Raw genomic sequence first — 72,089 nt, 5'->3', positions numbered from 1 at the left:
TAATATGGAGTGATTAGCTGGACGAAGATGGTTTGTAGCGGATGGGGGTAGGACATGATATGATATGATATGATAAGTTACAATTTGTTATGATTTGATAAGTTATATTTTGATTTGAGTTCTGATATGCTCTAAAACAATCTAATGATTATATTTAATTATACTGAAACTATAGGCCAAATCACACATTGGGCTATAAGCTCACGTTTTTGATACATTGTTTCAAGTGATCCTCCGACTTAGGATTGGACGATGACTCTGGAACTCGAATTTCACATTTTTGGTTTAAGTATTATGGACTTTTTATTTGTTTATTATGAACATTTAGGACTTTCTTGGGTTTTTATTTGTTTTTGGATATTTTAATTTTGTTTAGCTCGTTAGGACTATTTTGGTATTTATCACGCAAAAGCTTTTATCATTTAAAGGCATTCAACTTATGGTAACTAAAAATAAACCGTGGTCTTACAAATGACATGCTATAAGGTTTTCCATTGCAAGACTAATTAGAATTCTCTAAAAAGTTTTAGCACGAAAATGTCTCAAGTAAATTGGTTTTGATTTTAGTAATACAATTAAGTTGTGATTTCGAAAAATTACAATGTTTTTCAAAGAGTTAATCTAATTGAATTTTCTTTTTGTTAAAATTTGTTTTCATCAAAACTAAAAATTTGTTTCCTTTGCTTGTATGATGTAACCTCCATGATCCGACCGTAACGTCTATGTCGGGTATGGGGTGTTACATTTTGTGATATCATAGCCAGGTTGTAAAACTCGACTGTGTATTTTTTGGTCCAAAATAATTTGAGAAATAAATCTTTATTTTAAACTAGAATCTAATTGAAATAATTTTTGAATTTTTGGATAAGTGAAACCGAAACTCCGGCGCTGATCCAAGTAAGAACTCTAAACTTTAGTTATGCTTTAGAGATACTTTACATGTGATACTTTAGTATAAGAAATGACCTTTAGAGACTGTAGAGTAGTAAAACACTCTTTATACACTAATAAGTATTCCGCTAAAACTTTAAGATTAAGGTTTAAAAACTTAAACTGATTCATCAATTTTGAAAATTGTAGAAAAGACAATGAGTACTCGTGGACGTGGTGCCCGTGGGTGCGGTGGTCATCTCGGAGGCTCCAGTTGAGCCTTCTTTGATGGGCAGTATACTTTAGTTAGATACAAGTGAGATTGTAGGAACTTCGACTGTTGAGACTGAGTCTGCGACTCAGACTGCCGGGGATGACACACTATCCCAGGCAATGATGAGAGTTTTGGAAAATGTTGCTGGGACCTATATTGGATTTGGATCTGGGAGCCAAAGGCCTGTAACTAAACGACTTTTGGTTTAATGAAGCTGAATTGTTTAGGGGCGTCACTAGAGTTTCCCCAACTGCGGCTGAATATTGGTTATTATGGACATTTTGGTTAAATTATGGACTTTTTATTTGTTTATTACGGACATTTTGGAGTTTCTTGGGGTTTTTTTTTGGATATTTTAATTTTTGTTTAGTTTATTAGGACTATTTTGGAATTTATCACGCAAAAACTTTTATCGTTTAAGGGAGTTTAACTTATGATAACTAAAAATGAACTGCAATTTTAGAAATGATACGTTAGAAGGTTTTCCACTACAAGACTAATTGGAATTTTCTAAAAATGTTTTAGCACGAAAATGTTTCAAGTAAATTGGTTTTGATTTTAGTAATACAATTAAGTTGTGATTTCGAAAAATTACAATTTTTTCAAAAAGTTAATCTAATTGAATTTTATTTTCGTTAAAATTGATTTTCATCAAAACTAAACATTTGTTTCCTTTGCTTGTACGATCTAATCTCCATGATCTAACCGTAACGTCTAGGCCAGGTATGGGTTGTTGTAAATCAACAACTGAGGTCGAATATGAAAACAATATATAGAAGGTAGGTGCAATCAAGCTTGAAGCCATAGTAAAATTTCAAATTTCTAAAATAAAACATTGTTGTCGAGCATTCATCCAAACTAGATTTCACTTTGATGCGGTGGAAAACAAATTTACTGAAGCCTTTAATTCAACCATAGTAGAGGCTAAATTTATGGCCATTATTTCATTATTTGAGAAAGTGGGGCAGTATGTAATGGGTAGGATAGTGAATAATATGGATAAATATGGTAAATGGGATAATCTTTTTTGTCCTATGATATATGGGAAATTAGAGAGAAACAAAGAACTTATTGCTTTTTGTCATGTAAGATGGAATGGATTTGAAGGATTTAAAGTGGTCTATGGAGATGATGTTTATGTGGTTTACCTTGTTAAATAGAAATGCACTTGTAGGGCTTGGGATCTCATTGGTATCCCATGCCCTCATTTAATTCTACCATATTGTGGAAGCAAAAAGATATTGCAAATTATGTCTTTGCTGGATATATTACAAATTTATATAATAAAAAAACTATATAAATGTGTATTGCCTCCTCTACCAAGTGAAAAATTATGGACAAAAATAAACATGGGATCAATTGATCCACCTATCCCAAGAAAAATGCCAAGAAGACCTAAGAGATGTAAAGTGAAGAAGGCAGGTGAATCAAGTTGTGGCACTCGATTATTAAGGAGAGGAAGGAAAATGCAATGCAAAAATTGTTTCAAGATTAAACACAATGCAACGAGTTGTGTGAGTGTTTCCTGGTTTATTTTTATTATTCAATTTTACTGTTCATGTATCTATATAAATTTACATGGTTGTTATTGTTGTAGGGCACTTCGACACCAATCAGTAATGGTCCAACCCTTATCACCGACAACTCAGTCCCTTCTAATGGCACTTCAATTCAGGTTACCATTCATGTATTAATATTACAAAATTTTTAATTCTAAGATATTTAACTTACATTTGATATACTTTTGTAAGACAATGAAATTTTCTACCAACTTAGATCAAGAGATGTAGTAAACCTTGATATAACAGCACCTACTATTAGAACTCCACCATTACAACCAATAGTTGAGGTAAACTTCTTATTATAAATATTATGAATTTTTATATAAAATGAATAATTTTACGATTTCTTATAGGGTCAAGGAATTTTTACTATTTATTCCAATGTTTCAAAAGCACATTCAGCCCTTACAATTGGTGGTCCATCAATACCAACTTCAATTTTCATGTCAAGTTTTGGTCAACTTGAGAGAAGGGAAAAACAAATCTTGCAAGGGATTGGTTTATACATAGATGATAGAACAAACATGCAAATTTTGAATGTAAGTGATTTGTCTTTTAAGTTTTATTTATGGTTTATTGTATAAGTTTAATTCTATTGATGTTATGTTTGTTTTTTTTATGAAGCTTGGGTTTCAAGGTGAAACATTAGTCTCATTACTTAAGAGAAAGAAAGCTAGCAAAAGGAAGGAAATTAACAATTAATGCAACAATAGGTACAAAAGAGAGTAGAAACACAAATGCCAAAGTTCAAAAATAGCAATATTTGGAACCTTTTTATATTAAGATTTAATTACTCAATATAGTTAGTTGTTTCCAATTAAAACCTAGATGTTGGCTATGAAAATAGACTATTATGTATATTAGAACTATTTAGGAATGTTTGCAAAAACTTTGGATTTTTTTGCTATAAATTATGTAAATTTGTTTTCAATATCATTTGATGTTATATTTCATCATTTGAAATTTTGAATGTTTGCAACTATTTGAAACCTTTAATTCTAATATGTATGGTCTCATTTGTTTTCAATTTCATTTGATGTTATGTTTCATCATTTCAAATTCCGAAACTTGTTCATTGTGTTTTTAGTTTCAAACATAATCAATAATATTTAGTTTGAGATATGAAGGGAAAACAATATATTTTTAATCAATTTAATTTTTAATCAAACAATTCAAACTATAATTTATTAGTACTGGCATAATAAAACAATAACCTAATAATAACATAATTAAATTAACTATTATTCATGGTCGAAATGAATAATGCTTAGAAATCAATACAATTTTTATTTAGTTTAAAACATAATCGGTTTTTTGTTAATTCATGAGAATTTTTAACATAGTTTTCAAACAAATTTAATTATTCAATTCCTTTGCTTTTTCTGCAAGGACAAGAAACATGTAACTTGTATCATATTACACAACAACAAAAATGGTTGATATAAACTATTGAGGTGAACAAGTTATAACTGAATGCCATTACTTTCTTTTTCCTTCTGCTATAATATATTTCTTGTAAATTTGCTCACTTATAAAAAGAAGAAGACCCAACGTACAACACCAATTCTTTCGACAAGGAAACCCTAATTCTTTCGACAAGTCCTAATTAGTTTAAGGTTAAATTGAAATTAAGTTTGTTTAGTAAGAATTTAACATAATTGAAGGACCAATTGTGTAATTAGACCCACCTTAAATGGCCAAATCGTAGGAATGACGTGAAATTCTTTAGATTTGTAGTAAATTGCAATTAAATCCTAATTAATTAAAGATTCACTAATTAATATATTTTCTAGTATTATCAGAAATGGTGGTTTTGAGGCCACAACTCTGATGTGTCAAATTGAAAATATTAATTATTTAATATTTACGAGGTCATTAGTGTCGTATTAAAACTTGGTTAGGAAATTTTAATGTTTGGATGGTTAATTAAGGTAAAAGGACTAAATAGTAAAAGCTGTAAAAGTTTGTTTCTATTAGGGGAATGTCCTAATTGGGATAGGGAAGGAAAATTAAAGGATTCAAATGGTAAATATACCATTTGAAGACTTAGTGGATGGTTTTGGGTGTTTAAACTGGCAAATTGGTAAATAAACGAATATTATGAACAAAACAAAAAGGAAAGAATCATCTTCCTCATTAAGGAATTGAAACCTGATTTAGCCAAAGGAGAAGAAAAGAAGTTTCGTCAAGCTTAGAGCTTCAAATTTGATAGGTAAATCTTGCCTATTTTTAGTGATTTTCATGTTTTTGAGCTCGTATTAACTCGATCTAGCTAACCCAAGGTCTAATTTGTAAAATTGTTTAATGTTATAGATTATGTAATGATGAGTTTAAGCTATTCTTGAAGTTTTATGAAAGATTATTGAGTGTGGTTGTTAGATAGGACTATTTTGTAAAGTAGTTTTTGATTATTTTAATGTTCAGGGACTAAAATGTGAAAATAGTAAAAATACAAGGACTTGGTGCAAAATAACAACAAGTATGGGCTGTAATGAAGTGGTTAATAAATCAACTAAGCTTGAATTTAATTGAAAATGGTTAAATTGAATAAAAGTGAAACGTCAAGGGTAATTTTGTAAAAATGTAAAAAAGGACTTAATTGTATAAGATGAGTTAATTTTGCTATTGGAATTAGTTAATTGAATGAAATTATTATTTTAGATCTAGAACGAGTGGAAAAATCGAGGGAAAGAGAAAATTTCAGAATAGTCCATGTATTTTTGTCATCGTTGCAGTTTAGTCAGGTAAGTTCGTTCGGTTTAATTTTAATACATTTTTAAATGTATTATATGAACTTAATTGTATAATGTTGGATTATATTGATGTATGTAATTCAAAATGGAAATACTTAATTGATATGACATTGATTACTGATTGAGATATTCCGAGCCGATGAATGTTTGGTTGTTGAACTAATGCCTTTATATGGAATATGAGATAGTGAGTTATTCATATATTGTTCTGTGATGGAAAGCTTTGATCCAATAAAGTACGGTTGGCATGCCAATAGGTTATTATGCGTGCGGTATGAGATTGATTTGAATAGTGAAAATAATTTATGTCTATTATCTGTTCACTGGATATGTCGAGGTCCTACATTTGTTGCGGACTATCGTGTTATATTACAGTGTTATCTAGTGTGCTGGATGGTACTGACTCTTATAAGCATCTGGTGGTTTGGATAAAATGAGTTAATTTTGCTGTTGGAATTAGTTAACTGAATGAAATTATTATTTTAGATCTAGAACGAGTGGAAAAACCGTGGGAAAGAGAATTTCAGAATAGTCCATGTATCTTTTTCATCGCTGCAGTTTAGACAGGTAAGTTCGTTTGGTTTAATTTTAATGCATTCTTAAACATTATATGAACTTAATTGTATAATATTGGATTATATTGATGCATGTAATTGAGAATGGAAATAATTAATTGATATGACATTGATTACTAATTGAGATATTCTGAGCCGATGAATGTTTGGTTGTTGAACTAATGCTTGTATATGAAATATGATATAGTGAGTTATTCATATATTGTTCTGTGATGGAATGCTCTGAACCAATGAGCATAGGATAGAGTACGGTTGGCATGCCAATAGGTTATTATGCGTGCGATGCAGGATTGATCTGAATAATGAAGATGATTTCTATATATTCTCTGTTCATTGGATATGTCGACGTCCTACATTTATTGCAGACTATCGTGTTATATTACAGTGTTATCTAGTTTGCTGGATGTTACTAGCTCTTATGAGTATCTGGTGTGTTGGATGGTTAATCGTGTACTCACATCCACTTTTCGTTCATTAGGTTATGTTTATTGATCTTTGAAAATTATTGAAATGTGGAACTGATTTGTACTATTTTACTAAGCATTACTCACCTATTGTGAGCTATGATGGATAAGATTTCTGAGAATAACTTTATTAACAGGAACTCTGTTTAGTAATCTTGTTATTTGATTTATTATGTTTATTCAGTAAAATTTATCGTTTAATCAACAAACTTACTAAGCTATATGAAAGCTTACTCATGTTATTATTTCATTTCCTTGTAAATACTGTTTAGGGAAGTCGGAGATCAGATCAACCTAAATAAATCACACTATTGGAGATCTTGGCAGATTTTGAATTTGAACTTGCTTATATGGCATGTAATAAGGGAATTTGAGTTTTCTTTGTAATAGTCCATAAGTATTTATGCTATATAACTTGGTGTGCTTATTATGTTGTTTAGTTAAATGACCATTTGTTATGTGCATGCATGATGCAAGTGGTGGTTGATTGTGAATAGGAAGTGGTAAGTCTTGATATTCATTATGGTATGACATTTGGGTGATTGCTTATCACTAGGTTATATACTTGTGAATTGAGATTCTAGTTTAAATAGTTTGAATAACTAATGGTGATATGCATGCCTAATTCTAAGTTCAAGTATAAGTGGATGAGTATGAAATGGTTAGTTTGGCATGAGTTAGGTATGGTTTTTTTTTTGGGGGGTTGAATGTAAGTCAATTTGAGTGTGCTGTGGCTTGTGTATTTTAACTTAGGTAATGAAATGTATGTATTTGAATTGTGGTGACAACGATGGCATTTTGGCTAGGCACATAGATTAATTGTTTTGGCATGCTTTGAGTTCTTTGGAATGTATTTTCAAGGCTTGTATGCATGTACTTTTGATGTGTTTAAGTACCGAAGCATTTTGATGTGTAATGAGCATGTTTTGGGTCATTTTAGGCACACACGGCCTAGGACACAAGCTGTCACACGACCATGTGTCACACACAGGCAACCCACACGGGCGTGTGTCCCAAGCGTGCTAGGTGCATGGTTCACACGGGCTGGCACACAACTATATGACCCAAGCCAGTGAGTTACATGGGTGGATACATGGGTGTGCACATGGGCGTGTAGAGTACCCATGTTTGGAGCCACACGGTTTGGGCTCTGTCACATGGCCTGGATACACGACAGTGTGACCTTTGTTTTGAAATTTTTCATTTTTGTCCCAGATCTCCTATTTTATTCCTAAACTATTTTTGAGGCCTCGTAGGCTTGATTTAAGACCTGTAAATGTATTTTTTATTCCATTATGAATTATATATGTATTTGTTAAATTAATATGATGATTGGATGCTACTTGTTATGAAATGTTCCAAATTGTATGGTAATACTCCGTAACCCTATTCTGGTGACGGAATCGAGTTATAGGTGTTATAATATTAACAACAATGGCATAACTATTGATTTTAAAATTCCTTAAAACAAATAAAAAAAACCTAACCTAAACACAAAATATGATTTAAAATTTGGCTGTTGATTTTCTACCAAGACTTGCGTACAATTATCCAATAAGCTTTAGTTGGTTGGAGAACTCACCAGACATGTTGAAGCATATCCTTTACTTGGATAGCATCGGGACCTCCTGTGATAGGCTGTATGGAGCCTAACCTTTTTTTGCTTTCTCTTTTAGTGTACCAAAAAAATATTGAAAACCTGATATTTGAATAGCAAATTAACAAAATAAAAATAAAAATTAGAAAAAACATTCAAATAAAAAAAAACTTTGTTCCCTGACCTATCTACAATCATAGTCAATAATCTCAATTCACTTAGTCCACTCTCAGAAAAGCAGGTTCCTTAAAGATGTGCTATCCATAAAATTTAAAAAAAAATTTAATTGCTCAAAATCAAAATGAGTTTTAAATCATATTATAACTCTGAACCATAACAAGGAAAGCCTATCACATCATGAACTCAAATTTGAAATCTCTCAACTTGATTTCCCAAGTTAGATACTTATTTTGAACCCCTTTCAAAGAAAATCCAAAAAGAATTTTTAATCAATTATCAAATTCCTTAAAGCAAAAAAAAATGATGCCCACAAAAGTAACTAAAAATCTGACTAAGGCAAGTGCACATATCAATTAATAGTATAGTTACGGTGAGTAAAAATATCGTTCCCACGAAGACTAAAAATACTAGTAATTATCGTCTTTCTATTATTTAACTGATAAATTTGAGTGATTGGTTGATAACTAAAATTAACTAAATTAATTAACTACAAACACGATAAAGAACAAATCAGGAAAATAATCAAGTAAACAACCAAGAAGCAAAAAAATACTCTGGAAAGAATTCACCTAGATTTCATCTATCATTATCAATCTAAATTATGCAATTTCTTCACTTAGTATCTTGATCCACAGAAATCCCTAAATTATGCTAATATATTTATTCAAGAATAGGAGCAACAGACTCTAGGTTGATTAATTGAAATTTATTTCTAATTAAAGCTCCTATTATCGCATTAACTCAATCTATGGATTTTCCTATTAGATTTGACTCTAATCTGGAATATTTATGTCGTCCTATTTCTAAATCTACTCTTAAGCAATGTCTATTCCTCCTCTGATTTAAGCACATCAAACATTGATCAATAGTCTAGAAACATCAAACTAAGAATTAAGCACACAAAATTGAGAACAAGATCTAAATATTTATTGCGTAAAATATAAATCAAACGATAGAATTCATCATAGGGTTCATCTTCCCTAAGTATTTAGAAAATTAGTTCATGCTTACAAATAAAAACATCCCAAAGACAGTATATCCCAAAGAAATAAAGAAAAGGGAATCTTTAATCCTGATGGAAATCAGCTTCAGAATCCACTTCAATGGTATTTTTCTACTTGTTTTCTTGAATATTCTATGACGGCTCTCTCCTATCTTCTTGTTTTTGTCATATATAGGTTTTAGAATACCTGAAAAACCCTAAAAATTGTGTTTTTTCCACTGTTCGGAATACAATTCGTGAAACCGACACGGCTTACCTCATGGTTGTGTGGCAGCCCGTGTGGCTCATGTAACTTGCTTCGGTTTTCCTTTTTTCACTCCTTTTGCTCCCAAAAGCTCTTTTAAGTATAAAAACATGAATTTAAAGGATTTGGAGCATAAAATTCACTATTAACATCGAATAATCAGCCAAAAACACATTAAGAATAAGATTAAAACATGTTACTTTTAGCACCTATAAAAAAATCTAACCCAAATACAAAATTCAGTTTAAAATAACAACATATTTTGAGTTTCAAATATTGAAAACCTGATATTTCAACAACAAAACACAATTTATTCCTTCAATGGTTAATAAAAATTAGAAAAAGGTTTATAAAAAGAAAAAGAGATTTTCAAATAAAAAAATCAATAGACCCACTCAAGGTAAAATACAGATCTTACTTGATATTAATTTCTTTATTTGATTGTAAAGAAATTTGAAGAAGATAAATAATATATTTTTTGTATAGTTTAGGGTTTAACTTTTGAAAGAAATTCGATTAAGTTTTAGTAAAGAATTTCTCAAAAAAAGAGATTAATTTTTAATCAAGAAATTGAAAATTGAAATTTTTATGTATTTTCCACATCTGAAATTGTGATTACTTCATATGCCATATGTCAACCATACATTGGTTATGTGTGCCACCTCATAAAAAAATTAACACCTTAGCGTTTTGGAGTATTTTGTGTAATGATTGGCAAGTTTAACTACCAAATTGCACTAAAAAAATTTAGATACTGAATTAGGAAAACATGCCAAATTCAAGTACCAAATCTTGTATTAAGCCTATTTTTAATTAATAATTTTAACATAGTAGCTCACTTGGTTAAATAGTTAAATACTAATGATTTTATCCTTAAAACCCAAGTTGAATTCCTCTCCGAAACACATTTGCAATTTTTATTTTAATCTTTTTTATTTTTAATTAATAATTTTTTTAAATTTTTAAATTTTTAATTCATCTTTTTAATTAATAACTCTTTTTATTTATAAAATCAAATAATTATTACAAATATCATTATTTTTAGTAAATATAAATTTTATATGTGTAATATTTAATTTTCAATCCATATCAAGAGTGTAGTAAATTTTAGTATTATATGTATGTAACACCCCTAACCCGTATCGGTCGTTGGAACAGGGTTACAGAGTATTACCGAGGATAACTGAATATGTATAACTAACTTGAGTCAAATTTACCATTCATAAATGAAAACATTCAAACCATTCCTTAAATGGACTCTCGAGGCCCAATATGAACATTAGAATAGAATCGGGACTTATTTGGAGTCTTAGAGAAATTTTCACAAAATTACAAAATTTTTCACACATGCATGGCTCACATGCCTGTGTGGCTTAGGGACACCCCCATGTGGGCAAGCCGTGTAGTTACACACGCCCATGTCCTGATCCCGTGTAACTCTCTGACTTACATCCTATGAACAAATTGAAGTCACACGGCCAAGTTACATGCCTGTGTGCTAGGCCGTGTGGTTATTTTAAATTTTACAATTTAAGTGCAGGTTTTACACGGTCAAATCACATGGCCGTGTCTAAAACCATGTTACCTACACGGCTAAGACACCGTATGCTTAATTTAGAGCATTCTGCTTCTAAATTTTAAGGTGCAGGGGACACACGGCTATAACACATTCCCATGAAGCAAGTCATGTGTCACACACGGCCTAGACACACGCCCGTGTGTCTACCCATGTGGACGATAATAGACCATTTTAAGACCACATTTCTCAACCTTTTCTATAATCCATCTACACATAACCTTCAAATACACAAATATGTCCAAATCAATCAACCAAATCAACCAAAACACAAGTTTTTCATCTACCAACATACCATAATACTACTATTTTATCTTAATTTGTAAAAATGGTTTCACTCATTACCTTACCAAAATAGCTTCAAAACATAGATATTTAAACATACAAATATCAATACTTCAAAACTACATCCTTCAACCCTATCCTATACATGCCATATAAATCAAAAGTTGTATTCAAAATCTACCGGTGTAACTCTGGATAGTGCTTCCTGATGTGTTGATCCGATCCATTGATATCACGCAAATCTACAAGAACCATTAACACACAAAGTAAGCTTTGGGAGCTTAATGAGTTCATAGATTCATATTAACAATCTTACCAAGCATTCACAAACAATTCAATAAATAATATTAAATATTCAATTCCTGCCAAATACAATTTCAAACGAAAAGTTCACTCAATTAGCTCAATACCCAAATATCAATTCATAGTTCAACACTTAGCCTTTACTATCACTTACCCACACATGTCAAATTACGGCTTACGGATTTGAGTACTTCGTTTACTCAATGCCACGATTCACAACTCAGTATGGTTAATACCAAACCTACGTTTCACAATTCGGTATGGGAAATACCATACCTACGTATTATAGCTCGGTATGGAAATTATCATACCTACATATCATAGCTCAGTATGGAAAATACCATACCTACGTATCATAACTTTGCCATGGATTAACCATGGTCTTATCCGTCAATTCATCACTTGTCACAACACAAACGTACCCAATCCTGCGTTTTTCTCAATTTGAGCTTCCAATTCGATCTTTGTAATGTTTCACATTATTAACAATACAATAGAAACATGTAGATGACATCACATCATTTCTAATTTAACAAATAACCGCAAAATTCAATCATATGAACTTACCTGAGCCAATTTGTAAAAGTTGTAATATTTCAGGGACCATTCGACAACTTTTCCTTTTCTTTGTTTATCTTCTGATTCTTGATCTAGAATATAAAATTATTTACTCATCAGCATCTACTTCAATTCCTGTTCAATTCATGCTTTATACCCTTCAATTTTCATAATTACACATTTACCCCAAACTTTACAGTTTTTACAATTTAGTCCCTGCTCAACTCACCCCCCAATTGAGCTGATTTTTCCTCAATTAATAGTTTATTCTATCATCTTAAACTACTTCACAACCTTTGAAGATCAGAATTTCAGCATCAAACCTTACTTCCCAACTTTTCACAATTAATTCCTAAAAATCGATTTCTACAAAAAAACATTTAATAAACCCATCTTTTAACAAAATTAAAACTTCAAACCCATGTTTATTCATCATAAATTTCCAGTACTCAACCATGGTAACTTTCAATTTCATCGATTAAATCAAAACTAATGAATTTAATAGTAGGACCTAGTTGTAAAAGTCACAAATCATGATGAATTTTACAGAAATAGCAAGAATTGAACTCACATGATATGAAAATATGAAAAACCAACTTGCTCCAGACCTTCTATGGTGTTTTTGCTGATGAATTATGAAGAAATCTCTAGATTTTCAATTTACTCTTTGTTTTATATATTTAATTTGCAAAATTTCCAATTTTGCCCTTGTTTCTCCTTATTTTCTTGCTAATTCTTATGCCCAAATCAGGCCATTTTATTTGGGTTTATTTGCCTTTTAAAACCCTCCTCATTAGTTACTTAAGCTTTTTAATCACTAATTAACTAATTTTGCACCTTTTTCAATTTAGTCCTTTTTAACCAATTGGCTATCCAAACGTTAAAATTTTCTAACGAAATTTTAATACTATTTCAATGATACTCCATTAATATTTCTAAAAATATTTATGGCCCAGTTTATGAGTTCTAGGTCTCGATACCTCGTTTTAGACCCAATTTACTTTTAATTTCATTTAAAATCACAAAATTCACTAATCCAAAAATTCTTCCTCCATCACACTTGACTCATAGGTATTTATTTTTTTAATTTTAAAACTCATTTGTCAAATTTAGTGATCTCGAATCACTGTTTTCGATACTACTGAAAATTAGGCTGTTACAACTGATAATACTTTAGAACGTCATATTTTTATGCGCTAATTATATATTAATTTTGAGATGATGCTACTAATTTAGGCTATTTATTGTATTTTATCTTTTAGGGACTAAATTGGAGGCAAGAGGAAATTTAAAGGTAAAAAGTGCCAATTTGAAGATATAATGGGCCAACATGCAAAGAATGAGAGAAATGGTGCCAAAAATGCAAACATGGAAGACTAAAGGATTGAAATGCAAAAGAAGAGATTTTATAGCACAAGACTCTATTTTAATTTCAATTACATTAGGATAATTATTAAGGATTTTTATTTAGATTTAAATTTTAGGATTTATTTTCATTTATCTTTAATTATCTTTATTTATTTGTATTTATCTTTTAGAATTTCATTAGGAATAGACTAGGTTTTCTAGTACTATAAGTAGGGGATGGAGTGGCACATATTTGACATCTTTTTTTTCCTGTAAATACTCCCTCTCCCAAAAACTCTATCTTTTTGTTGTCTCCATATTTTCTTCAATAAAAATCTCATTTATATTATATTTCTTTCTTTCCCAAAAATCATGAGCCATTAAACCAATCTAGTCGAAGGTTGTCAAAATTCCCCAAAAAGGTTCATGAGGCTTAGAACCCGTGCTTAGCCTTGTCAACAAGGTATTCATCGCTTCTCCGCATTACGGGGCTGACGCTTCCGTCCATGTCCCTTAATAGGTGATCTTTTCAACTTGTGCAAGGAACGGCCGCTTTGTACATTTTGGAAAGATTGCACAGTCGGTTCGTTGGCTTTCTGCGTTAGAGGTTGGTGAATCTAAGAGACAAAACAGCGTGGTATTCGCCGTTGGGAAGTGATGATCTAGCAGAAGATAGTCCCACAAAAGCAATTATTGGCTAAGAGTTAGGCTCCGCCAAATCTTAAGTCTAAATCCTTGGAGTTGGTGGCCGTAGGCGTCCTCTTCCACTATAACTAGCTTATCCTGCTCGAGAAGGGTTACTTAAAAGCCAAGGATTGAACCCAAGGTGAATCGAGACAACTGGAGGCTGGAATCTCGCCACATAAGAATCTTCTTTTTCCCAACTCTATTTATTTTTATATTCCTCTTTTTAATTTCTGCAATTTATTTAATTTCGCAATTTCAATTCACTTTAAATTCTGTTTTTATTTTTCCAGATTCTTAATTCTATTTTTTTATTTTCCAGGAATGCAGGTTTTCTTAGCCAAAAAGTTGTCTAGGATTTCAAGAAACGAGCATTCGTACAATTCGATCCTTGAGGATTCGACAATCCTTGAGGATTCGATCCTACTTCCCCTTTACTGTTATTTTTACTATTTACAGGGAATAGGATATTTTTGGTACACTCAACGACGCATCAAATTTTGCTGTCATTGCGATGACCGGTAACGTACTAATCTTGTTTTTTGTTTCTTATGACCAGATCTGCTCCAGGAACTCTTGCATTTGATTCGGAGATTGAAAAGACTGCGAGAGCTAATCGCAAGGAAACAACGCTAAGAAAAAAACAGTCAGCGGTGGTTGGAACTCAAAGCAATCCACCGCCAGAAATCAGAATAGACGACGAAGCAGAGTCTAGGGTTAATGAAAACCCTACTCAAACTCTTGAAAGCGAAAAAATAGAAGTCGATTCCCTAGAAGAAATGCTTAACGCTAGGGTTGACGAAAACCCTAATTTAGCACATCAACCTATGGCTCAGACAATTCGACAATTGGCCGAAGCGCAGACGAAACAATAGCTACTATGTATCGCATATCCTACTATGGATACTGATTTTGGATTAAAGTCAGGCTTGATCCAGCTACTGCCAACTTTTCCGGGGTTACAGAACGAAAATCCCTATAAGCATTTGAAAGAATTCCATATGGTTTGCTTTAGTATGAAACCTCAGGGGGTAACTGAGGACCAATTAAACTGCGTACTTTCCCTTTTTCCTTAGCAGATTCTGCTAGGGAATGGTTATTTTATTTACCTCCTCGATCTGAAACGACTTGGGCTGATCTATCTCGTTTGTTTCTCAACAGGTTTTTTCCAGTGTCACGTGCAACCGAGTTAAAAAGAGAAATCGTGGGAATAAGGTAAAAAGATGCAGAATCTCTGTATGACTATTGGGAGCGATTTAAAAAGTTGTGTGCAAGTTGCCCACAACACGGTATAACAGAACAGTCTTTGCTCCAGTATTTTTATGAAGGCCTTAAACCCATTGAGATGAATATAGTAGATGCCGCGAGTGGAGGAGCGTTGGTCAACATGACCCCACAACAAGAAAGAGACTTAATCTCCACGATGGCTGCAAATTTTCAGCAATTCTGAGCCAACCCTGAGCCCCTTAGAAAGGTTTATCAGCTAAGTAATTCAACCTTAAAAGATAAAGTTGATAGAATTGCTAATATTTTGAATTCTCTTGTTGCAGAAAAAGCAAAGACAGCCTGGTTACGTGGAATATGTGCTACCCCTGGATATACAACTGATGCATGTCCCGGTTTGAATGATGATACTATGGCTAATTTAGATGCTGTGGGAAATTTTCCTGGACCACCACAAAGGCGATACGACCCTTATGCAAATACCTAAAACCTAGGATAGAGGGATCACCCTAACTTAAGTTATGGGGTCAACCCATGATATAACCAACCATACCAGAACCGAGTTCCACAATAGCCATGAGATTCAGGTAATTCTTTAGAAACTTTGGTCAATAAATTAGCGGCTAACATGCTTAATTTTCAACAGAAAACCGAAGCGTCTATAAGAGAATCGACCACATCAATTGAGAAGATGAGTTCTCAAGGGAAGTTGCCGTCACAACCAAAACCAAACTCGAGGCAAAACACTAATGCAGTGATGCTGCGAAGTGGAAAGGTACTAGAACCAATTCCTAGCAGAAATCTTGGCCAAGAAACTGCCCAAGAAAAACCTGAAAACGACGAACAAGTCCGAGCGAATCCCCCACTATTGAAAACCCAACCTCTATTCCCAGGACGATTAAATCAGTGTCGAAAAAGTAAGGAAGACAAGGAGATCCTCGAAGCATTCAGGAATGTCGAGATCAATCTACCACTGTCGGATGCCATCAGACAGATTCTGTGGTATGCCAAGTTCCTCAAAGAGCTTTGCACCAACAAACGGAAACTAACAAGTAATGAAAAGGTAAGTGTTGGTGAGAATGTATCCGCAGTGTTACAGCGAAAAATGCCGGCAAAATGCAAATATAGGGGTATGTTCGCTAAACAGTTCAAAATAGGCCATTTGGGGATCAAGAAGACCATGTGTGATTTAGGGGCCTCCATAAATGTTATACCTTATTCTATTTATGAATCACTTAATGCAGGTTTTCTGACGAAAACAGGTGTTATAATTTAGTTGGCAGACAGGTCTATTATACACCCCGAAGGAGTCCTTGAGGACGTACTGGTAAAAGTTAACGAACTTATTTTCCCTGTAGATTTTTATGTGATAAAGATGGAGGAGGATAACACTACTGGATCTTCGGACCTCCTGTTGGGCTGACCTTTCCTTAGTACCGCTAGCACTAAGATCGATGTTCGAAGCGAAACTCTTATGATGGAATTTGATAGGGAGATCGTGAAGTTTAATGTTTACGACACCATTAGTCATCCAAGCAAAATTTTGAGCGTAAATTGTGTCGACATAATCGACTCATTGGTAGATGAGACTTTTAAGTCGAATATGAAGATAAATCTAAATTTATATCTGATGACTATGAATCTGTTAATGAGTTATTGTCTCCATCAAATACTAAACTTTTACCTTCTGTTGTGCAGGCTCTAGAATTGGAATTGAAACCACTTTACCGAACATCTTAAGTATGCGTTTTGGGGGAAAGGTAATACCTTACCAATCATAGTTTCCAACAAACTCTCTAAGCTCGAGGAAGAAAGTTTGATTCAGGTACTGAAAAGTCATAAGGACGCGATTGGCTGGACCATTGCCGATTTGAAAGGAATAAGCCCTTGACATACACACACAGAATCTACTTGGAGGAAAACGCAAAACCAAGGCGAGAGGCCCCAAGGCGATTAAACCCGAATATGATGGAGGTGGTAAAAAATGAGATAATCAAGCTGTTGGATGCTGACATAATCTACCCCATTTCTGATAGCAGATGGGTAAGTCTGGTTCAAGTCGTGCCTAAGACAACGGGTGTGACAGTAAAGAAAAATGCCGAAGGTGACTTGGTACCAACTCGAGAACAAAATGGGTGGCGTGTCTGTATTGATTACAGGAAGTTGAACTCTTACACTAGAAAAGATCATTTCCCTCTTCCTTTTATAGATCAAATGCTTGAACGTTTATCAGGTAAAACTCACTTTTGTTGTCTTGGTGGATACTCAGGTTTCTTCCAAATTCTAGTCGCGCTAGAGGATCAAGAAAAGACCACTTTTACATGTCCATTCGGCACTTTTGCATACCGAAAGATGTCATTTGGACTTTGTAACGCACCAGCCACATTTCAGATATGCATTCTGAATATGTGGAGAAATTTATTGAAGTTTTTATGGATGATTTTACTGTATATGGAAATTGTTTTGATGAATGCCTTAAAAACCTCACGATAATTTTGAATAGGTGCATAGAATTTAATCTTGTCTTGAACTATGAAAACTTGAACTATGAAAAGTGTTATTTTATGGTAGACAAGGGTATGATTCTAGGTTATATAGTTTCTGCCAATGGAATTGAGGTCGATAAGGCCAAAATTGACATTATTAATTCTTTGCCGTTATTAATTATTTGCCATATCCCTCCACCGTAAGGGAAATTTGTTCGTTTCTTGGCCATGCAGGATTTTACAGGCGTTTCATAAAAAACTTCTCAAAAGTGGTTGAACCATTATGCGAATTATTGTATAAAGATAGTAAATTTGAGTTCGGCCTAAAATGAAGGAGGCTTTTAATACACTCAAGCAGAAGTTAGTGACCGCTCCTATAGTGCAAGCACCAGATTGGAACTACCCCTTTGAAATTATGTGCGACGCAAGCGAACGCAGTGTGGGGGTCGTGTTAGGGAAAAAGATAGACAAAGAGCCCCATGTCATTTGCTATGCCTCAAAAACCCTAGATGCTGCACAAAACAACTACACCACTTCGGAAGAAGAACTCTTAGCAGTTGTATTCGCTTTAGATAAATTTTGATCTTATTTATTGGGATCTAAAGTGATTATTTTTTCTGACAATGTAGCTCTTACATACTTGATCACAAAGAAGGAGGCGAAACCAAGGCTCATTAGATGGATTCTGCTGCTCCAAGAATTTGACATCGAAATTCGTGAGAAAAAGGGATGTGAAAACTTGGTTGCCGACCACTTGTGTAGGATAAAAACTCCATTTGATGATGTTCCTATAAAGAATGAGTTCCCTGATGAAAGCTTATTTTCGACTGAGGCTCACTATCTATGGTATGCAGATATAGTTAATCTCTTAACCACAAGATCGTTACCCACTGAGTTAGCATGTTCTGTGAAGGACAAGCTTAGACGAGAAGCTCGGTATTACATTTGGGACGACCCATACTTGTGGAAACACTGTTCAGATCAGATAATAAGACGATGTGTTCTAGAAACTGAGGTAACCTCTATCCTTACTTTTTGTCATACAGAAGCTTGTAGAGGTCACTTTGGCCCTAAACGGATAGCTAGCAAGGTATTGGAGTGTGTGCTATATTGGCCCATAATTTTCTGCGACGCATATAACTTCTGTAAGTCTTGCAATAAATGCCAACATACAGGTAACATCACTAAACGAAATCAAATGCCCCTATCCCCGATTCATGTATGTGAGATTTTTGATGTGTGGGCATTGATTTCATGGGCCCCTTTATTTCTTCATTTGGAAACGTATATATACTTCTTGCAGTAGACTATGTTTCTAAGTAGATAGAAGCAAAGCCTACTCGCAATGATAATGCTAAAACTGTTGTGGAGTTTCTAAAACGAACTATTTTTTCTAGGTTTGGCACACCTCGAGCTTTGATTAGTGATCGTGGTACCCACTTTTGTAACAAGGTCATGGAGGCATTATTATCAAAATATGGAGTTCATCATCGTATAACAACAGCCTACCATCCCCAAACAAACGGTCTAGCAGAGATTTCGAACAGGGAGATCAAGTTCATTTTGGAAAAAATAGTTCAGCCCAACTGAAAGGATTGGAGTCTTCCGCTCAAAGACGGCTTTGGGCCTATCGGACAGTGTATAAGGGCCTGATTGGCATGACCCCGTGGTATTCAAGAGAAAAAACGACGTGGTATTCGACGTTGGGAAGTGATGATCTAGCAGAAGATAGTCCCACAAAAGTAATTATTGGCTAAGAGTCAGGCTCCGCCAAATATTAAGTCTAAATCCTTGTAGCTAGTGGTCGTAGGCGTCCTCTTCCACTATAACTGGCTTATCCTGCTCGAGAAGGGTTACTTAAAAGCCAAGGATTGAATCTAAGGTGAATCGAGACAACTGGAGGCTGGAATCTCGCCACATAAGAAACTTCTCTTTTCCCAACTCTATTTATTTTTATATTCCTTTTTTCAATTTCTGTAATTTATTTAATTTTGCAATTTCAATTCACATTAAATTCTGTTTTTATTTTTTCAGATTCTTAATTCTATTTTTTTATTTTTCAGGAACGCAGGTTTTCTTGGCCAAGAAGTTGTCCAGGATTTCAAGAAACGAGCATTCATACAATCCGATCCTTGAGGATTCAACCTTATTTCCTCTTTACTGTTATCTTTACTATTTACAGGGAATAGGATATTTTTGGTGCTCTCAACGACGCATCAACAACTCTCCCCCTTTAGGAAATTTCGTCCTCAAAATTTGTTACCTGAAAATAGGTTCGGATACTGTGATTTCATTGATTCCTCTATTTCCCAGGTTTTCTCCTCCATATCATGTCTATGCCACAACACTTTTACTAATGGTACCCGTTTGTTTCGTAATTCTTTAACTTCTTGAGCTAAAATTTTCACTGGTTCCTCTGAATACGTCATATCAGGTTGAAGCTAAATTTCCATATGAAGAATCACATGGGAAGGATCTGATCTGTACCGTTTTAACATAGATACGTGAAATACATTATGAATCTTTTCAAGTTCTGGAGGCAAAGCTAACCGATATGCCACTAGACCTATTATTTACACAATCTCATATGGTCCAATGAATCTTGGACCTAGTTTTCCTTTTCTCCCAAATCATAACACTTTCTTCCATGGTGAAACCTTTAGGAACACTGGATCACTAATTGTAAATTGTATATCTCTTCTCTTTAAGTCTGCATATAACTTCTGACGATCTGAAGCAATTTCTAAACTGTCTTGAATGATTCGAAATTTTTCTTCGATTTCTCAGATTAAATCAACCCCAACTAACTTAGACTCACTCAATTCAAACCAATACAATGGAGTCTTACATTTTCTACCATAAAGAGCTTCAAATCGAGTCATTTTAATGTTAGAATGATAGCTATTATTATAAGCAAATTTAGCCAAAGGTAAATACCTTTCCCAGCTATCTCCAAATTCAAGTATACAGCATCTCAACATATCTTCTAAGATCTGAATCACTCTCTCTGATTGTACATCAGTCTGAGGACGAAAAATAGTACTGAAATTTAACTTGGTACCCAAAGCCTTCTGTAGTTTACTCCAAAAGCTCGAAGTAAATATCAGATCCCAATCTGAAATAATAGATATTAGAACTCTATGTAATCCACAATCTCGAATATATACAATTCCATTAACTTTTCCAATGGAAAATCTGTTCTGGCTGAAATAAAATGTGCCGACTTTATCAATCTATCAACGATAACCCAGATTGAATCTTTCTTTTTCGAAGTCACAGGTAAGCCGGATACAAAATCCATCGTAATGTGTTCCCATTTCCATTCAAGAATCATAATAGGTTGTAACAAACCCATTGGCACTTGATGCTCTACTTCCACCTGCTGACAAATTAGCCATTTTACACCAAATTCACAGATCTATGGCTTCATACTAGGCCACCAATACATTCTTTTCAAATCACAATACATTTTTGTATTGTCCGGATGAATAGCATACATACTATTGTGAGCTTCAGCAAGAATATCATTTTTCGATTCTGAATTATTCGGAACACAAATCCTATTACGATAGTATAACATACCACTATCATTAATGTTGTATTTCGAACTCAAATTATCCTGAATCATCTGTCGTTTCAGCACCAGTTTCGGATCATCATTTTGTAACTCATGAATCCATTGAAGAAACATGGATTTCATTTTCAATTCTACTAATACTGAACCATCTTTACCAATAGACAAATGAACATTCATTGCCTGTAGTGCAAACAATGATGATTTCCGACTAAGTGCATCAGCAACCACATTAGCTTTCCCCAGGTGATAATCAATAACAAGATCATAATCTTTCAACAACTCTAGCCACCATCTCTGTCTCAAATTCAGCTCCTTATGGGTCATCAAATACTTCAGACTTTTATGATCCGTATATATGTAATATTTCTCGCTGTATAAATAATGTCTCCAAATTTTTAACCCAAAAACAATTACGGCCAATTTAAGGTCATGTGTAGGATAGTTCTTTTCATGCGGTTTTAACTATCAAGAAGCATAAACCACAACTTTTCCTGACTGCATTAACATACAACCCAAACCATTTAGAGATGCATCACTATATATAACATACGGCACACCTGATTCTAACTGAGTTAAAACTGGATCTTTTATCAACATCTTTTTTAATTGGACAAAACTTTGTTGACACTCATTAGTCCAATTAAATTCAACATTCTTCTGAAGTAGTCAGGTCATCGGCAAAGCAATCATTGAAAAATTCTTAACAAAACAGCGATAATATCATGCTAATCCCAGGAAACTTCGCACTTCAATTACATTCTTCGGATTTTTCCAATTTACCACTGCTGATACTTTACTTGGGTCTACTCGAATTCCTTTAGCTAAAACAATATGACCCAAAAATCCAACCTCATGTAGATAAAATTCACATTTGCTGAATTTTGCATACAACTGCTTCTCTATCAAGGTCTATAACACAATTTTCAACTGTTGTATATGATTGGGCTCTGTCTTTGAATAGATTAGTATATCATCAATAAATACAACCATGAATCTATCCAAATAAGGTTGAAAAATATAATTCATCAAGTCCATAAATGCAGCAGGAGCATTAGTTAAACCAAATGGAATTACTAGAAACTCGTAATGACTATATCGAGTTTTGAAAGCAGTTTTCGGCACGTCGCATTCTTTAACTTTCAACTGATAATACCCAGATCGAAGATCTATCTTTGAAAACATGACAGCACCTTTCAACTGATCGAACAAATCATCAATGCGGGGCAAAGGATATTTGTTCTTGATCGTAACCTTGTTTAACTGTCTGTAATCTATACACAATCTCAATGTGTCATCTTTCTTTTTGATACGTGATATTCACGACAGGTTTTAAAGATTTATGAATGAATCGTTCTTGAGACTAACTTATTATCACGATTAAGGCAAGTGCACCTATCGAATAGGAGTATAGTTCGACAAGACCGGATTGTCGAACCCAAAGGAACCACGAGTACTAGTATTTACTTCCTTTTTACTATCTAACCTAAAAATTAAGAGTTTTGGTTATCTAAACTAATTACTAAACTAAGAATGCACAGAAAGAAAATTTGGGAAAATACTTTTGGGAAAATTTGATTGATTAAGACAATACCTAAGGAAAAATCCACCTAGACTTCACTTGTTATTTGACTCAGAATTAGACGATTTATTCATTTGACTTGATCCGTAGAAATCCCTAAGTTATATTATTATCTCTCTCGAGACTAATAACATCTAACCCTAGGTTGAATAATTTAAATCTCTTTCTAATTAACACCCTAGAATTGCATTAACTCGATCTATGGATTCCCTTATTAGGTTTCACCCTAATCCGGCAAAATCTTGTCACACTATGTCTAGGCGCGCAATCAACTCCGCTTAATTATGACAATTTTACTCTTAGACAGGGTCTATTCCTCCTCTGAATAAGAGCATTAACTTGAATCAATATCCTGGAATATTAAAACAAGAATTAAGAACACATAATTAAGAACAAGTCAAATATTTATCATACAATTCAGATAATAATAAAAAGATCTGTCTTCGGTTTCATTCCCCTTAGGTATTTAGGGGGTTTAGTTCATACTTATGAAAGAAAACATCTCAAAAGCATAAAGATAACAAAACATAAGAAAACCCAAAACTCCTGAAGGAACTTGAAGGGAGATCTTTAGTCTTGATGATGAATCTGGCTTCTGCGATAGATCAATCGACTTTCCTTGAGTAAGTCCTTGCTTCCTACTTTGTGTCCCCCTTCTAAGTGCCTCCTCAGGTGTTTAAATAGGCTTTTGAATGCCTAAGAGCCTTAAAAATTGGCCTTTTCTGAATAGCACTAAACTTGGGCTCGGCAGGGACACGCCCGTGTGTGATTACTCCAGCCCGTGGTCAAGGCTGTTGAATAGGCATGGCCGTGTAGTCTACCCGTGTAAGTCGTGCTTCGATCCTGCCAAATGGACACGACCGTGTGACACACCCGTGTGAGGAAGTCTAGGCTGTGTTGATTTCCCATGTGGGTCCATTTTCTTCGTTTTCGGCTCGTTTCTCGCTCTTTTTACTCTCCTATGCTCACCTAAGTATAAAACATGAAATTAAAAAATTAGGAGCATCAAATTCACCAAATATAAGGAGAAATCATCCATAAATGTGTTAAGCATGGGACAAAAATATGTATAGATTACGATTTATCAAATACCCCTACACTTAAGCATCTGCTTGTCCTCAAGCAAAATCCTCAACTCACAATCAAAATAAATTCTTCTCAATTTATAATCCCTATCAATAATATCTCAAAATAATCCATAAGTATTCATACACTAAAAATTCAACTAAAAGTACGTCAAAGTTTCAAACATTCCAACCTGAGCATTTTATCACGAAAACATAGGTGTCTCCCCTCATCTAAGTAATTACCTTTGATCAAAATATCACAGAGTTTAACATCATCACTAACGATTCACTCAAATCACTCAAGGTGTTTAAGGACATCAATAAAAGCGCTCATAAGTTAACATGAAAAGTTATTACCATAGGCTTGCTTGAAAATCAAATCTCCACCACTATATATTGAGTTGATACATCAATCAAAAAGGTATTTTAAAGGGTTGTAATGTGGCTTTGGTTAGGGGGTGTGGTCACAAGCTAAAAGAAAAGGTTAGAATCAAGAATGAATTGAAAAATTACCTAGCTACAAAAATAACTAGTCATCGGTTGAATACAAGTGAGCTTTTTATCAGAATATGGAATTAACACACAAGCTCAAAAATGATGAATTACTACTAATATGTATGTAAGTATTTTTTTTCAAATACATATAGAAACAAAACATAGCTAAGCAATTAGTTCAAATCAAATCTCGAAAAAAATAGGGATCAAATTAGGGGATTTCAACAATAATGGGTTATAGGTTAATATTGAGGGTAAATCAATTAATGGCTTGTTAGGCTCAAATGGGTTCACTAAGGGTTAATTATGAAGGTAGGCTCCTAAGTGCCTTTATCATCTTGACATATCAACTCAAATGGTGTGGTCTTAACATGCATAATCAAGCAAGTTCTAGAATAACAAATCAAAACTGACGCACTCATAATGAAAGTGAGCATGAACGAAATAAAATATGCTCTAAAAGCTCAAGATCTCTAAAAAATTATGGCTTTTTGATGTTTAAACTTGTGAATTTCAACTCACGATAATACTTAAATTTAGGGAAACAACCTAAAAGTTTTTAATTCTTCAAAAATCAACTTATCATGCTTGATTCCCTAATGTCTTAAAGTTTAAACAATTAATGCAAAAATACCTATATTTTAATTCAAGACATATCGATAAAGATCATAAATTAATTAAAATTCATTCTAATAGTGATATGAGTGATTCACGTGAGAATAAGACAAAATTTAGGGATTTCTAATGATGATATAAAAGACCCCCCACACTTAAGATGTACATTGCCCTCAATGTACAAAGATAGATATATTGAAAAAGATAAATATATAATCATAAGATAGAGAGGGAAGTGCAACTTCCTGAATGATGAATGAATTCCTTGAATTGGAGTTATGGAGAATAATCGGCCAAAGCAATGATGAGGGTGGAGAAGGATACTCCGGTGGGGGTAGATGTTCATTAATCCATAAGTCCTTCGCCAAAAGAGTATTATATCTGTTAGTAGCTATGGTCGTGGTCGACCAGGACATGGCAGTCGTGGAGAACCTTTCCTAGTAGAGTTTGTAGTTCCTATGCGATGATGAACTTTGGAGCTCTTTATAACTGTGATAGAATCAAGAACTTTTTAGGGAATATAATGAAGCATAATTACTCGTAATGAAATAGCCAAAACTAAAAATTGTAAAAACTTAAGATAAAATAGTATTAAAAGGAAATAAAAAGTAATTTGAAAATATAAAGATAAAAATAAAATAAATAATAGGTGACTATAGAGAATTTGAGGCACACGGCCATGGGGCACGCCCATGTGCCGTCATTTCAGCCCGTGCGTTTCGTGGTTTTCGAAATTGGGCGCATTGGTGTATACGGCCATGTTGCATAGCCATGTCAATCTTCGTTCGCTTCTCTCACGCTGGTGTATGCAGGCACACGCCAGTGTTATTTTGACAAGCTCGACCACGGTCGGTGGGCACGGTCGTGTCTCTCACCCGTGTTACTTTGGTAGGATTGCCCACAGCCACGTCTCACAGTCGTGGAAACTTTATCGGATCTCGTGTTGGGGAAACGTTTTTGCTCTGTTTTCACACGGTCATATCGCACGGCCGTGTTGTATCCCGTGGTATATGCACAGCCTACGGCACGCCTGTGTACCTGGCCGTGTGGATGGGAAAACCCTATGTTTCAAGACTCAGTAAGTTAGATGTGAAAAATTAGAATTTAAATAAATCATTATTGTTAGTGCTCAGGTTACCTCCCGAGAAGTGCTTATTCATAGTCTAAGCTCGACTAACCTCTCTTCTGCATCGTCAAGGTGGTGTGAGGAGTTTACACTCATTATCCCTGCTATCAACTTTATCAACATAAGGTTTGAGACGAGCATTGTTTACCTTAAAAGTGCCGAATTTGGGATGAATAACCTCGACTGTACCATATGGGAAAATACTGAGTACCATAAGAGGAATTTCTTCATTAGGTTCAGAAGTGGTAATGCGAGGATCTGCTGCATCTAGTAGTACTTTGTCTCCAACCTTAAGTTGGTTTGGTGAGGTATTGAGCTCGTCCTGGCTCGGTTTCAATTTATTGAGTGTTCTCGATTTCTGTGTCTGCCATTCATCTAGCTCCTCGATTTGTAGCCTTCGTTCTTCATAGATAGGTCTTTTGATATTGCTTGAACATAGCTCGTGTAGGTTCTTTGAACTTATTTCCTGCAAAGTAGGTTGCACCACATGGTCAGTTTTAGTAGAATGATTTATGCAACCACCTTTAATTTTTGATGTGTTACTCGAATTACAAGCTTCAAGGGTAATTGTTTCGTCTCCCATACGAAGTGTGAATTCACCTGTACTAACATCAATAATGGTTCTAGCAGTCACTAAAAAGGGTCATTCTAAAATCAAAGGTGCGTTATTATCCTCTTCCATGTCTAGAACAACAAAGTTTACTGGGTATATAAATTTATCGATCTTAACAAGAACATCTTCTATGATACCCTTAGAAAATCTAATGGTTTTATCAGCCAATTGAATACTAATCCTAGTTTGTTTGGGTTTCCCAAGACCTAGTTGTTTAAACATTTTATAAAGCATAACATTAATGCTTGCCCCTAAGTTAGCCAATGCATTATGAACATCTAAACTACCAATTAAACAAGGAATCGTAAAACTCCCTAGGTCTTTCAATTTGTTGGGTAGCTTATTCTGTAGAATGGCTGAGCAAATTACATTCAACTCCACATGCGACGCCTCATCCAACTTTCGTTTATTTGTTAAAAGCTCCTTTAAGAATTTGACTACGTTTGGCATCAGCGAAAGAACTTCAATAAACGGTAAGTTAATATGTAGCTTTTTTAATAATTTAAAGAATTTACCAAATTGTTCTTCTGTGCGGTCTTTTCTTGTCACGTTTGGGTATGGCACACGAGGTTTGTATTCTTTACTTACCGATTTCTGGTCATTGTGGTCCACCTCACCCTTACCTTTACTTACCACAGTTTCTTGCCTCGGTTCTAGTTCAGGTGCAGCAAACTCTTCCGCATCTTGAATGTTAATTGCATTAATTTGCTCCATTGGGTTAGATTTAGTATTACCGGCAGGCTACCTTGTGGTCATTCAGATATCAATTTAGCGAGCTGACCTATTTGAGTTTCGAACCCTTGGATCGATGCTTGTTGATTCTTAAGTGCTATCTCGGTATTCTGAAAATGAGTTTCTGACACTGAGATGAATTTTGTTAGCATCTCCTCAAGGTTCGGCTTTTTCTCTTGTTGGTAGGGTGGTTGTTGGAAGCCTAGAGGTGGTGATGGTCGCTGATTCCCTTGGCCACCCCATGAGAAATTAGGATGGTTCCTCCAACCTGCATTATAAGTGTTACTATACGGGTTATTTTGGGGTCTAGAATTATTGTTACCCATATATTGGACTTGTTCCTCCTCCTCCATTCGAATCGTACCTCATCAATGGATGTACCTGAGTAGAACCACACAAGCTGTCAATCTTTTTATTTAAGAGTTCTACTTGGTTAGATAGCATAGTAACCGCATCGAGGTTGAAAACACCGGTTGCTTTCGTCAGCTTTATCCTCATAACTTGCCACTGATAGTTATTCAGTGACATCTCTTAATAAATTCGTAAGCCGCCTCAGGAGTTTTTCTATTCAAAGTTCCACCGGCGGCTATGTCGATGAGTTGCCTCGTTGAGGGGTTCACACAGTTGTAAAACATCTGAACCTATAGCCAAAGTGGTAACCTATGATGAGGGCATCTTTTCAAAAGATCCTTGTATCTCTCCTATGCATCATAGAGTGTTTCTAGATCCATTTGCACAAAGGAAGAAATGTCATTCCTCAACTTAGCTGTTTTAGCCAGTAGAAAATATTTAAGTAAAAAATTTTCGGTCATTTGTTCCCAAGTAGTGATTGACCCTCGTGGTAACGAGTTCAACCACTGTTTAGCCTTATTCTTCAACGAAAAGAGAAACAATGGAAGGCGAATGGCATCATTAGAAACGTCGTTGATTTTAAAAGTGTCGCAAAACTCTAAGAAATTTGCCAAGTGAGCGTTGGGATCCTCGTCCTGCAAACCATCAAACTGAACAAACTGTTGGATCATTTGAATGGTGTTAGGTTTCTGTTCAAAAGTATTTGCAGCAACAGTAGGCCTAACTATGCTCGATTCAGTTCCCGTTAAAGAAGGTTTAGCATAATTATGTATAGTACGCGAAGCAGGATTCTGATTAGCAGCAATCGCAGGAGGTAGTGGATTTTCTTGGTTTTCAGCCATCTCCTCGGTTGTGGTTGAAGTATCTTCCTCTTACTCCTCCACTGTGTATTTTAAGATTTGCCTTATTTTTTTCGGTTTCTGCGAATTGTACGGTCGATCTTACCGTCAAAAAGTAGTGGTCCTGACGAGTTTCTTCTGGTCATAAACAAGAAAAACCTGTCAAAAGAAAATAAATGAAGAATTAGAAAAGAAAATTTAAAAAATAAAAATAAAAAATAAAATTTGAATTGCAATAAAAATAAAATGGCTAAAGTAATAAAAATCGAGCGTTTCTAATAACCTAGTTCCCTGGCAACGACGCCAAAAACTTGATACGTGACATTCGCGACAGGTTTTAAAGATTTATGAATGAATCGTTCTTGAGACTAACTTATTATCACAATTAAGGCAAGTGCACCTATCGAACAGGAGTATAGTTCAACAAAACCGGATTGTTGAACCCAAAGGAACCACGAGTACTGGTGTTTACTTCCTTTTTATTATCTAGCCTAAAAATTAAAAGGTTTGGTTATCTAAACTAATTACTAAACTAATAATGCACAGAAAGAAAATTTGGGAAAATACTTATGGGAAAATTCGATTGATTAAGACAATACCTAAGGAAAAGTCCACCTAGACTTCACTTGTTATTTGACTCTGAATCAGACGATTTATTCATTTGACTCGATCCATGAAATCCCTAAGTTATATTATTATCTCTCTCGAGACTAATAACGTCTAACCCTAGGTTGAATAATTGAAATCTCTTTCTAATTAACACCCTAGAATTGCATTAACTTGATCTATGGATTCCCTTATTAGGTTTCACCCTAATCCGGCAAAATCTTGTCACACTATCTCTAGGCGCGCAATCAAATCCGCTTAATTATGATAATTTTACTCTTAGACAGGGTCTATTCCTCCTTTGAATAAGAGCATTAACTTGAATCAATATCCTAAAATATTAAAACAAGAATTAAGAACACATAATTAAGAACAAGTCAAATATTTATCATACAATTCAGATAATAATAAAAAGATCTGTCTTAGGTTTCATTCCCTTAGCTATTTAGGGGGTTTAGTTCATACTTATGAAAGAAAACATCTCAAAAGCATAAAGATAACAAAACATAAGAAAACCCAAAACTCCTGAAGGAACTTGAAGGGAGATCTTCAGTCTTGATGATGAATCCGGCTTTTGAGATGGATCAATCGGCTTTCCTTGAGTAATTCTTTGCTTCTTCTTTCCTTGAGTAATTCTTTGCTTCTTACTCTGCGTCCCCCTTCTAAGTGCCTCCTCAGGTGTTTAAATAGGATTTTGAATGCCTAAGAGCCCTAAAAATTGGCCTTTTTCGAATAGGACTAAACTTGGGCTCGGCTAGGACACGCCCGTGTGCGATTACTCCAACCCACGGTCAAGGCTGTTGAATAGGCACGGCCGTGTAGTCTACCCGTGTAAATCATTCTTTGATCTTGCCAAATGGACACGGCCGTGTGACACGCCCGTGTGAGGGAGTCCAGGCCATGTTGATTTTCCACATGGGTCTATTTTCTCTGTTTTCGGCCCGTTTCTCGCTCTTTTTACTCTCCTATGCTCACCTAAGTATAAAACATGAAATTAAAGGATTAGGACATCGAATTCACCAAATCTAAGGAGAAATCATCCATAAATGTGCTAAGCATGGGATAAAAATATGTATAAATTACGGTTTATCACTTTTTCACAAACAAAACAGGTGCACCTTAAAGAGATGTACTCAGTCTGATAAACCCCTTATCTAATAATTCTTGCAACTGAATCTTCAACTCTTTTAATTCCGTCGATGTCATTCTGTACGATGTTATAAATATTGGAGCTGTTCCCGGGATTACATCAATCACAAACTCAACTTCATGATCTGATGGCAAACCTGGCATTTTTTTAGGAAAGACATCAGCAAATTCATTAACAACTGGCAACTGTTCTAGCTTTGGTCCAAAACCTCGAGTATCAAGGATGTAAACCAGATATGCTTCATTACCTTTCCGTACCAATTTTTGAATTGAAAATTACTTTATATTTCCGAACTCAGTCGAAATTAATTCTCTTGCCTTGTTTTTCAAATCAATCAATTTCTCTCGATAGTTCACTATAGCATCATGTTTTGTTAGCCAGTCCATTCCCAAAATAGCATCAAATTCCCGAAAAGGTAACAATATCAAATCAACAAGGAATTCACAGCCTTATATTTTCAATGGACAATTTCGACATATTAAATTAACTAACACACTTTGTCCTAATGGGTTTGTAACTTGCACGTAGTTTCTTTTCTGATACTAATACAGTGTAAATATAAGAATGTGTAGATCCATGATCAATTAATGCATACACAAAATCATTAAAAAGATAGAAATTATCAGCTATCACATCTGGGGCTTTAGCCTCTTCCCTTGCTCGAATAGCATATGTACGTGCAGGTGCTTGAGCTTCTAATCGAGCAGTAGAATCTCTCATTCCCGAGCAGACAGTTCCCATTGCACTACTTTGACTCGAACATTTAACCTTTTGAGGGGTAGCCATTTGTTTCTCTTTTTGTTCCTCTTCTTCTTTTAACAATTTGGGGCAGTCTTGAATAAAATGATCAGTACTCCCAGACCTATAACAAGCTCCTGTTCTGCCCCAACATTCACCACTATGAAATCTTCCACATTCTTTGCATCTTGGCTTGGGAGAATTTTGTACACTGCTAACACTGGCTACAGGTTTAATAGTTACTCTCACATTTTGCTCAGTTATTTTACTTTTACCCAATCTTTCAGGAGTTGAAGTAGGTCAGCTAAAATCATCTTTAAACTTTTTAACTGGAGCAGCTGAGATCGTTTTAGAAGAACTCCTCTTGAATGATTCCCTGTTTCTTCTATCTCTTTGTATCTTTCTGTTATACACCTCCTCCAATTTCTTATCCCTATTTGACAAAGTAATAAATTCCTGAATTTCTACGCCTCCGATTATGATTCTTATCTCATCATTCAGTCCTTCTTCCAATCTAATACACATCTCTTCTTCAATCAACACGATATTTCGAGCATATTTCTCAAGTATACAAATTCTCTTTCATATTCAGCCACCGTTCGATTTTCCTGTCGTAGATCGAGAAATTCTCTCTTTTCTTGTCTAGGTATATTTTACCCACATATTTCTTTTTAAACTCACTCTGGAAAAATTCCCAAGTAAGCTTCTCTTCAGGTACTATCGTTTCCACAGTTTCTCACCAATTGTATGCTTCTTCTTTTAATAGAGAGACGGCACATCTTAGATAATCATCTGGGGAACAAGCCATTTGTTTAAAAATTCTTACTAGACTTTGTAATCAGCACTCAGCTTTTACAAGGTCATCATCCGATCTACCTCAAAATTTCTCAGCTCCAAACTTCCTGAGCTTTTCAATCGGAAAACATTTACTGGATTCAGTTGTTGGAGAAGGTGAAGAAGCAACCGGGGGTACCACAGGTGGTGCAGTAGGGGGTAGAGGTGGTTGAGCCTGACTTCTTTCTTGCAGAGTTTCCCTATACCACTGATTCATAACTCCATAAATCATGTTTTTAAGTTCTTGTTCTCGCATCAAAAAAATTGAAACATCACTACTCGTTCCTTGTTATGAAGTCTGCACTCTACTCTTAGCTTCTTTCTGTTCAACACGTTCAGATCTATCCAGCATCTTTTATAATCTATAAAAATAATAAGAATTAGATCGAATCATACACATCAAACTATCACAGATTTACATGGCATGTATTTCTAAATACTTTACTCATCACAATTGTTCCGAGAGTCAACAAAACCTAAGCTCTGATACCAATAAATGTAACACCCCTAACCCATATCCGCCGCCAAAATAAGGTTACAGAGTATTCCCGAGGATAACTGAATATGTATAACTAACTTGATTCAAATTTACCATTCATAAATGAAAACATTCAAACCATCTCTTAAATGGACTCTCGAGGCCCAATATGAACATTAGAATCGAATCGGTACTTATTCGGAGTCTTAGAGAAATTTTCACAAAATACAAAATTTTTCACACATACATGGCTCACACGCCCGTATGTTAGGCCATGTAGTTATTTTAAATTTTACAATTTAAGTGCAGGTTTTACACGGTCAAATCACATGGCCGTGTCTAAGACCATGTTACCTACACGGCTAAGACACATACCCATGTCTCTACCCTTGTGCTTAATTCAGAGCATTCTACTTCTAAATTTTAAGGTGCAGGGGACACACAGCTACAACACATGTCCATAGGGCAAGCCGTGTGTCTACCCGTGTGGACGATAATAAGCCATTTTAAGACCACATTTCTCACCCTTTCTATATTTCATCTGCACATAACCTTTAAATACACAAATATGTCCAAATCAATCAACCAAATCAACCAAAACACAAGTTTTTCATCTACCAACATACCATAATACTACTATTTTATTCTAATTTGTAAAAATGGTTTCACTCATTACCTTACCAAAATAGCTTCAAAACATAGATATTTAGAAATACAAATATCAAACTTCAAAACTACATCCTTCAACCCTATCCTATACATGCCATACAAATCAAAATTTGTATTCAAAATCTACCGGTGTAACTCTAGATAGTGCTTCCTGATGTGTTGATCCGATCCATCGATATCACGCAAATCTACAAGAACCATTAACACACAAAGTAAGCATTGGGAGCTTAATAAGTTCATAGATTCATATTAACAATCTCACCAAGATTCACAAACAATTCAATAAATAATATTAAATATTCAATTCCTGTCAAATACAATTTCAAACGATGAGTTCACTCAATTGAGCTCAATACCCAAATATCAATTCATAGTTCAACACTTAACCTCAACTATCACTTACCCACACATGTCAAATTAAGGGACGGCTTACGGATTTGAGTACGTCGTTTACTCAATGCCACGATTCACAACTCAGTATGGTTAATATCATACCTACGTTTCACAACTCGGTATGGGAAATACCATACCTACGTATTATAGCTCGGTATGGAAAATACCATACGTATATATCATAGATCAGTATGGAAAATACCATACCTATGTATCATAACTTTGCCATGGATTAACCATGGTCTTATCCGTCAATTCATCACTTGTCACAACACAAACGTACCCAATCCTGCGTTTTCCTCAATTTGAACTTCCAATCCGATCTTTATAATGTTTCACATTATTAACAATACAATAACATGTAGATGACATCACATCATTTCTAATTTAACAAATTATCGCACAATTCAACCATATGAATTTACCTGAGCCAATTTGTAAAAGTTGTAATATTTCAGGGACTATTCGACAACTTTTCATTTTCCTCGTTTGTCTTCCGAATCTTGATCTAGAATATAAAATTATTTACTCATCAGCATCTACTTCAATTCCAATTCAATTCATGCTTTATGCCCTTCAAATTTTAAAATTACATATTTACCTAAAATTTTATAATTTTTACAATTTAGTCCCTGCTCAACTCACCCCCCCAATTGAGCTGATTTTTCCTCAATTAGCACTTTATTCTATCATCTTAAACTACTTCACAACCTTCTAAAATCAGAATTTCAGCATCAAACCTTAATACTCAACTTTTCACAATTAAGTCCTAAAAATCGATTTCTAAACAAAAACATTTAATAAACCCATTTTTTAAACAAAATTAAAACTTCAAACCCATGTTTATTCATCATAAACTTCCAGTACTCAACTATGGTAACTTTCAATTTCATCCATTAAATCAAAACTAATGAATTTAATAGTAGGACCGAGTTGTAAAAGGCATAAATCATGAAGAATTTTAAAGAAATAACAAGAATTGAACTCACATGATATGAAATTATGAAAAAACCAGCTTGTTCCAGACCTCCTATGGCATTTTTGCTGATGAATTATGAAGAAATCTCTAGATTTTCAATTTACTCTTTGTTTTATATGTTTAATTTGCAAAATTTCCAATTTTGCCTTTGTTTCTCCTTATTTTCTTGCTAATTCTTATGCCCAAATCGTCCAGCCCATTTTATTTGGGTTTATTTGCCTTTTAAAACCCTCCTCATTAGTTACTTAAGCTTTTTAATCACTAATTAACTAATTTTGTACCTTTTTCAATTTAGCCCTTTTTAACCAATTGACTATCCAAATGTTAAAATTTTCTAACAAAATTTTAATACTATTTCAATGATACTCCATTAATATTTTTGAAAATATTTATGACTCGGTTTATGAGTTCAAGGTCTCGATACCTCGTTTTAGACCCAATTTACTTTTAATTTCTTTTAAAATAAAAAAATTCACTAATCCAAAAATTCTTCCTCCATCACACTTGACTCATAGGTATTTATTTATTTAATTTTAAAACTTATTTTTAAGATTTAGTGATCTTGAATTATTGTTTCGACACTATTAAAAATTAGACTGTTACAATATATATATATATTTGTATGTGTATTTAAATATTTCACATATATATATATATATATTTGTATGTGTATTTAAATATTTCACATATAAACATAATGACATTTGAAATGATAAATTGAAATATTGCACATATAAAAATATTTGAAATATCATACCCACAATGTAGATGGAAAAACAATGAGATTTGAAATATTTTACATATAAAAATAATAATTATATTTGAAATAATTATTTCATTTTATAATATTAGAAATCACCATATCCACCATGGAGAAAATAAATATTTGACATATAAATATTATATATAAAGAAAAATATATGAAAAAGAATAGTTGATGTTTATATGATATATAAAGGAATTATTAATTTCAAATATTTTTAACATAATTGTATATGTAAAATATATATTTTTTATTATAAATTACATAATTATAATTTGATTTTATAAATAAAAAATTATTAATTAAAAAGATGAATTAAAAATAAAAAAATTAAAATTATTTATTTATTTATTCAAAACGATCTATTCCCTTCAATTTTCGAAAAAAAGTAAAAAAAAAACTCTTTTTTTTTTACATATATGAGTAATTTAGCCAATACTAAGTTATATCTTGTTATCTCAAAAAAAAACTATTTAATGCGCGGAGAAATTTGCATGATGAATTAATTAAAGAAATTTCATATTGTTTTATAATTAAGTAATAGTAACATTATAAAAGTATAGGATTAAATTATGGAAAATAAAAAATTAAATCTCAAATGTTAACATAGTTGAAGGACTATAATCGGAATTATGCCTTTCTTCCCTCAAATTTATAATTTTCAACTGCCGTTTGATTTCACATCTTGCCGAAAAAGACCCCCAAATTCCTAATCAATTTTTATCCCCATCCTGAGATAAACCCTAACTTAATGGATTTCTTCAAATCAATTTTCGCTGACGATCCGTACCCTCCTGATCCCGAATCTGAATCCAATTCCCTGAAAGACCAAGACTCTACTCCCGATTCCCCTCCTAAGCAGTCCGATTCCAACCCTACCGGGTGGAGCTTCGGCGATCTGGTCAAAACGATTGCGAGCAGATCGGAATCCGTAATCGAAGTCTACCGTCGCGATCTCCAGGAATTCGGGACGGGCCTGAAAAATGAAATTGAGGTAGCGCACGGCTCGTTAGGAAACGTTGGGCACGCAATTGACGAGTTAGGGAGCACAGTTTTAAAAGGAACGGTTCAGATCATCAATCAAGGCAGAGATGTAATCCTAGCTGCCAGTAACGAATCTGATTCACCTTCCTCCGAAAGCAATAGCAGAAGTTTCAGTACTCAACGTGGTTTGAACTCGAGAGGGTACAGCCGATTCGATGCTCAATTAAGGGCAATTCAAGGAGATATTAGTACTTACGGTGAAGAGCCGGAGGATTTCGAGGATTATAAGAAGTGGAAATCAGGGTTCAATTTGGAAGATAAGAAGGAAGACGTTGAGAGATTGATGGAAGAGAATGGGGAAATAGAGAGTATTTATAAAAGGGTTGGTGGTGTTTCAGATGGGATTGATCAAGAGACGTGTTGGTGTAGGTATTTTTATAGGGTTTATAAGCTTCAGCTAGCAGAGGATATGAGGGTTAAGCTTGTTCAGAGAGCAATTTCAAGGGACGATGAGGATGAGTGTGACAACCCAAATTAGACCCTGGTCGGAATGTGGTTTCGAGACCACATTACCGAGCCAAAAATTTATTTTCGTGTTTTAATTGCATAAATTGTTGTGTGACAGTGAATATATGAGAAATTAAATGCTTAATATTAGCATTAGGATTGTGAATTAATTCAAAAAGGACCTAGTTGACGAAGTTAGAAAAGATGATAGATGAATTATAAGGAGTAATTAATAATAGGGTGAGGAAGCATGGCTTTGCATGTCAAATTGCCCATAAAATTCATGGTGGCCGGCCAAGGAGTGATGATGCTCCACTCATTCTAATTTAATATGTTTTCTTTTGGTGAACAAATGATGGGGATAATAATAGAAAAGGGAACAAAAAAAAATGGGTGTCATACTTGCCATCTCCTAGCCGAAAAACCAAGAAAAAGAAGGGGAGAAAAAAAACTTGGAAAGAATTCGGCCATTGCTTGTGCCTAGGAGGAGTGTTTGATGTTGTGGCATGAAAAATGAGGGAGTTTGAATGCTTAATAAGGAGGGAAGAAGGAGTGTTCATGTTTTCTTTCTTTTGCAATTGTTCTAACTAGAGGAAGAAGAGGAAGCAAGATTCGGCCAAGGTGGTCCTTTAAGTGGATTAAGGTATGTTAATGCTCTATCATTGAAAATCTTTGTATATTTGGAGTGGCCATCAAGTATAGAAGCTAGCTCATGGCAAATGTTTTTTTTTTGTAAAGTTAAGAAGATGACATTCGGCCATGGATGGTTGTATTTCTTTGATGTCGTTTTTGATGCTTTAGGGTATTGAGGGTTGATTATAGATGAGGTGAGTTTCTTGATTTAAAATTTGATGGATGTTAAGCTAGTTAGGCAACCAAAGGTTCAATATTTTTGTTATGTGGTTATATGTGCATTTCGGCCATGGTCTTTGTTTGAATTTGAGATTTGTAATGTGATTTTCCTAAATTGTCTATGAATTTTTGGTTGTTGATTTCATGGTAATGGTATATTGAATCCGTGACTTGAATCCATGAAAATTTAGTAAGGTTGCATTCGGCAACTTGCTTGGAATTAAAAATTGATGTCTAAGCTTAGGTGATTTCGATGATGATATATATATTCATAAGTATATTTAGTTGATTCGGCTTTGGTAGTTGCATGAGGTTATTAGCCGAATATACTAACATACATATACATGTGAAATTGGATTGTAAATATTTAGCAAGGTGGTTAAACTAGTTAAATTATTGATTTAGCTCAAGGAGTTAAAGGAGGTGAATCGAGCAAAGGCAAAGAAAAGGTTATCGAGTAGCCGAGTTGGAACCGTCTTACCCAACACGAGGTAAGTCATTAAGCATGTAGTTGGTATTATTTCAAATGGTCATAATGTTTATGTATTGATGCTGAATGGAATGAATAAATATATATATCTATATATATATGCATGTACGTATGTGATGATGAAATTGTTGAATGAAAAGAAAAGAGGTAAGATGTCCTGAGTTGTTGATCTCGGCACTAAACGTGCGGGTATAACCATTTATGACCATGAGATTGGCGCTAAGTGCGCAGGATTAAATTGTACAGCACTAAGTGTGCGATTTGACTATGTTGCACTAAGTGTGCGAAATGAATATGATGCACTAAGTGTGCGAATTGACCATGCGGCACTAAGTGTGCGAGTTTGACTATGTAGCACTAAGTGTGCGATTTGATTACGTAGCACTAAGTGTGCGAGTTGATTATATAGCACTGAGTGTGCGGGCTCAATATACATTCGTGAATCATTATGGACACTATGTGTGCGACACTATTGAGTCGATCGCGGACAGCGGATCGGGTAAGTGTCTTGAGTACATGGCTAATATGTGCTATGCTTATACTTGGTGTTGAGCTCGGTAAGTTGAACCTATGTGACAACTATACTTGAAGTCACGTACATAAAATTTATCGTAGGATGGGTGAAAGGCCGTTTTGTTGTTTGATTGTAACGAAAATAAATTGATTTATGGAAATGCTTCAATGTCCTATTGATGAGTATATGGATTGTGAATGCATGAATTGATATGAAATTGAATCGATAGGTTGGAGGAACTATGGTACGGTTCGGTATGGATGGAGTAAATTGTCTCGTTCCATTCTGTTTCCTCTTGTGATAATGTTATTGATGGATGGTAGTGCATTGCTTATGACTTACTGAGTTATAAACTCACTCGGTGTTTCCTTGTCACCCATTATAGGTTGCTTGGACTCATCTATTTTTGCGGGGTCAGGCCGTCATCGAAGTCATCACACCGGATAGCAAGTTTTGGTACTTTCTTCTTAGTTGGCTTAGAAGAACATTTTGGCATGTATAAGCTATTACGTTGTGTTTGAATTTTGGCATGTAAACTTTAAGCCATGCGAAAATGGCACGAATGTTCGATTGAGTTGGATCAAGGGTAGGCATGAGATGGACCTAGTCACTTTCGTAACAGATGCTGGCAGCAGCAGTGTCATGAGATTGAAAAATCACTAAAAATAGTAGGAGTGGAATTAATTGATGAATAAATTATGTAATCGAAGCTCGATGAGTCTGCTTTCATGAGGAAGTAACAAAAGATCATATGGGCAGTATATTAAGAGATAATCAGATTATAGTGGGACAGGGCCAGAACGGTTTCTGGATTCCCTGCTCCGACTTTGAAATTCATTATAAATTAACCAGAGATAATTAGGGGTCGTACCATATATGTACAGATTCCTCTCTGAGTCTAGTTTTCATAGAAACAAACGGCATCAGTATTGAAGCCCCGTGCAGGGAGATATCCAAGTCGTAATGGGAAAAGGTCAGTGTAGTCGACCCCTGCAACTTGGGAGACTTTGACTAATAAACTGTACTAATTGGCCCGACCAAAAATTCTAGAAAAAATTACATAGATGGGCACATGAGTCTAGTTTCTGGGAAAAATTATGGAACTGATTTTCGAGTTACGAAACTCAAGATATGATTTTTAAAACGACTAGTACACAGATTGGGCAGTGTCTAGAAAATAAATTTTATAAGGGGTTAAAGTCAGTTAACACCTCGTGTTCGACTCCGGTGTCGGTTTCGGGTTCGGGGTGTTACATTTGATTGGTATCAGAGCTATGGTTTAGTCGGTTCTAGGACTACCATAGCACGTATGAGTCTAGCTATACATGCCATAATGTTAATGTTTAAAAGGGTGATGACTTCTGACGGTTGAAATGTTTTTGTTTTGATTAGTAAATGGATCCCGGTGAAGAAAGGACCCTAGCGGATGACGTTGAGAGCGTAGCGGCTGCTCCTGCACAAGGGACGCTGCCTGTTGAACCTCAGTCATCTGCGAATAATCAAGGTGAGGGGGCTAAACAAGCCTTCTTTACCATGATGAATGAGTGGGTCGCGCAATATGCCCGAACCAACCCGGCTATCCAACAATTCCCAAATTTGAATAATCCACCCCAAGAGCCTGTAATGCCATCAGTCGCTGATCCTGTGAGGCTGAGTAAGCCACCTGTAGACTTGATTAGGAAGCGTCGAAAGGGCCGAGTTCTGGCTTGATAACACCATTCGGGTGTTCGATGAATTGTCATGCACACCCGATGAATGTCTAAAATGTGCTGTATCTTTGTTGCGAGACTCAGCCTACTATTGGTGGAGAACCTTGATTTCCATAGTCCCGAACGAGCGAGTAACTTGGGACTTCTTTCAAACGGAATTCCGGAAGAAATTTATTAGCCAACGGTTCATTGATCAGAAGCGTAAGGAGTTCTTGGAACTCAAGCAAGGCCGTATGACTGTATCTGAATACGAACATGAATTCGTAAGACTCAGTAGGTATGCCCGGGAGTGTGTAGCTAATGAGGTTGCTATGTGCAAAAGATTCGAGGAAGGATTGAATGAAGATTTAAAGCTACTAATGGGTATTTTGGAAATAAAAGAATTCGTAACACTAGTCGAACGAGCCTGCAAGGCGGAAGAACTTGGAAAGGAGAAGAGGAAGGCTGAATTTGAAGCTAGAGATTATCGTAAAAGATCGACGGGTAAAGCTCTGTTCTCAGCTGTAAAGAAGTTCCGGGAGGACATTAATAAGTCGAGGGCGACTGCGGGAATTTCCATCAGGGCAAGACCATCGATGGGCTCCCGAGCTACTTCGGTAGCTAGTGTAGGCAATAATCGTCACGAGAAACCTGAATGTCCCCAATGTGGAAGACGACACCTAGGTGAATGTTGGGGCAAGTCTACTAGCAGGGCCTGTTACAGATGCGGTTCGAAGGACCACTTCATTAGAGATTGCACGGAGCTGGATGAGAAGAATAAGATTCAAGGTGCAAGACCTAGTGGAGTGACATCTAGAGGTAGACCACCGAGAATTTTAGGAGGCAGGGGTGGTAGTCAGAGGGGGGCCTCTGATACGGCCGATCGAGCCGAGAACCGTACTCCTGCTAGAGCATATGCCATTCGCGCACGAGAGGAGGCATCCTCCCCCGACGTCATCACTGGTACCTTCACTCTCTTTGATACTAATGTGATTGCATTAATTGACCCTGGTTCTACTCATTCATATGTATGCGAAACCTTAGCAACCAGTAAGACTCTACCTGTTGAGTCTACTGAGCTCGTAATTTGAGTATCAAACCCTTTGGGTCAATGCGTACTTGTTGATAAAGTGTGTAAGAGATGCCCTCTAATAATCCGAGAATCCTGTTTTCCGGCCGATTTGATGCTTTTGCCATTCGACGAGTTTGATGTTATTCTTGGTTTGGATTGGTTAATCGCGCATGATGCGGTTGTGAATTGCAAAAGCAAGACTATCGATTTGAGGTGCGCAAATAACGAAATAATCCGAGTTGAGTCTGCGGACTTAAGGGGGTTGCCAGCTGTAATATCAGCAATGTTGGCCCAGAAATATGTAAGGAAAGGGTGCGAAGCATACCTCGCGTATGTACTTGATGACAAGGAGTTAGAAAAGAAACCCGAATCGGTGCCGGTGGTTTGTGAATACCCGGATGTTTTTCCTGAAGAGTTACCGGGTTTGCCACCTGTTCGGGAAGTAGAGTTTGGTATTGAGCTTGTACCTGGAACTACGCCAATTTCGATTGCTCCGTATCGTATGGCACTAACCGAGTTAAAAGAGTTGAAAGCTCAGTTGCAAGAATTGACGGATAGAGGTTTCGCTCGACCGAGTTTCTCACCTTGGGGTGCACCAGTATTGTTCGTGAAAAAGAAGGACGGAACCATGAGGTTGTGCATTGACTATCGTCAACTGAATAAAGTGACGATAAAGAATAAGTATCCGTTACCGCGTATTGATGATCTGTTCGATCAATTAAAGGGAGCATCGGTGTTTTCAAAGATAGATTTGAGATCGGGTTATTATCAGTTGCGGATTCGAGATTCGGACGTACCCAAAACTGCTTTCAGAACGAGGTACGGTCACTACGAGTTCTTAGTGATGCCGTTTGGGCTCACTAATGCCCCTGCGGTGTTTATGGATTTGATGAATCGGATCTTTAGGCCGTATTTGGATCGGTTCGTAGTTGTGTTTATTGATGACATCTTGGTCTATTCAAGAGATGAGACCGAACATGCTGAGCATCTGAGGCTAGTGTTGCAAATTTTGCGGGATAAGCAGTTATATGCTAAGTTCAGTAAGTGTGAGTTCTGGTTAAGAGAGGTTAGCTTCTTGGGTCATGTGGTATCCGCATCGGGTATTCGAGTTGACCCGAGCAAAATTTCAGCCATACTTAACTGGAAGCCTCCGAGAAATGTTACCGAAGTCCAGAGCTTTCTAGGGCTCGCCGGCTATTACCGACGATTTGTCAAAGGTTTCTCGATGATAGCCACACCAATGACGAAGCTACTTCAGAAGGATGTTAAGTTCGACTGGACGGAGAAATGTCAGAAAAGCTTCGATCAACTGAAAACTCATCTGACTGAAGCTCCAATTTTGGTGCAACCCGAATCGGGTAAGGAGTTTGTCATTTATCGTGACGCATCCCTACTTGGGTTGGGTTGCGTATTGATGCAAGAAGGTCGAGTTGTGGCCTATGCGTCGAGACAATTGAAGCCACACGAGAGAAATTATCCGACCCATGATCTCGAACTAGCCGCCATTGTGTTTGCATTGAAAATATGGCGACATTATTTGTTTGGCGAGAAGTGCCATGTGTTTTCGGATCACAAAAGTCTCAAATATTTGATGACTCAACGAGACTTGAATCTGCGACAAAGACGTTGGCTTGAGTTGTTGAAAGATTACGAGCTTGTCATTGATTACCACCCGGGAAAGGCTAATGTGGTTGCGGACGCCTTAAGCCGGAAATCACTGTTTGCTTTGCGAGCGATGAATGTACACTTGTCTGTTCTACCTGACAATGTGTTAGTAGCTGAATTAAAAGCCAAACCATTATTGACTCATCAAATTCGTGAAGCTCAAAAAGTCGATGATGAATTGGTTGCAAAACGAGCTGAGTGTGTTCCGAACAAGGAATCGGAGTTTCAAATTGATGATGATGGTTGTTTAAGGTTTAGAAGTCGTTTGTGCGTTCCAAGGAATTCGGAACTCATTCCGATGATCCTGAACGAAGCCCATTGTAGCCGAATGTCAATTCACCCGGGGAGCACGAAAATGTACAACGACTTGAAACGTCGGTTTTGGTGGCATGGTATGAAGCGAGACATCTCCGACTTTGTTTCGAGATGTTTAATATGTCAACAAGTGAAAGCGGAACATCAAGTGCCTTCAGGGTTACTTCAGCCGATCATGATACCCGAGTGGAAATGGGACCGAGTCACAATGGACTTTGTGTCTAGACTGCCATTGTCCGCAAGTAAGAAGGATGCGATTTGGGTTGTTGTTGATAGGCTGACTAAGTCGGCTCACTTTATCCCCGTGCGTACGGATTTTTCATTGGATAAACTAGCCGAATTGTATGTTTCTCAGATTGTGAGATTACATGGAGTACCTATTTCTATCGTGTCGGATAGAGATCCGAGATTCACCTCGCGATTTTGGAAGAAATTGCAAGAAGCTTTGGGTACCAAGCTACATTTTAGCACCGCTTTTCATCCCCAAACCGATGGTCAATCCGAGCGGATAATTCAGATACTCGAGGATATGCTGAGATGCTGCATCCTTGAGTTTAGTGGTTCATGGGAACGGTATGTACCTTTGATCGAATTCGCTTACAACAATAGTTTCCAATCAAGTATTAAGATGGCACCTTACGAGGCTTTGTACGGTCGTAAATGCCGTACACCATTGTTTTGTACTGAGCTCGGTGAAAGTAAAATTTTCGGAGTTGATTTGATTAGAGATGCCGAACAGAAAGTAAGGGTAATCCGTGAAAGTCTGAAGGTAGCCACAGATCGTCAGAAATCGTATGCGGATTTGAAAAGAAAAGACATTGAATATCAGGTTGGAGACAAAGTATTTCTCAAAGTTTCACCCTGGAAGAAGGTGCTTAGATTTGGTCGTAAGGGCAAATTGAGTCCGAGGTTCATCGGTCCGTACGAAGTATCCGAACGAGTTGGACCCGTTGCATACCGATTAATTTTGCCTCCTGAGCTCGAAAAGATTCACAACGTTTTTCATGTCTCGATGCTTCGACGATATAGGTCCGATCCATCGCACGTAATTCCTCCATCGGAGATCGAGATTCAATCTAATTTAAGTTACGAAGAAGAACCAGTTCGTATTTTAGCACATGAAGTAAAGGAACTACGAAACAGGAAAATCTCATTAGTGAAAGTACTGTGGCATAAACACGGAATTGAAGAAGCCACTTGGGAACTTGAGGACTCTATGAAGGATCGATATCCAAATTTATTTACCGGTAAGATTTTCGGGGACGAAAATTTCTTATGTGGGGGAGAGTTGTGACAACCCAAATTAGACCCTGGTCGGAATGTGGTTTCGAGACCACATTACCGAGCCAAAAATTTATTTTCGTGTTTTAATTGCATAAATTGTTGTGTGACAGTGAATATATGAGAAATTAAATGCTTAATATTAGCATTAGGATTGTGAATTAATTCAAAAAGGACCTAGTTGACGAAGTTAGAAAAGATGATAGATGAATTATAAGGAGTAATTAATAATAGGGTGAGGAAGCATGGCTTTGCATGTCAAATTGCCCATAAAATTCATGGTGGCCGGCCAAGGAGTGATGATGCTCCACTCATTCTAATTTAATATGTTTTCTTTTGGTGAACAAATGATGGGGATAATATAGAAAAGGGAACAAAAAAAATGGGTGTCATACTTGCCATCTCCTAGCCGAAAAACCAAGAAAAAGAAGGGGAGAAAAAAACTTGGAAAGAATTCGGCCATTGCTTGTGCCTAGGAGGAGTGTTTGATGTTGTGGCATGAAAAATGAGGGAGTTTGAATGCTTAATAAGGAGGGAAGAAGGAGTGTTCATGTTTTCTTTCTTTTGCAATTGTTCTAACTAGAGGAAGAAGAGGAAGCAAGATTCGGCCAAGGTGGTCCTTTAAGTGGATTAAGGTATGTTAATGCTCTATCATTGAAAATCTTTGTATATTTGGAGTGGCCATCAAGTATAGAAGCTAGCTCATGGCAAATGTTTTTTTTTGTAAAGTTAAGAAGATGACATTCGGCCATGGATGGTTGTATTTCTTTGATGTCGTTTTTGATGCTTTAGGGTATTGAGGGTTGATTATAGATGAGGTGAGTTTCTTGATTTAAAATTTGATGGATGTTAAGCTAGTTAGGCAACCAAAGGTTCAATATTTTTGTTATGTGGTTATATGTGCATTTCGGCCATGGTCTTTGTTTGAATTTGAGATTTGTAATGTGATTTTCCTAAATTGTCTATGAATTTTTGGTTGTTGATTTCATGGTAATGGTATATTGAATCCATGACTTGAATCCATGAAAATTTAGTAAGGTTGCATTCGGCAACTTGCTTGGAATTAAAAATTGATGTCTAAGCTTAGGTGATTTCGATGATGATATATATATATTCATAAGTATATTTAGTTGATTCGGCTTTGGTAGTTGCATGAGGTTATTAGCCGAATATACTAACATACATATACATGTGAAATTGGATTGTAAATATTTAGCAAGGTGGTTAAACTAGTTAAATTATTGATTTAGCTCAAGGAGTTAAAGGAGGTGAATCGAGCAAAGGCAAAGAAAAGGTTATCGAGTAGCCGAGTTGGAACCGTCTTACCCAACACGAGGTAAGTCATTAAGCATGTAGTTGGTATTATTTCAAATGGTCATAATGTTTATGTATTGATGCTGAATGGAATGAATAAATATATATCTATATATATATGCATGTACGTATGTGATGATGAAATTGTTGAATGAAAAGAAAAGAGGTAAGATGTCCTGAGTTGTTGATCTCGGCACTAAACGTGCGGGTATAACCATTTATGACCATGAGATTGGCGCTAAGTGCGCGGGATTAAATTGTACAGCACTAAGTGTGCGATTTGACTATGTTGCACTAAGTGTGCGAAATGAATATGATGCACTAAGTGTGCGAATTGACCATGCGGCACTAAGTGTGCGAGTTTGACTATGTAGCACTAAGTGTGCGATTTGATTACGTAGCACTAAGTGTGCGAGTTGATTATATAGCACTGAGTGTGCAGGCTCAATATACATTCGTGAATCATTATGGACACTATGTGTGCGACACTATTGAGTCGATCGCGGACAGCGGATCGGGTAAGTGTCTTGAGTACATGGCTAATATGTGCTATGCTTATACTTGGTGTTGAGCTCGGTAAGTTGAACCTATGTGACAACTATACTTGAAGTCACGTACATAAAATTTATCGTAGGATGGGTGAAAGGCCGTTTTGTTGTTTGATTGTAACGAAAATAAATTGATTTATGGAAATGCTTCAATGTCCTATTGATGAGTATATGGATTGTGAATGCATGAATTGATATGAAATTGAATCGATAGGTTGGAGGAACTATGGTACGGTTCGGTATGGATGGAGTAAATTGTCTCGTTCCATTCTGTTTCCTCTTGTGATAATGTTATTGATGGATGGTAGTGCATTGCTTATGACTTACTGAGTTATAAACTCACTCGGTGTTTCCTTGTCACCCATTATAGGTTGCTTGGACTCATCTATTTTTGCGGGGTCAGGCCGTCATCGAAGTCATCACACCGGATAGCAAGTTTTGGTACTTTCTTCTTAGTTGGCTTAGAAGAACATTTTGGCATGTATAAGCTATTACGTTGTGTTTGAATTTTGGCATGTAAACTTTAAGCCATGCGAAAATGGCACGAATGTTCGATTGAGTTGGATCAAGGGTAGGCATGAGATGGACCTAGTCACTTTCGTAACAGATGCTGGCAGCAGCAGTGTCATGAGATTGAAAAATCACTAAAAATAGTAGGAGTGGAATTAATTGATGAATAAATTATGTAATCGAAGCTCGATGAGTCTGCTTTCATGAGGAAGTAACGAAAAGATCATATGGGCAGTATATTAAGAGATAATCAGATTATAGTGGGACAGGGCCAGAACAGTTTCTGGATTCCCTGCTCCGACTTTGGAAATTCATTATAAATTAACCAGAGATAATTAGGGGTCGTACCATATATGTACAGATTCCTCTCTGAGTCTAGTTTTCATAGAAACAAACGGCATCAGTATTGAAGCCCCGTGCAGGGAGATATCCAAGTCGTAATGGGAAAAGGTCAGTGTAGTCGACCCCTGCAACTTGGGAGACTTTGACTAATAAACTGTACTAATTGGCCCGACCAAAAATTCTAGAAAAAATAAATATATGGGCACATGAGTCTAGTTTCTGGGAAAAATTACGGAACTGATTTTTGAGTTACGAAACTCAAGATATGATTTTTAAAACGACTAGTACACAGATTGGGCAGTGTCTGGAAAATAAATTTTATAAGGGGTTAAAGTCAGTTAACACCTCGTGTTCGACTCCGGTGTCGGTTTCGGGTTCGGGGTGTTACAATGAGGAGTTGAGTTGGGATGTTGATGACGATGATGATAAAGAGGTGGATGTTAAAAATGTCGGGTCGAACCCGATTTTGAAGAAAGATGATGAAATTGTGGAAGAAAAAGCTGTGAATTTGGAATCTAATGGTGATTTTCCAGCGAATAAGGAGCAAGTTGAGAAAGTTGAGAAGGATAAGGAAAAGAATCCTGTTGAGGAACTGAGAGTGGAGAGTGATGATGCAGAAAAGAAGGGACATGCTGATGAAAATCAAGTTTGGCAATGTGGTGACCGAGAAAGTTAATTCAGAGAAGGATGATGGGGTATCCAAGAAAGATTCAGTGTCGAAATCAGTAGAGAAAGTAGCTCCCGAAGAGCAAGATGATCGTAAGAAATCCAGCAATGACAATGGTTTGTCAAGCCGCCCTTCAATGCCTGGTGAGGAGGATCCTGGGTGGGATGAAATCGAGGATCTCAGTAGCATTGATGATATGAAAGCGACTCATGGTGGTAACTCAATTTCAAATAGAGCTGATTTGAGAAAGCGACTTAGTACTGCAGAAGAAGATGAGGATTTGAGCTGGGATATTGAAGATTGATGACAAACCGGTTAAAGCTTGATGAAAATTGTTGATGTTTGTTACCCATAGAATTCATTTCATCTGCATATAAAGCATTCTACTGTTTGTCCCCTGCAAGTGTTTTATAATGCGGAGGATTCATTTTCCTTTTTCATTTGAAACGCAAATTATCTTCTATGATTGTGTAGCTTTTAACACTTGATTGAAATGAAATTGAAATAAATGTTCATAATTGATATGATTTTCATTTATTTCCAGAACCATTCATGAAATACTCTGGTTGCCTGTTCGTAATTTATGCCGGGCTACATGAGGTGGGGAAACAACATTTCCAGTTCCAGGTTTGATGATGCTATGTTGAAGCCTGGCTTTGGTAAGAAAGAACAAAAATATCAGTTTTATAGATGGTAAAGATATGAATTACATAACCAAAAAGTAAACTAATACCATCTGTCTGTAAAAGAAGATTAAAATATAAATAACTTGGATAACTTGATACAAAATCCCGGAGGTCGTCAGTAGAGCTAATTCACACTCAAACTTAAAGCTCAAACTACCTCTAAAGCCCTACCATGATGTTCAACAGGTATTGTAATAATGGCTAGGATCTAAACTTGCAGAGGGAAGAAAAAAAAGGGGGGAAAAACAAACATTACAGCACTTGAGCCGCATTTGTACAGTAAGTAAATGCTCTTTCAGAGCGAGAAGTATGACGATTCATGTTGCTTTGGCCCTAGGGCTGTTGCCTTAAGCTTTAACTTACTCTGATTTCCCTTTGAGATTGTTGCTTGGTTCAGAAGTAGACTCTGATACGTGTGTTTCGATAGCAGAAGGTAATGCGAGCATTCTTCCTTTCTGGGCTCGCGGTGGAAGGTGCTTGGTGTGTTTTTTTGATCCCATAGTCCAGGGCAAGAAGACCCCTGTACCTCCACGAGGAAGTTTTCTGGGGCTCCCTACCACTGGGCGCACAGGCGCTAGCATGACAACAGGAGCACGAAGGACTCCCCATTTTGGCATTGTATCAAGTGCCTCGTAGCCACTAAGAACTCCATTTGACATTGCATATGGACCTGGTACTCCTGGTTGCCATAGAGTCATGGCACTAGACTGGGGAGTAGTTGGCGGTGACTGATGATTAATATCGGGCCGCACTCGGAAGAAGGTAATGCTGACCCTCTTGTTTGGAGACGGGCACATCACATGCCTTGCCATGTCAGAGCTATTTCCCCTCATAACTAAAAGAGACCTGTAGAACAACAGTAAAATACAAGATAAGAGGGAGACAGCCCAATCTGAAGGACAAATCAAATGAATATACTGTTGAGATACCCTTCTTTCAATGAAAGTTGGAGTGGCCCTCTATAGTTCCCTTCACTATCACTTGTAAGAGTTAGACCGAAAGCCATTGTCGATTCAGATAGAAGAAGAGTGGAGATAGGTTGCTCCAAATGTGGTGGTTTAAGAAAAGGTTGTGAATATTCATCCTGCATTAAAGGAACATAACTACAACTTCTATCCTAGGTGATATTGTACGTAGAACAAATAGCCGACAAAGGTGAAAAAGGTATACCTCATCAAAGAAGTTAATGATGCAGCCATTTGGTTTTTTATATTCAGGTATAAGTTGCCATTGGATCAAGTGCTCTATGACATCTTGAAGCAGAGCAGGAATCGGTTCGATGTTGACTGTAAAACATTAGAAAGAAAGGGCTGATTAAAGGTACTTGACAATATTCACAAGGGATCAAGAACAAATTAAGAAACCAGAGAAACCAAACAGAACCACTGTATCACAGCGGTGGGCCTTACCAGTTTGGTTGTTACTTGTCGGCTCCTCCTTTATGTGTCCGAAAATCGGAACACCGAACTGAATCAGCTCTCGCTTGTTTCCTTTAATTTGTTTGTTGAATAAAATGAAAGTCTCACCTTAGTCATCCAGAAAAGCAGAATCAGTAGGAAGTTGATTAAACAGAGACTCGGACAAAACGTCTCTCGTCGAATATCACTTGAAACAAGCAATTGCGGATTAATGAAATGAACAATCCACACTACAAATTCTTTTAGATGGTAACCTGTTAAAACATGAAACAAGAAAAGGAAAAAGGCAACCAACCATTGTATAAACACGTAACGCACCCCCAACGAACTTCAAATCTAAACCCCTAAAACTAAATTGACCTCTTTTGAAGTACTTGGCTACAGCCAGTATAAGTTATGGTAATCATTGAATTCATCAAGCAGAAACATGAATCTAACTATACCTGTTTCAAACTAAGCTACAACAGAAGGGATAACTATTTCAAATCTTCATCATAATATTTCTAAAACAGGCTCAACTCGGCAAGGCTTTAAAGTGGGATGGCACCTGACAATTCCCCATTCTGGCCGGAAGATCGAAGTTCACTCATCAAGTTACTCAGCTTAGCCATCTCCGACTCGGTGAATACGTCCTCATACAACTTCAATCCTTTCACAACATTCACCTGCATTACGGATATCGGTAAATAAATAAAAAACGAGATATCTTATTACAGGTATCAGTAAATAAGTAAAAAAAAAATGAACACACCATGTGGCCCTTTACATGTTCCTTGGCAGAAAAACCTTTCGTCAGCTTGATTTGAGAAGGGCGTGCATCACATTCTTCATGGTTAGAACAAATGTCGATGTTTTCCTCAACATGTTGAATTTCCTGTGACCCTTCATTTTTTTTATTGAATTATTATTAAAAAAATAATATTAGTTCTAACGTAGGACTTAGCTGTGTTATCTTTTAATTAAATTGGCCTTTAGAACACTAATTTCGCGTTAGGATAGGTACAACATAAAGACAGAATAAACTGCAGCTTGTCCTCAAGTCGGATACCATAACCTGCTTTCCAAACAATACCAAATTTACTCTCTTTTTTTCCTTTTTTCCTGTCGTGGAATTCAATTCGATCATCATTGGATCGCTCGCTCAAAAGGGCGACATGACCAGGGAAAAGCAAACTCAGTCAACCGAGTCGACTCAGCTCGAGTCGAGCAAGTTTAGTTGAGAAATTCAGGTGAATCCCCTCCTACAACTAACCCCAAGCAAACAGCACGGTCCACGTGATATCATGATGATGCAAAAGTTGGAGGATTAGACGGTTGAGATGAGAAGCCGCCTAACCATTAAAATCATTGGAACCATCCCCGGGCGGAGAACTCAAATTAACTGTAAAACTGAATCAGCCGAACCCTTTCTCTGTTTTTTTCTAAGGTTTTGGCCTCGAAATCCTCAAACTCGTCGCTTAAACCTCGGGAACATGCCTACCGTATATGACTACTGTACTATTACTCTTTCATCATTAAAAACATTTTTTAATGCAAAACATATTAATAAAAGATCACCTTTTTAATTAAAAAAGGGGGAAATTTTGATCTCGTGAAAAGTACGACATCTCTTTTGGTTTTTTTACCAGGAAACCGTGAATTTGAAGAATCTTATAGAAAAAGGGCGGAAATTTTTACTTTTTTAATGAAAACCCTGCATCATGATCTAATCTCCACGTTGAATTCAAAGTCAGAGAAAATTTTGAAAAGGCACTGGAAACGTTGAATATCTGATCAAACCTGGAAATATACATCATTTTGTTTGGTTACATGGAAAATGAAGGAAAATGATTGCGCCTTTTTACACGAAAGAAAAAAAGAAGGGTATAAAGAGATTCAATTTCTCGCTTGACGAAACACCGTAAAAATTGAGATTCAAATGCCTTACGCCTCTCTGCCATTAGAACAGACAAAAAAAGGCGACATTTTTCTCTTGTCTTTTTGGTTGATTGATAAAAAAGGAAAAAAGAAGAAAGAAAGCAAATTTGAAGAATTCAAGAAAGAAAGAAAGCAAATTTGAAGAATTCAAGTAACCAAACTGATCGATTGGCAATAATGGAAGAAAACAGAACCAAGGCCAGAGTTTTGTTTTTTTCAAGCACAGTGAGTGTCGTAGGAATCCCAGTAACTTGGCCCGATTTTCCGTTGAAAATTCCAACAGGGAAACACCCAGAAAATAGGCAAGATCCAGAGGATCAAACAGAAATGAGTTCAACAGAGGAACAAATCGTAATCAATGTAAATATATATATAATTGAAAAACAATCAAACTTTATAATAGAAAATCACTTTTTTCTTTTAGTCGTGAGGTTACCTGAATCAGTAATGTCACTGTCAGGGGAATCTTCTTCTTCCTCGCCACCAACTTCCCCATTTGCTTCATTTTCCACCACTTCCTCGGCGACTTTCTCCTCCTCTTTCTCATCATCCAAACAACCGCCGTCTTCTCCTCCTCCGCCACCGCCACCTTCCACTTCCTCCTTGCCAATTCCATCTCCTCCTCCGGTCTTCTTGGCAGTCACCTGTTTCAGCTCCACCGTCACATCAGCAATGGAGTGGTACTTCTGCATATGCAACACCGGAATCCAATTCAACCGCCTCCTGTGGATCGCCGCGAACACCGCCTCGTACTCGGATCCTTCACCGCCCCCTCCTTGAAGCTGCGCCAAATGACCGCAAAGAGCATCGATGATAGCATTGGCCGCCGCGAATTCCCCTCGGAACCAAGAAATGATCGTGTCCTTGGCCAAAACATCAGCAACAGCCGGCACAGCTTGCATCATCGGTACCACCGCTGCTGGTCCCATAGCTTGAACCCTTTCCCTCGGAGTCGCTGCCCCCGCCGCCATTGGCATCTCTACCGTCCACCCTTTCCCTTTACTAATTTGACCAAATAGGAGGAAGCCGGAAACAACTTTTCTTCTGGGCTCTCCGGATGCTCCGAAGATTGAGTATTGGGAGAAATACCTGTCGGCCGATATTTCAGTTGATATTGTTGAGAGAATGAAAACAAGGCTTTGAAAGCAAGATGGTGGAAGCTACAATATGGGTTTTTGTTTTGTATTTTTTTATTATTGTATTGGTGTTAGAGAAGAGGCAGAGGGTTATATATTTTGAGGAGCTTTTAGGGAGTGACTTGTCCGTACGTGTGGTGCCCACCCAGAAGGTGGTGACATGGCAGCCTATGGAGATGGTGACGTGGCTTAACCAAGTGGAAGGAATGGAAATTCCAAAACCCTGTAGTCATTGTGAAATTACCATTCCACCCCGTGAATGAATAATATTAAATGTTGCTGAGTAATTACCATCTTCTATGGCTAAATACAAAGATATCACCTTAACCATTATTACATTTACTTTGGGGGAACACCATACACACTCTCTCTCTCTCTTTTTTTTTTTTAAATAAATACAGTAGGAGAGGAGAGGTTGAGAGTTTTGACTATGCTTTTTTTAGAGTTAAAAAAAAAATCAAAATCTTTTTCTATATTTGATTATTTTTCCCAAGTCCAACGCAACCACCTGAAACAAAAACAAGTACCATTAGCACATGCCCATGGAACATTTCACATCACTTTACAAACGCAAATAAAAATCATTTCTTTGCTTCATTCCCTAATTTACATCTTTATTGCGAAAATTATTGGTTACATTAACTATCAAATTTTTAATTAAAACTAGATCCATCTCAATTTTGATGAGGGTGGCTTATAGTTTAAGTCAAACTTAATCAAATCAAAAATTCATTTTAATCATATTTACCTCAATTCATAAATAGAAAAATAGTACGTTTCAATCCTTTGAATTTTTTTATTTACAAAAAGAAATCACGTTCCAAAAATCAAAAAGGTAATTATTTATTTCAAAGTGCATAGTAAATGTAATTTAATTTTCATTGTCCTTTTATAATTTTTCAGAGGGTCTAGAAAGAAATATTCTTGTCCTAAGTTTGACAAATTGATTCGGATACCTAATTTCTTTATTATTATTTTTGGTAAAAAAGAATGAAAGTTTCAAATTGAAGTAATTGGTCATTTTGATATTCCAACATTAAACGTCTGTTGAATTGTAGAAATTAATTTGAGATTTGAATTTCCTAACAAACCAAACTAGGGCTGCGCCAGGGTAGGTCCAAAAATGCTAAATTTACCGCTTTACTTCCTTGTATTGGTACAATTAATAAACGCGATCCACCATTTACAATCTAGATATGTGAATCCCCCTTTCATCTTCTCCTTATATTTACATTTTGATGGATTAATGATAAAATTACTAAAAATTCTATAATTCAAATTTCATCCTCCAAAAATATTGGAGATGTTTATTTACCATATATGTTTGAAATATAATTTAATGGTACTACCAGTTTGACAAGTAAGGAAACAGCATCCATGCTTTTACACCTAAATGATTATTTAACATCTTAAGACATTAATAAATCAATCACGTTTATCTTACTTGGCCTCTACTCCTATAGCATCCCATTATTTACTTCAATCCAAATTAAAGATGTGTATATTAATTGTCTACAAAATCAAAAATATATCATATGTTTTTTTATTCATTTTACTCACATTGCAATCAATCCTATTATAATTAAACACGTGGGAATATAAAGGATGCAAATAGTGAAGAAGATGACATGCCATGTTCTTATATGTTTGTGTTATATGACATTTGAAATTATTTTATATTTTAATTTTTTTTTTTTCATAAATGTTAGTGAATAGAGGAGGAACCAACCAACCGAAGCAAGTTGGCGAACCAAAGGGGGGGGCGGGCTAACAAAAATGATGGACATTGACGACAAACAAAAGGTGGGCAATGTTGTGTGGGTCCAACACTCCACGTTCTCATCATTTTAGAGAGGGAGAGAGTTGGTTATAAGGAGGGTGGTGGGGTTCACTTAACGACGGACCCTCCGTTGTTGGCACATATTTAATACACCAGAGAATGTAAGGTGCGCCGGGACCCATCAAGGGAAGGGTCAGTGAGGAACCCCTCCGCGCCTGCTCTCCAGCCATTGTTGTGCGCCACCGAACCAAACTAACCAACATATTTACGGACAATGCCTCCCCCACTAATCACAAGCCACACACTCTCTTTTACCGCCCGCTACTGTTTTCTTCCTTCTTCTTTTTTTTTTTTATTACTATATCTTTATTGTATTTTAACCTTTTATTGAAAAATAAATACATTAATCACTGAATATTAGATAACTGATAAAAATAGTCTCTTCATTTAATTTTGGTGTTTATATATAAAATATAATAATAATTTTAATCCTCAAATTTTATATACTTATTCAATTTGACCTCTACTTTTTTATTGCAAGAATATTAGAATTTTTTCAAACTAGTAAGATTAAAAGGTCAAAAAGCCCTTAGTAACAAGTTTAAAAAATCAATTAAACTCTTTTAAAAATTATTTTTTAAAAAACTCATAAAAATTATAAACAAAAATTATAAAAATTTTATTAAAAAATAACAATCCCAATCCATTAAAATCTAATGGTCATAAGATTTTAAAAAAAATTGACCCCTACTCTTTATTGGGTTGGTATTTTTATTTTTTAATAAAAATTTATAATTTTAAAATTTTTATACTTTTTTAAATTTTAAAAGGGTTTAATTGATTTTTTTTAAATTGTTAAGTCTTTGTTGACCCTTTAGTCTTATTAGTTTCAAATTTTTTTAATTTTCTTCCAATAAAGAGAGCAGAGATCAAATTACATAAATGTGTAAAGAGTGAGGGTTCAACACCAATATAAATATTTAATGATGCAATTTTAACAGATAAATTATTTTCCTCATTGATCAAAATATAAAAATTAATTTATCCATAGAAAATAAAAACTAAAATGCAATCATAGGGGATTTTGTACTACTTTGACTAGAAAATTACAAAGTTTTGCAGCTAATAAAAAAATAAGTTGAGCTGTCTTATTCCCAAATCTAATAAATCAAAAGTTATAAGAAGTTTCCTTAATTGTTTCCAAGTTATTTTTGTTGGATGACATGGATTATGCTGCTTGATTCAACCTTAATTAGGTCTTCTTTGTTGTTGTTTTTTTATTATTTATTTGTCATAATAATTATTAAAGTTTAAAATATCATGCCATTTACATTCGCTTTCATGATTGGTTGGTCTTTCATTTGTTTATTTTAGCATTGGATACTTACTTTAGAATAAATCCTTGCATCCATCTTTACAATATAATATTAAAATAAAAAATAGAAAATTACTAATAATAACACGGCTAAAACCAAAATCACATTTACCATCGAAATAACACAAAGTTCAGAACCAAATCCTTTTTTAACTACAATTCTTTACACGATTGACCAATTGTTGTTGAATGTAGAATAATTAGGGAATGAAATCTTACAGGCTTAGTTTGATTCGTTTCTATCGTTATTTAGATTTTCATAAATATGTATATAGAAATTGGGAATGTAATGAAAATACACCCATTGGACAGATACGTGTAATTTGAAGTTGAAAAAAGATGTCTTGTCATGGAACCTATCTCAATTTATTACAAAATCATCATGTTATTCGCTACTCTAATAATGGACACTTGATAGTGTTCAATATCACAACTTCAACTATAACTTTTTTCTTGTTTTTGTTTTTGTTTTTGTTAGAATTAAATGACCCGAATTTTTATTTAAATAAAATATGATGAAAAAAATAAAAGTAAAATTCATATAGAACTAGACTTCTTTTATCTTTTTTTTTTTTATTTTAGAATAAGGTTTTTTAAACCTTATTAAACTCCATCTATTTTATATTGATTAGGATAAGGTCTTTCAATCCTACTAGAATATGGCTTTACAAGCCTATAAATAGACATAGTTTATTCCTCTTGTATTGATTCAAATTTTCGACATAGTGAATTTTCTTCTCCTCTGCCCGTGGTTTTTTTCCTGAAAGGGTTTCCACGTAAAATTTGTTTGTTATTTTATTTTATTTTATTTTCACAAATTGGTATCAGAGCTTCAAGGTTGTTCATCTCGATCACGGTAATGACATCTTTGAAGTATGAAATTCCGCTGTTAGATTGCAACACCAGATTTGCGTTGTGGCAAATTAAGATGCAAGTAGTTCTTGCACAGATGGATCTGGAGGATGCCCTACTAGGGATAGATAAGATGCCTTTGACATTAACAGATGAAGAGAAAAAGCGTAAGGATAAGGATCGAAAGGCGTTAACACAATTACATCTGCATTTGTCCAACAAAATTTTGCAGGATGTGATGAAAGAGAAGACTACCGCTGCATTATGGAAGAGGCTAGAACAAATATGTATGTCGAAAACTCTAACAAGCAAGTTGCATATGAAGCAGCGTCTTTATGCTCATCGTTTGGAGGAAGGTGCGTCTGTACACGAACACTTAACAGTGTTTAAAGAAATTCTCTTAAACTTGGAGGCCATGGAGGTTCAGTATGATAAGGAAGATCTAGGGTTGATTCTACTTTGTTCGTTGCCCCCGTCTTATTCCACCTTTAGAGACACGATTTTATATAGCCGCGAGTCTCTCACAGTTGATGAGGTTTATGATTCTTTAACCTCGTATGATAAGATGAAGTATTCTGTGGTTAAACCCGACTCTCAAAGAGAGGGTCTCATTGTTCGTGGGAGACAAGATCGGAATGCTGATGATGATCGTGGTAGGACATAGGAACATAACCCTCGTGGTAAATCTAAGGGTAGATCGAAGTCTTCAAACAGAGGTAAAACTTGTAACTTCTGCAAGAAGAAATGGCATATTAAATCTGAGTGTTATAAGCTACAAAATAAGATTAAAAAGGAGGCTGCGAATCAAAAGGGAAAACAACCAGAAGATTCTAGTGAAGCTGATGTTTTAGAAGATTATAGCGATGGTGAACTTCTAGTCGCTTCTATCAATGATTCTAAAGTAAGCGATGAGTGGATACTTGATTCAGGCTGCACCTTCCACATAAGTCCCAATCGGGATTGGTTTACAACTTACGAAACAGTGTCTGAAAGTGTTGTTTTGATGGGAAATAATGCTTCGTGTAAAATCGTAGGTGTTGGAACAATTAAAGTTAAGATGTTTGATGGAGTTGTCAGAACACTTAGTGACGTACGACATGTTCTAGAATTGAAAAGAAATTTAATTTCGTTGAGTACTCTTTATTCAAAAAAGTATAGATACACAGCTGAAAGTGGGGTTTTAAAGATTTCCAAAGGGTCCCTTGTTGTGATGAAAGGTCAGAGAAAGATTGCCAAGTTATATGTTTTGCAGGGTTCTACTATTACTGGTGATGCAGTTGTCGCTTCCTCTTCCTTGTCAGATGATGATATTACTAAACTTTGGCATATGCGCCTAGGGTATATGAGTGAGAATGGCATGACAGAATTGAGCAAAAGAGGACTTCTTGATGGGCAAGGAATTTGCAAACTGAATTTCTGTGAGCACTGTGTTTTTGGGAAGCAAAAGAGAGTTCGATTCACTAGAGGAATCCATAACACGAAGGGAACGTTGGAGTATATTTATTCTGATTTGTGGGGGCCATCTAGAGTGCCTTCGAGAGGTGGAGCTAAATATATGCTAACCTTTATTGATGATTTTTTCAGAAAAGTTTGGACGTTCTTCCTGAAGCAGAAAAGCTATGTGTTTTCCACATTTAAGTCTTGGCAAATTATGATTGAAAAACAGACGAGAAAACAGATAAAATACCTCCGCACAGACAATGGCTTAGAATTCTATTCTAATGAGTTTAATAGATTGTGCAAGTTAGAAGGGATTATGAGACACTTGATAGTTCGTCATACTCCACAGCAAAACGGTGTTGCAGAACGAATGAACAGAACGATCATGGAGAAGGTTCGATGTATGTTGTCAAATGCCAACTTACCGAAGTCATTTTGGGCAGAAGCAGCCTCTACTGCATATTTTTTAATCAACCGATCTCCATCCGTTGCCATTGAGAAAAAGACTCTACAAGAGGTATGGTCTGGTAGTCCTGCTAATTATTCTGATTTAAATATTTTTGAGTGTCCTGCGTATGCTCATGTTGATAATGGAAAATTGGAACCAAGATCCATTAAATGCGTTTTTCTTGGTTATAAAGCTGGTGTAAAAGGGTATAAGTTATGGTGTCTTGAAAATAGAAAAGTTGTGATTAGCAGAGATGTTGTTTTTGATGAAACTGCTATGCTACCTAACTTATCTCTTAAAGACTCTTCCAATAAAGAAAATCAAAAGCAGATAGAGCATCAGATTAATACAGAGTCAACTCCTCAAAACAGAACAAAAATTGAGAATAAAGTTGCTTCTTCACCACAATACTCTATCGCCAAAAACAGAACTAGAAGAGAAATTAAACCTCCAAAGAAGTATGCCGATGCTGATCTAGTTGCTTATGCTTTAAATGTGGCTGAAGATATAGATGCGAATCAAGAGCCATCTAATTATTCTAAGGCGGTTAACTGTGAAGACTCAGAAAAGTGGATGTTTGCTATGCAAGAAGAGATGAAATCACTCCACAAAAACAGAACATGGGACCTTGTGAAACTTCCTAAAGGTAAAAAGGTTGTTCGTTGTAAATGGGTGTTTAAAAGAAAGAAGGGACTCCAGGAGTTGAAGAACCCAGATATAAAGCAAGGCTTGTTGCAAAAAGTTATAGTCAAATTCCATAAGTGGACTTTATAGATGTGTTCTCTCCAGTTGGTAAGCATAGTTCGATTCGAGCTTTGCTTGGTATTGTGGCCATGCATGATTTGGAGCTTGAGCAGTTAGATGTAAAAACTGCATTTCTGTATGGAGAACTTGAGGAGGATATTTACATGCAACAACCAGAGGGTTTTATAGTCTCTGAAAAAGAGGACTATGTTTACTTGCTGAGAAAGTCTCTTTACGGTTTGAAACAGTCACCAAGACAGTGGTACAAGAGGTTTGATTCCTTTATTACTTCTCATGATTTCAAAAGAAGTAGTTTAGACAGTTGTGTTTACTTTAAGAAAAACAGTGATGGTTCTTTTGTGTATCTACTTCTTTATGTTGATGACATGTTGATAGCAGCAAAAGATAAAGGAGAGATAAGAAAGGTCAAAGCCCAACTAAGTGAAGAATTTGAAATGAAAGATTTAGAACCAGCAAAGAAGATACTTGGTATGGAGATTCTCAGAGATAGAAAAGTAAGTAAATTGTACCTAAGTCAGAAGGGGTACATTGAGAAAGTTCTTTGCAGGTTCAATATGCAGAGTGCTAAGCCTGTTAGTACTCTTTTAGCAGCCCATTTCAGACTTTCATCGGCTTTGTCTCTACAATCAGATGATGAGATTGAGTACATGTCACATGTTCCATACTCTAGTGCAGTGGGATCTTTCATGTATGCTATGGTTTGTTCACGTCCAGATTTATCATATGCAGTTAGTCCAGTTAGCAGATACATGGTAAATCCTGGTAAAGAACATTGGAAAGCAGTTCAGTGGATTTTAAGATACTTACGAGGCACTACTGATGTTTGCTTACAGTTTGGAAGAACTAAAGATGGAGTCATAGGGTATGTTGATGCTGCTTTTGCTAGAGACCTTGATAGAAGAAGATCTCTCAAAGGTTACGTCTTTACAATCGGAGGTTGTGCAATTAGTTGGAAAGCCACTTTGCAAACTACAGTCGCTTTGTCTACCACTGAAGCTGAGTACATGACGATTATTGAGGCTTGTAAATAAGTTATTTTGTTGAAGGGACTATTTAGTGAACTCAATGAAGACCTTCAAATCAGTACAGTATTTTGTCACAGTCAGAGTGCCATCTTCCTTACAAAAGATCAAATGTTTCATGAGAGAACAAAACATATTGATGTTCGGTATCATTTTGTTCGTGATATTATTGCTTGTGGTGATATTGTTGTGAGCAAAATTAGTACTCATGAAAATCCTGCAGATATGATGACTAAGTCACTTCCTATAACTAAGTTTGAGCATTGCTTAGACTTGGTTGGTGTTCATTGTTGAAGTTAAACCCTTAAGGGGTTTTATGGAATAGGTGGAGAACTTGTTCATTAAAAGTTCGCAATGAAGAACTTGTTCATTGAGAATTTGTGTCAAGGTGGAGATTGTTAGAATTAAGTAACCCGAATTCTTATTTAAATAAAATACAATAGAAAATAAAATAAAAGTAAAATCCATATAGAACTAGACTTCTTTTATTTTATTTTAGAATAAGGTTTTTTAAACCTTATTAAACTCCATCTATTTTATATTGATTAGGATAAGGTGTTTCAATCCTACTAGAATATGGCTTTACAAGCCTATAAATAGACATAGTTTATTCTTCTTGTATTGATTCAAATTTTCGACATAGTGAATTTTTTTCTCCTCTGCCCATGGTTTTTTTCCCGAAAGGGTTTCCACGTAAAATTTGTGTGTTATTTTATTTTATTTTATTTTATTTTTCACATTTTTTAATGGATAAAAAATATGCTTGAAAAAAAAAAAGTCAAGCTTTTGTTGTTTGTAAGCCTAAGCCCAAATTTCTTATAATTCTTTCATTTTATTTTTAATTAATTAAAATAAAAAACATATTAGTGTGACCAAGAAGCTGTCTTGCTTTAAAAGTTGAACTTATGTCACTTTACTCTTTGTAAGAGAATGAATAAAAGGGTGGTGATAAAAAGATGAGCGAACCATCTTTTCCTTTTCTTTTATGCCTTCTTCATTAGCTAACTTGTCCTTTAAAGGACTTTATAGCTTTATACTATTCTCAATTTATGTTAGGACCATAAGAGAATCAAATAAACTAAAAAAAAAAAAAGATGTGGTTAAATTTTCAGGCAAGATGCAAAGACAAGCTGAGGATGGCAAGTAAAACAATTGTGCTTTATCTTGCTCTTGTGCCCACCTACCTTTACCTTTCCCAACCTTACAATTTAGAGTCGGAGTTCAATTCATCCAAGAAAGTGATATCAAAGACAGATGCAATTGTTTTTAGCATAAACAAGTAACTCTTTTACACTTAGATTTGTTAAATCATATTTAAATTTGAGTTTAAACTAATTTTACTTATGTACACTAAAATTTGTGAAATTTAAAATTCAAAATTAGAGTTCAATTCATAACAGTGTGATACTAAATACACGGAGGCACTCTTCATCTCTAAAAAAATCAATTTAATTAATATCTCAAATATTAAGTTCAAATTTTAAAACCGAATTAAATAATCCAACTGTAAATAAATTTACTCCAAAATTTTATTATATCTAAATATTCTATTCACTTTTATCTTCTTATTTTTTGGTCTTTTAAACATTTTTCTTCTCTGCATGAACTCAAACCATGCACCAAAGGACATTAACACTAGCCTTATAAAAGATATTATGGTGGAACATGGTCCACAATCTTCATAAATCGAGGGATAAATGGAGCGTAACAAAATTGCAATCTCTAATGAAGCTAACACACACACACACACACACACAAAAAGTGGGTTCCAATTTCCCACCCACAAAGGGACTGAATTCTCCCAATTACCTTTTTCAAGAGTAAAGTCAAGGGGAAGGTGAACATGAGAGGTCCATGCTCAAAGTCCTTTCAAAAGGTGGTGCCAAGTAATATTGGATGGACACTATGGCATCATCGATCTTCCAAAGTAATTGTCACTATTGAAAAGTCAATTGCAACCACTTCAAACATATATCCTTTATTTCAAAATTTGTTAGCAATTAGAACTCTTCTAAGTATTATTAATTAGTATTCACATCAGTCGACATCAAATCCTACACACATTATTGTTATGTCATTGATGATGAAAAATCAAACATGAGTCTGTTTTCATGTCTGCAAGAAAAAAGTATCTTACTCAGCCTTAACCAATTTTGTATTAAATATTAATTATTTTAAAATTTATATTTACCCTTAGCTTCCAGAGATAACATTCTAGACCATAAAAGAAAAAGAATGAGAGAAGATTCCATTTTCAAACCCTAGGAAATGTTATCTTGTAATTTTAAAACTACAATCTTTTTTTTTTCTTTTAAACTGCTACTTATTTAGCAGATATTTAGATTCCTTTTGGATAAAACAATGAAGTTATTGAAGTGGAATAAATAAAAAAAATAGCGGTGAAATTAATAAAATTAAAAGTAATGGTTCAACATTTAGATGCTGAGTATTTTATAGGTTTGTCATTGATATAAGGAAAGTAATATAATAAAATGTCGATACAAACAAAAAAAAGTTTAAAAGCTATTGAAGTTATTCAAGTTTTAAATTCAAAGCTCTGTAGCTCGATGTTAATTAAGCGTATTCACAATCTTCTAAAGAATGTAAAGAGTTGGGCAGTTAAATACATTCCTAAAGAAAAAAAATAGAGAGGCAGAAGATTGAATGACCAAAATAGCTTTTAATAGGGAGAGAAGGCAACAGTTATTTACAAAAAGTTCCTTTCTTTTAGTTTAATTGATTATATTTTCTTCTTTTTCTTATCGCCAAACAAAAAATAGTAGATGTGTTCATTTATTAAATTGGATTAGATTTGGTTTTTTAAAAAATTTAGGCCTGCCTTGGGTTCAATCTGTTTAGTTGAAATGACTCGATTTATTATTTTAAAAATAATTAAATTATTTTATTTAAATTTAATTATAAAACATTTTTAATGATAAAAGATAAAAATGGAAGAAGAAAAAGATTATTAATATTAAAGAGGGACCTCCAATTGAAAAATAAAGGTGTAATCACCATTGTGTAAATGTCCAAACACAAAAATTAATCACTCAACTATACACCAAGGAAATTTTAGTGGAATCCAAAAGGTGCCCTAAAAAAAGTAATAATATTTTATTTTTAAATTCCAATAAAAGTTTAATAAAATAAAAATTAATGGATATTTATAGATATTCATTAAAAAAATAATTTAGAATCAAAGCAAGATTGAAAAGAAAAAGTGAAGGACCATCCTCTTGCAGTCACACTTTTGAAGTGGTTTGGGGTTTTACTTTATGGAGGTGTGGGAGATTAGAGAATCATCTGGACAACTAAGACACATGTATTGGTATGGACCATTCAATGTATGAGCAAATGAGATTTCCTCCCACCATCATGGCAATAAGAAAAGCTAATATGAGATAGGTTAAGGTGCCACATGGCTTTCCTATAATCCCCATTTTCAATTTTAAAAGAAGAAGGAACATATTCTTTTTTCATCATTTTTAATTTTTGTATTTTATAGATAGCAACCCAATTAATTTCCTTTCTTTACATTTTTTAGACATTATTTTACAAGAACTTCTCAACTCTTTTTTTCTTTAATGGTTACAAAATTCGAAATCCAGTCTAATTGGAGCCCTAATAGGAAACAGCTCTAATTACTCAATTTAATAAGCATAAGCATGTAATAACAATTATCATTTGAGACTCAAGGGGTTGAGATTAAAAGATTATAAAATTGGGGGATATTGAAAACACTAAACTTGAATTATTAGTTTTTGAAAAATGCTAAAATTATGATTTTTTTTCATTTAATCAAAGGTTAAAAAACTTGAATTGAATCTTTTAATTTTAAGGAGAGGCTAAAAAGCAATTTGCCCATTTAGCTAAGGGGGCCAAGGCCTATTCAAGCTTAGGCGAGTACTCGAATAAAGTTTTTCTTACAATAACAGCTCCAAAATTCGAAATTATCCAAATGTTGAGAGAAGAAATCTACTTATACATCTAACAAAATGGCATAAAATGATAGCATGCTTAAACGATGAATATACATAGCATTATCCTTCTATTATAGAGATAATATTAAATTAGTCGTTTTACTATTAGATAATACAATTAAAAAAAAATCATTGGAAAGTGTTTGAAAGAAATATTTGGTTTGGAATTCAAACTGTAAATAAAAGATTACAGTTTTGGATTGGAACTAAGAAGACAGTAATGAAAATAAACTTTCTTGTGATTGCATTTAATGAAAACCTATTTTGTATTTTTTTTTTAAGAAAAGCGTGCAACTTAGGTTAGGTTTTGTGGGTATAAAAAGGAAGCCATAGGCATTTTGCTCATTTAAAAAAGACGTCACTTTTTGTGGGTGAATTTGACATTTTCATGCATGCCTTTACAATTACCATTTCTCATGATTCTCAATTTTGAACTACCATTCCATGTCCTTTTGGTGGATTTGGATTTCATCCCATTTTAGAATATAAATACGTATTTAACAATAAGTATATGTTTTGAAATTAATTAATCATAATAACACATAATATATATATATGATATTAAAATAAAAAGTTTAGATTAAATTACGAGTATAACGAAATCTAAACACATAAATACATTAAATGCACTACAATTATTTATCATGGTTTTGTCAACCATTGTTAGTTAGTGTTGAGTTTACTTGTGACACCAACTCAATTAACAACATTATTAATACTGAAAATCTTATCAATCATGTATGCGTGTGGAAACCACAAATATAGAACATAAATGTGTGTTGAAAATAACATACAATAAGTAATGAAACGTATGACTTGAAACTAATTAGTAATAATATATGAAAATTGAATGATATTAAAATTTTAAAAATTTAGATTAAATTATTTATTTTTGTATTGTCATCAATCTTGAGTAATAAAGTGTACATAATAAAATTAAAAATGTATAAAATTATTTAAATAAAGCTTTAGATGAGTAGTAAATTAAAGGTTTTACTAATGCGATTAGTTTGCGTTCAAATTCCACAAATGTATTTTTTATTATTATTTTTAAATAAAAAGACTAAAGTACTCTCAGGTAATTTAACTTATTTTAATTAGGGAAAGGTATTTTTGTTCCGTAATTTCCCTAACCAAGTTGGTGGTCAAAAGTTTAAATAATAGTAAGTATATATAATATACAATTAATGAAAGTAATAAAGTGTGCGTAATAAAATTAAAATGTAAAAAAATTGTATTGGAATAATGCTTTAGCTAAGTGGTAAATTAAAATTTTATTAGTAGAATTGTTTCGGGTTCAAATCCCACCATATGTATTTTTTATTGTTTTTTAATAAAAAAGACTAAAATACCCTCAAGTAATATAACTTATTTTAATTATGGAAGGGCATTTCCATAATTTTCCTAATCAAGTTTGAGACCTGGTTGAGGGTGACACCAAGTAAGCTTAACTAATAGTATAGATAAATATACAATTGATGGAAATAATAAAGTGTGCATAATAAAATTAAAATATAAAAAAAATTAAAACAGAGCTTTAGTTGAGGGGTAAATTAAAAGTTTTACTAATCCAATTGAATCGAGTTCAAATCTCACAATGTGTATTTTTATTTATTTTATTAAATAAAAAAATTAACTTATCCTTGAGTAACATAACTTATTTTAATTACGGAAGAACATTTTTGCAATTTTCCTAACTAAGTTGGTGACCCGGTTGAGGGCGACACCAACTAAGTCAAAAGTTAAAATAATAATAAATATAGTTAGATATTAATATATACAACTTATGGAGATAATAAATTGTGTATATTAAAACAAAAATGTATAAAACATATTAAAATAAAACTTTGGTTGAGTGGTAAATTTAAGGTTTTATTAATGCAATTGGTGTGTGTTCAAATCTCACATATGTATATTTTTATTAGTTTTTGTCAAAATGAAAAGACTAAAATACCCTCAAATAATATGAATTATTTTAATTATAGAAGGTTATTTTTGGAATTTTTTTACTGAGTTGGTGCCCGTTGACTCATGACACCAACTCAGTCAGAGATTTTATTAATAGTATAGATATTATACATAGTTACTTAAAATCGATCGAACCTAAACTATAGATTTTAAATTTTGTCAAAATTAACTTATATTTGTAAACAGTTAATCCAACTCTGTCTAGATCTATTCATTTTTTTTTATATATTTAAAATATATTTATGTTTATTTAATATTTAGCAATAGTATATATATATATTAACTTTTACTATTATTTACGTAGAATATATAAAATAAAAAATAATATTATTAGCTTAAACCGAACCTATATTTTAAATGAATTACTTTTGTCTTAAACTCATTTTTTTAACTGAATATTTATTTATTCAAACTCTCATAAATTTAAAATAAATTTTTAAATTTAAACCTACAGTTGAACCAGTATGAATTGATTGAAATTAAGGTTAAGAAAATGACACAAGTAAAATTGCAAAAAAAAAAAAAAAATACCAATAGCCAAGCAGAGCACAAATATTCCAAGGTCCGTACCCTTAAACGAAGGTCTCTTCTTAAGGGCCAGCTTTTGGTAAGGGCCAAAGATAGTTGAAAAAAGGTTTTGACTTTAAGCTTGAAAAAATAAAATTGCGGTAACATCAACCAACTAATTTGCATTAAAATAAATACATGTGATTGCTGATGCATTGCTACATCAATTAATTTCCCAATTATAATTTTTAAGAGTTAAAACTGATGTCCTAATATATAAACATATTGACTTACCCTCATCAGGGAAATGCACATGAAATTATGACTGCAACTGCACCAGCACTTTTCACTATTTAATACTACTTTTTGACTTATATTTTGTAACAATTGGCTTTTTAGTAAAATAAATTTAATAAAAAATTATTTAAGAAAATGACCTATTTTTAACCGTCTATCATCACCTTTTAAAGAAAAAGAATTATTTTTAGTGCTGCCATTGTGTCAGACAACACCTGCATTTATTTTTCAAAATAACCATGAAAATATAAGTAAGGAAAAAAAATGAAAGAAATATTTTTTAATGGGTATCATCGGTTTGTTAGGCAGCATTGGAAATTTTTATTAATGAAAAACGAATTAATGAAAGTGAAAAAAAAATTAATGGATGTCACTTATTTGTCAGGCGGCACCACCCAAACTATATATATCCCATCCCCGATGCAAAATCTTTATATGTTGAAGTTTTTGATTTTTTGTTTGAATTATTTTTTTCTGTTGAAGAGAAGAGAAAAACGAATAAAGACTTGTGATTGTTAGTAGTGGAAAAAAATATCGATGTTCAAAATGAGAGAAAACAGAAAAAAAAATTATTCTTTTTTTTTTTTGCATTTGGTGTTCAAAATTGGTATTTGTGTTGGTGTGTAAGGAAGAAATTGTGACAATTTTAAGGAATGTTTGAGTTCACAGCGATGCGGTGGCGCTTGGAGACCCACGCATTTCATTTGCCATGTAGGGAACGCACCATCACCTTAGAAGATGTGGCATTGCAACTCGTGCTCCTGTTTGATAGTGGTTATATAGTCACGTGTTCAAGTATAATTAGGGTTTGCAGTTGATAGTGGTTATACAACCACGAGTTCAACTATAACTCGAGCTCTCAGTTGACGATGATTATGTGGTCACAAGTTTAAGTTTCATGCCACCAGAAGATGATGCTTTATAAACCGCATACATAAATTTGAGATCATAATCATAAGAAAAAGCTAAAGGGCTTTCTAGTATAATCAACTTATTCTTTTTTCTCCATCTCCACCAAAGGCAGTATCCTTAACCTCTCTGTGTCCGAAACTTGTGACAAAGTCGGGAGCAAGAAGACTTTCAGGGGGAGGAGTGACTGTGGCATTGGAGAAAAATTGAAACTCGACTTGGGGTGGCAGCGATTATTTTGATTAAAAAACTCGTTAGTAACTACAATCGCTACCACCCCGAATCGAGTTTCAGCTTTTCCTCCACCATCACAGTCACTCCCCCTGAGTCCTCTTGCCCCCAACTTTGGCACAAGTTTCAGACACAGGGAGGTCAAGGATACTGCCTTTGGTGGAGATGAGGAAAAAGAATAAGTTGATTATACTAGAAAGCCCCTTAACTTTTCCCTATGATTATGATTTCAAACTTATGTATAAGGTTTATAAATCATCCTCTTCTGGTGGCATAAAATTTGAACCCGTGACCGCATAACCACTGCCAACTAGGAGCCTTAGTTGGAATGCCAGGTCTTCCAGGGTGATGGTGCACTTCCCACACGACAAACGAAATGTGTGAGTCTCCAAGCTCCACGCATCACTGTGAACTTAAACATACCTTAAAACTATCACAATTTCTCCCTTACACACCAACACAAATAAAACTTTCTCTTGAAATTTCCAACACACAACACAAAAAAAAAATAAAAAAAATGGAAGGAATAAAAGACATGATGATGGAAGTGTTTTGAGCTAAGGTGGTAGCAGGGATGTTGAAAGTGCGTGCTATAGGGCGAAAGAGCTAATGGAGTAGGGTAGAGTGAAAAAAAAATAAAATTGAAAAATACTGAGAAAAGAATAAGAAGAAAATATGGGGATCCCATGACCGCCATTATGTCATGTGATTATTCCACCTATAGTTAGTATCATTATCACGTAATTAGAATTACAATAACTATGAAAAAAATTTCCAGTTCATTAAAAATTGGTCGTTATTAAGCTAAAAAAATTATTTTCACTATCAAAATATACGGAATAACAATTCTAACTGTCCAGTGAACTTTTTTTCACTATCACTAGCACTACTATCAAGTTAAAATTGTTTTAATATGTGAAAAAATAATTTAATAGGTGAAAATTATTTTAACGGGTATTCACAATTGGAAAACTGAGTTAACAAAAAAGCTAAGAGATGATAAAAAAGAAAATCAATAAAAAAAAGAAAATTGGGAAAAAATGAACTGATACTAAAAATAATCAGGTTAAGAAAAAAGCTAAGAGATGATAAAAAAGAAAACCAAGAAAAAAATGAAATGATACTAAAAAAAATTGGGGAAACCCCCTCCCACACACTTTTTTTTTTCAATTTTTTTCCATTTCCAGTATACTATATAAAGAGGGATCCCTCTACCCCATCAATTGATTTTACCAACAAAAAAAAAAGAACACCGAGATTGTTTATGCAGTTCGACCTCAATCTACGTCTGCGGAGCTTTGCTTAGAGCAATAATCCATATCTTTCTCATAGTAGAACCAATAATTTAAGTCTTAATACCGTGCTAACTCTTACTGATTTAGCGACCTCACTATTGTATAAAGACTAAGATCACTCTCCTATTAAGTTCTCCCTCAAAAGCTTAGTTTTGCAACTCAAGAGACTCTTTTGATTGCTTACAGAAACAATGCACACATAAAATGTTCCTCACTTGAACAAATTTGTGCTCTCTTAATCTCTCGGTCTCTCTCGGTTACTTTAACCTAGATAAAAGTTTATATACTACTTAAGTTTTGCTTATATAAGAGTCATAGACCAATCACTTTGCTATAAAGTAAAGCTAAAAATCAATATAGGATAATAATTCCATAAGAGTCACGGTGTAATCCAAAGTTTTCAATCATAAAAAGTGACCTAACTTGTTCCGCAAGTAACTAGTCTTAATTTGCAAGAAATCAATCTTCAAGTCTTCAATTTCAATTCAACTGGTCTTCATGTTTTGGGCTTTAATTTGTCCAAATATATTCAAAACAGATAGAACAATGTTTTTAGTCTAAAATTTGTCAACTCTTAAAATAAACAAGTAAAGCAATGAAACAATGGCTGAAGTTATGGCCATTGTTTTAACTAGGGGTGAGTATTTGATCGAATCGAATCGAGTAAAAAAATTTTGAGTTAGTCGAGTTAACAAATCCTATTTTAGCAACCAACTCAATTTGAATTTTTTCAAATCGAATCGAATCAAGTAAAAAAATTTCGAGTCAAATCGAGTCGAGTTAACAAATCCTATTATTTATACTTAATGTTGCGTTTAGATGGACCGATTATTTAACTAGTAGACAAAGTACAAGATTATTTAACTACATGAACAATATAATGATTTTGCCTTTTAACTTAATGGGTAAACATTTATCAAAATGACATAATATTGTCTTTCCTTATTCGGATTTTCGGATAACTCGAATTGTGTAATTCATATTCGAGTTAAACCGAAAAACTTAATTTTTTATTCGAGTTGATCTGAATAACTTGATTAACTCAAATAACTCGAACTATTTAATTCAAAATTTGAATTTTTTTTTGAGTTTTTTAAATCGAATCGGATTTTGCTGACCCCTAATTTTAACCACAGAAATAGCCACAAAAGTTATCCTTGCCTCCTAATGTGTCAGCAATCTCCTCCATTAGCAAATTTTGAATAAAACATATATAAGGCAAAATAAAATCATCACAGTTACATATTCTCCCCCTAAGTAAAATAATATTCATTAACGTAAGCATTAAGCACAAGTTTGTTAATGTGATTTAAAACATGTAAGGGTAAAAGTACAAGATTATTGGATTGAGTGAGCAGAAGAATCATCATGCCAAAATGACAAGAATTAGAATTCTAAGTTTGTGGTTATTATTGCACAAAAACCCCCATCATATTCACACACTACTTCCTCTTTTTATTCAATGATTGCAAAGTGATCACAGAACCTGTCAAGATATTCAACTTCATGGCCAATAGTTGATTGTTGCGTGCTTTGAGGTCATTGATCTGCCTCTCATTGATAGCAATTCTATCAAAAAGCAATTGAAGTGCTTGAGGAACCAGGAATTGTGCATGTTCTATGCCAATAGTTTTGGGCAATGTTGTCTCTTCAGTAGGAAATTTGTGTTAAAAAATATCATTGGCATTAGAGGAAATTTGTGTTAAAAATTATGCTTAGAGATAG

General features: G+C 34.7%; 2 protein-coding genes and 1 non-coding gene across 4 annotated transcripts; 2 read left to right on the top strand and 1 right to left on the bottom strand.

Annotated features, from left to right (window-relative positions):
- The first annotated feature begins 28,446 nt into the window (after window positions 1-28,446).
- Window positions 28,447-28,553, top strand: LOC121205386 (small nucleolar RNA R71). Its single transcript, XR_005900465.1, has one exon. It is a non-coding gene; the product is annotated as a small nucleolar RNA R71 (small nucleolar RNA).
- Window positions 28,554-36,340: 7,787 nt separating this feature from the next.
- Window positions 36,341-48,347, top strand: LOC107963414 (BSD domain-containing protein 1). Its single transcript, XM_016899964.2, has 2 exons — window positions 36,341-37,048; window positions 48,069-48,347. Exons 1-2 carry the CDS (start codon window positions 36,341-36,343, stop codon window positions 48,345-48,347), a joined length of 987 nt encoding a protein of 328 aa, XP_016755453.2.
- Window positions 48,348-49,079: 732 nt separating this feature from the next.
- On the bottom strand, window positions 49,080-53,571 carry LOC107949048 (RNA demethylase ALKBH10B). 2 transcript variants are annotated; one of them, XM_016883758.2, is made up of 7 exons: window positions 52,796-53,567; window positions 51,194-51,324; window positions 50,990-51,107; window positions 50,434-50,550; window positions 50,195-50,310; window positions 49,954-50,108; window positions 49,080-49,870 (listed from the first exon to the last, which is right to left on the bottom strand). In XM_016883758.2, exons 1-7 carry the CDS (start codon window positions 53,334-53,336, stop codon window positions 49,384-49,386), a joined length of 1,665 nt encoding a protein of 554 aa, XP_016739247.1. In that variant the 5' UTR covers window positions 53,337-53,567; the 3' UTR covers window positions 49,080-49,383. The 2 variants fall into 2 exon arrangements, with proteins under 2 accessions (XP_016739247.1, XP_040931813.1); XM_041075879.1 differs by lacking the exons at window positions 50,990-51,107; window positions 51,194-51,324 and having other exon boundaries at window positions 52,796-53,571.
- Between the last annotated feature and the right edge of the window lie 18,518 nt (window positions 53,572-72,089).

This window comes from Gossypium hirsutum, chromosome A08 (genome assembly GCF_007990345.1).
Source record: "Gossypium hirsutum isolate 1008001.06 chromosome A08, Gossypium_hirsutum_v2.1, whole genome shotgun sequence".
Classification (NCBI taxonomy): domain Eukaryota; kingdom Viridiplantae; phylum Streptophyta; class Magnoliopsida; order Malvales; family Malvaceae; genus Gossypium; species Gossypium hirsutum.
The sequence above is the reverse complement of the archived record's forward strand: the minus strand, read 5'-3'. Positions and strand labels throughout refer to the sequence as shown.

Bases quoted from the DNA above. Each gene is read 5' to 3' on its own strand.
- LOC107963414 (XM_016899964.2), top strand. From the start codon at position 36,341: ATGGATTTCTTCAAATCAATTTTCGCTGACGATCCGTACCCTCCTGAT. The intron at 37,049-48,068 runs GTTAAGCTTGTT...TACAATGAGGAG, and splicing joins AGCTAGCAGAGGATATGAGG to TTGAGTTGGGATGTTGATGA.
- LOC107949048 (XM_016883758.2), bottom strand. From the start codon at position 53,336: ATGCCAATGGCGGCGGGGGCAGCGACTCCGAGGGAAAGGGTTCAAGCT. The intron at 51,108-51,193 runs GTGTGTTCATTT...TCCGTAATGCAG, and splicing joins AACATGTAAAGGGCCACATG to GTGAATGTTGTGAAAGGATT. The intron at 50,311-50,433 runs GTAAGGCCCACC...AATGTTTTACAG, and splicing joins GACAAGTAACAACCAAACTG to TCAACATCGAACCGATTCCT.